Below are 72,089 nucleotides of genomic sequence, written 5' to 3'. Positions count from 1 at the left end.
ACGCACAAACATCTCTTGGGTTTACAAAAAATGGTCTGAAAAAGGGAAAATATCCAGTGAGCGGCAGTTCTCTGAGCAACAATGCCTCAGTGAATGCACAACACGTCAAACCTTGAAACAAATGGGCTACAGCAGCAGGAGACCACACCGGGTGCCACTCCTGTCAGCTATTGAGGCTACAATTCACACGGGCTCAACACAATTGGACAACAGAAGATCGGCAAAACGTTGTCTGGTCTGATGAGTCTCAATTTCTGCTGTAAGGTCAGAATTTGGCAACAACATCATCAAAGCATGGATCCATCCTGCCTTGTATCGACAGTTCAAGATGGTGGCGGTGTTGTAATGGCATAGAGAATATTTTCTTGGCACACTTTGGGCCCCTTAGTACCAATTGAGCATCGTTTAAATGCCACAGCCTACCTGAGTATTGTTGCTGACCATGTTCTATCCCTTTATGACTGAAGTGTGTGCCCATCCTCAGATGGCTACTTCCAGCAGGATAACGCACCATGTAACAAAGCTCAGATCATCTCAAACTGGTTTCTTGAACATGACAATGAATTCTCTGTACTCCAATGGCCTCCGCAGTCACCTCATCTCAATCCAAAAGAGCGCCTTTGGGATGTGGTGGAACAGGAGATTTGCATCATGGATGTGCAGCTAACAAATCTGTTTCAACTGCGTGATGCTATCATATCAATATGGACTAAAATCCATGAGGAATGTTTCCAGCACCTTGCTGAATCTCTGCCACGAAGAATTACGGCAGTTCTGAAGGCGAAAGGGAGTCCAACCCAATACTAGCAAGGTGTACCTAATAAAGTGGCAAGTGAGTGTGTATTCAATTTGGTGGCCAGACAATTCCCCACATCAGTCAATTCCCCACATTCCCAACTCCCCACAATTACAATTCCCCACATCACAATTCCCCACATTGCAATTCCCCACATTGCAATTCCCCACTTCCACAACTCCCCACATTGGGATAATATGGAGTGCACTGAATTAATAATATAATGAAGGAATTCTAAAATGCAAATAGTAGTAATTAATCTCCAAAAGTTTTATTTCATGACAATTTATTGAAATGCATTACTGATTACAAAATACAAGTAACTGATATACACAAATGAACAAATGAGTTTAATACAAAATATGCTTGGTACAAAATAATGAATTAGATAAGGTCCTATTCCATTTGCTAATAATTCCACTGTACAGGTTTATCTTTACTCCCGACTAGGGTAAGTTCGCTACAGACTATCAAACGTGCAAACTTGGTGCGCGCGACGCGGAGCACGTAGATACGTTGTAAGGCGCGAGAAGAATTTTATTTGATTTATTTCGTGTTTTTATTTTTACACCATAAGTAGAGTCTATTATTTTTGAGAACTTTAATTTTGGTAATTTAAAAAAGATAAAAATCAAAAATGTTACGTTTTAGCATGTTTTAAGAAAGATTCAAAAAATAATAGAATTCAACTTACCTGTTTCAAATTTTTAAAAGGCAAATTGTATATAAAAATGCATGCTTGGATAATGTATTTTTACATATTTATTAACAAGTAGCGTTTTTAAATAAAATAATGCTCGATGTGGGGAAACGGAGGGCACGCTTTTGTATCATTATATGGACTGTCTTATATAGTACATTAGTCTATGGTTATAATAAATATTATCCCAATGTGGGGAGTTGTGGACGTGGGGAATTGTGAATTTGGGGAATTGCAATGTGGGGAATTGTGATGTGGGGAATTGTAATTGTGGGGAGTTGGGAATGTGGGGAATTGACTAAGGTGGGGAGTTGTCATGGAACCAATTTAATTTACAATGTACACTATATGGTGAAATGTATATTGACACCTCTTCACATTAAATTGAGTTCAGGTGTTTCAGACTGTCCCATTATTAACAGGAGCATTAAATCAAAGACATAGCCATGTTATCTCCATTGACAAACATGCTGTAAAGCTCAGAGACTTTGTTGTAGGATGCCACCTTTGTCAGTACGTGAAAATTCTGCTGTGCTAGATCTGCCCTGTTCAGCTGTAAGTGCTATTATTATGAAGTGGAAGTGTTGAGGAGCAACATCAGCTCAGCCATAGAGGCCTAATGAATTCTGAGCGCTCAATATCACCGATCCACTGCTGCATCACTCACATTAGTGTTCCAAACTGCCTCTGAAAGCAACATCAACACAAGAGTTTTCATGAAAAGGGTTTCCATGGCGGAGAAGCTGCACACAAGCCTAAGTACAATGCCAAGTGTCGGCTAGAGTAGTGTAAAGCAGGCTGCCATTGGTCTTTGGAACAGTGGAAACCTTTATAAATCACTTTGTCATTACAGGTTATTAAGTGTAGATTGAAGGGCAAAAATGGCAAATGTATCTATTTAAAATTAAATCTATGACACAATATCGTGTGAAGTGAATGGGTCTGAATAGTTTCTGAATCCACTGTAGATGTTTCAGATATAACAATAACAACAATAAACATAAAATCCATGTATATCCATGCTGACACATAACACTCCCAAGGTACCAGGGATGACAAAGAACCACTAGCTGGTGTAAAGGACGGCTAGCATCCCGACCGGGATAGTGCATGATTCATTAACTGGCTGGGATGTCGCCATACTGAATGGACAAGAAGAAAGGCAGGTTATTCCCTGCCCTTATAGAAGATTGGCAGGATGTGACAGCCTTTCAGTAAATATACTGATGTCCTGGCAGGAATGGATTAAAGCTCGTTACCTGGCCTGGAGGCCATTATAATTGAGAAACAGGGGGAGATGATGTATTCAGATCAGTGGCTTCCTCTATATGCTAGATGACAGCATGCCCAGGCTAGGATTCCCACACAGAGCATACTGGGAGCTGTAGTCCCATGGGCCTGTTGGGTTCCGTGGGGTCCACCAGGGTGAGCTGCTTAGATTAATAATCCCTACCTTGAAGGGCTTCCATTTGACACGGAAGTGCTTCCTACGGGCTATGCCCTGGCACCGGAAGTACATCCAGATCTAAGATAAAAGGAGCCACTCGACCTTATCCAGGCAAGTTGGAGTTGGGTGCAGAGGATGGAGAACACTCACCTGGGAGGAGTGGAGGAGAAGCAAGAGAGGAAGAGAGAGAAAAGAATGGGGATTTCTGTTGGTGTTTATTAAAAGAAGCCTTTTGTAAGTGAATTGTAATAATAAACCTTACATTTGCACCCGGAACTTATGTCTGTGTGGTTGTGTCTGTGGTTTGAGGTGCTGCAACGCCCTCTACTGATCACACTGACCAATTAGTCATGAGTTGGAAGTGGTCTTGTGCTGCCTTTGAAAAAAGACCCCATACCCTGAGTTTGGTGTCAGGAGTGGAGCAGTGACAAGGGTTCACCTGGAAGAAGGGGGGACAAAGTCCTGAAAAAGGCAAGATTCTAGGTGAGATGATAAAGGAGCAAGTTTGCAAGGCAGGGATAGGCCTGAGTCAGGCTAATTTTGTTATGTATTCTGTTTATCCTAACCTCAGTAAATCCTCGTTTTGTTTGTAATTTGTTGACGTCTGTTGGGCTTGGGGCCTACTTGCGACTTTGATTTATCGCTGATGATTTGGTTTTGGCATCTCTTTTGGTTACAGACCCTTACTAGACTGACTGCTTTCCTGGAAACCCCATTACAGTAAGCGTGTTTGGCTTTCTGTCACTTCCACTTAAAGTCCAATCAACACCATATTGCTGGAAAAGGGCAGACAAAATGAAAAACAAATAACACACTTAATAAAAAAAATAAATAAAGATCTCAGAAAATAAGCAGAGCCTAAATGATCAAGGCAAAATGCACAAATGAAGCCTAAAGCTAACAGTCGCTTGGACTGCTGACAGCTCATCAGGCTTCCTCAACTGGCTTTAAAGGAAAACAATTCCCCTTTTGTAACACCATACGCCAGTGCGCAAATGCCTGCACACCTGACCTGTTAACCACAACGAGCATCATTATCGCTATGGTGACGTTACAATGACATGACTATATATGAAGCCCTGGAAGATGAGTAGCTTCCTTCAAAAAAAGATGGTAGTAAATGAATAATACAAATGTGCGTGCCATACATGGCCTTAACTAGCTGTGACACCTGACACACCGAGACTTTATAACACGAAGTCGACGAAGAGCTGCCTGATGTTTGTAACTCACTTCCTAAAATATACACTGCAATAATATAGAAAGTGCAGAGCCGCAGCACCAGATGTCACCTCAGGCCTAGGCCAGCAGTTCTACACCAGCAGTTTCATGGTGGACGTTTAGGTTAAGGTTAGTGGGTTTACCAGGTAGTATAAACGGTTATGATTAGGGGTAACTTAAGGTTAGGGTGTAAAATAAAGAGACTACAAATTGTGAAGAATTGGGGTTTCTACCCTTTGGCAAAATTTTCTTATATAATATGCTACCGTGGCTATTTGTTTGTCTGTCCAGGATTTTAAATCACCTGCAGCTCGCACACCGTTTCAACTATTGACCTGAAATTTGGTACACATATACAGGTGCTGGTCATAAAATTAGAATATCATGACAAAGTTGATTTATTTCAGTAATTCCATTCAAAAAGTGAAACTTGTATATTAGAATCATTCATTACACACAGACTGATGTATTTCAAATGTTTATTTCTTTTAATGTTGATGATTATAACTGACAACTAATGAAAGTCCCAAATTCAGTATCTCGGAAAATTAGAATATCAATTAAGACCAATGCAAAAAAAGGATTTTTAGAAATGTTGGCCAACTGAAAGGTATGAACATGAAAAGTATGAGCATGTACAGCACTCAATATTTAGTTGGGGCTCCTTTGGCCTGGATTACTGCAGCAATGCGGCGTGGCATGGAGTCGATCAGTCTGTGGCACTGCTCAGGTGTTATGAGAGCCCATGTTGCTCTGATAGTGGCCTTCAGCTCTTCTGAATTGTTGGGTCTGGTGTATTGCATCTTCCTCTTCACAATACCCCATAGATTTTCTATGGAGTTAAGGTCAGGCAAGTTTGCTGGCCAATCAAGAACAGGTATACCATGGTCCTTAAACCAGGTACTGGTAGCTTTGGCACTGTGTGCAGGTGCCAGGTCCTGTTGGAAAATGAAATCTGCATCTCCATAAAGTTCGTCAGCAGCAGGAAGCATGAAGTGCTCTAAAATTTCCTGGTAGACGGCTGCGTTGACCTTGGACCTCAGAAAACACAATGGACCAACACCAGCAGATGACATGGCACCCCAAACCATCACTAACTGGAAACTTTACACTGGACCTCACGCAACGTGGATTCTGTGCCTCTCCTCTCTTCCTCCAGACTCTGGGACCTTGATTTCCAAAGGAAATGCAAAATTTACTTTCATCAGAGAACATAACTTTGGACCACTCAGCAGCAGTCCAGTCCTTTTTGTCTTTAGCCCAGGCGAGACGCTTCTGACGCTGTCTCTTGTTCAAGAGTGGCTTGACACAAGGAATGCGACAGCTGAAACCCATGTCTTGCATACGTCTGTGCGTGGTGGTTCTTGAAGCACTGATTCCAGCTGCAGTCCACTCTTTGTGAATCTCCCCCACATGTTTGAATGGGTTTTGTTTCACAATCCTCTCCACGGTGCGGTTATCCCTATTGCTTGTACACTTTTTTCTACCACATCTTGTCCTTCCCTTCGCCTCTCTATTAATGTGCTTGGACACAGAGCTCTGTGAACAGCCAGCCTCTTTAGCAATGACCTTTTGTGTCTTGCCCTCCTTGTGCAAGATGTCAATGGTCGTCTTTTGGACAACTGTCAAGTCAGCAGTCTTCCCCATGATTGTGTAGCCTACAGAACTAGACTGAGAGACCATTTAAAGGCTTTTGCAGGTGTTTTGAGTTAATTAGCTGATTAGAGTGTGGCACCAGGTGTCTTCAATATTGAACCTTTTCACAATATTCTAATTTTCCGAGATACTGAATTTGGGACTTTCATTAGTTGTCAGTTATAATCATCAAAATTAAAAGAAATGAACATTTGAAATACATCAGTCTGTGTGTAATGAATGAATCTATATGAAATAAATCAACTTTGTCATGATATTCTAATTTTATTACCAGCACCTGTACTACATGACATCTACTGTCTGCTTTCAGGGTGATGATTGACCTCCAAGGTTATTCCTATTTTTATTTTATTTTAATGTAGAATCAACTCTAGGCAGCAGCCAGCAGGGTGGTCATGCAGTACATACGTACAGGCGCCATTCTCATCCCTACCACCTTCACCGTCACTTCCCTTACCCCATCATATCTTAAATCATTCTTGAGGCAGATTGAAGACTTAAGTGTCAGCTTAAGTGAAAATTTAAGGAAAACGTACTAAGTATTGCAACACAAATACTGACTTAATATGTTTAATGTGAAAAGATGCCGATGACAGAAGAGAAGAAGCGGGTTGCTAGTGAGGAGAAAAGAAGAGCTGCTCAGGAAACAGCAAGCGCATCAACCTCTGAGCAAACGATTGCTAAATGTATAGAGAAAGAGTAGGAAAACTGTAAGTCAAGTGTATTCTGTGCCGTTACTGGTGAAGAAATAAATCAGCAATATGTCTTTACAGACATGAGTCCAAAACAAAACTGATGTATACCACAAAAAATGGCCGTTATATAGTTGGCGGGCAGGAAGAGGAGGGTTCTAAGGGACCAGAAGTGGATGTGATGTTTCTAGGAGGTGGACTTTTCTAATGGTCTGCAGAGGAAAAGAGGAGAAAGTATCAGAGGACAGCGCCACTCCCTGGTCCAGCAGAGAAATACTAGAGAAATGTCTTCCATGCACTTGTTTGTGACAGGGGTTAGCGTGTAGTAGAGACATGCAGTGACATCACTTCAGCCATGGAACTTCTGGTGTAAACCTGTGGTGATGTATGGTGCTGTGGCTGTGCAGTTGGACCCTTCTTGTACACTGTTCACAAATCACTCCCTCGTTTTGAACTTCCATATCTCAACAGGATTTGTCATTTCAGGTGCTGGTGGAAGGAATACCAGGGACACACCAGGAAGTGCCGCAGGAAGCTCATCAGGAGGCACCTGGAGCACGTCCAGGTGGACTTAAAAGGGGCCGACTCCCTCCATTCATGAGCTGGAGTCAGGTGGAAGAGGACAAAGCTCGGAGGAGAGGAGTGGAGGCGGTGAAGGAAGGCTGGACAGTGAAGAGGCCCGGACTGAGGGTGTGTGGTGCAGGGGCACCGGGTTGTGTGCGGAAACTGTAAATAGTCTGCCTGTCTGTGTCGAGGCTGGTCTCCACAAGACATAGGATCTCTCAGTGGGTTAACCCAGTTATTCAGCCATGTAAACCCTTAACCAGGTTACACAGGATTTTTGTAGTCTGCACATGTCAGCTGCACTCTGTTTGCCAATGCATGTCTTTCAGCAGCCACGGGATGAAAACGGGGAATGCATCCACAAGATAAATTTCCTGAGGCAAATGCTTGAGCAATCGCATTACTCCTTCTTCTGGATGAAATACTCTGTATCAGCATTTCAGTAATTGCTGAATTTATCTTGATGAGCCAAACATACATTGCTTAACTCAGTAGCACAATCTTGGAAGCAGTGTTGGGGGAATCATGTTAAAAGTAAAGTGTGTTAAGTAGTTTAGTAACAAGTAACCAAACACAATACTTATTTTACTGAAGTAAAAATACAGCACTCTGTGTAAGGCAAGAGGCACACGTACTGGTATGCCACTTCTTTGCAGGGCTCAATTACACAGTCAAGTAGAAAAGAGTATGCTGCCTACAATCCAATAACAGAAACATATTAATAAAGTGTCACTTTAGTTTTAATCTAGCTGTTTGCTATAGATACATTAAAATCGTGTGATCAGGTGATGCAGTGTCCATTCGTTGAATTATCCCAGGCTTAGGTCAGGGATGTTTGCTGTTTACTTCACAGCACATGAATGACTAAACATATCACAGGTTCCATGCTTGTTTTCAGGTTTACCGTGGCTGATGATAACGTTTAACTCTTTTTTGCATAGTTTAGTGATCTTTGGAGTGTTTTGCCAAAGGAGAAGTGGACTCGCGAAGTAAAAATGTTAGATTTGGATACAAAAATTGGGAATGGTCTCCCCTCGACTTTCTCATATACTGAGATATGGGGATGGATATTTGAGAAGTAAACCACAAGACAATGATTATATTTTTAAATTATGTACATTAATGAACCATCAACAACAAATCAAATCAAATTAATAATATATTGAACAATTATTATAAAGGTAAAGTTGAATAAATTGGACTCTGCAGCTGCAGCTGTAAAGTACCACTTCCAGTTAATGGAAATAGCCCAAAAGCTGATAGAAATCTACGTTTTGTACCTAATATTTGTATGCACAATTTGGTTGACCTAAGTGAAGGTGTACTCAAGTTATCATGTTTACATACACATGCACACAGACACCGACAGACACACAGAAATAAATCCATAAATGGCATTTTCAGACTCAGAGAGGTCTAAAACATCGAGATTCATCAAAATCTCGAAATGGAATTTTTGGAGGATTCCAATACTTTCCCTACATTTCCCTTTCCCTTTATAAATCACAATCGTCAATGTGCATATGTGAATGCACCTCAAAACCAGCCCAGTTGCCAGCCCAAATTAACCATATATGGTCGATGCTAATCAACCTCATACATATGCAGTCACGGTGCTGCACATCTCACCTGATGCATCCATCCATCACATACAGCTTCATCAGCAAGTCTACTGCCCATGCTACTTTGCCTCAAAAGAAATAAATCAGGGGTAGACCCAACATGATATTTGTCCATCTCATCTTGTCATCATGGACAACTTGTGTGTTAATGGAATGTCAATGCTTATGGTTAAGGAAAGCAGCATCACTCTATCTAGGCGCCTTCATTGCAGTATGAGTGCAGTCAGTTGCCCCCTTTATGTCAGGAAAACCAGATGCATGCTGCAAAATTGCCTTTTTATGTTGGCCTGTACACCCACACCAAACTGAAACTGAATGTAACCCCTTGTCAGTCGATTTATGGATAACAGCATAGTGGGATTGTTGGAGCGGAAGCTTGGCTGTGATATTCCTGACCTGGTGGCCATTCCCCTTTGGTAGGTGTCTGTTGCCAGAAAGCCAACCATTGTTGAAGCCTGAATATTATGAACAAGTGTATCCAAATTTTGGACAGTCTATCTTTCTCATGCCAAAGTCTGTTTGGTACATAGTTCTAAAAGAATGCCTTTTGGGAGCCTAAATTAGCTCATAAATCATTTGTCATCATGGTCAAAAAAATCTAGCCTGTTGCTAAAAGCTCTTTCTCTTCGTATATGACCATTTGTATAGTCTTTAAGCAGAACCAAACTGAGAGTATGTGGGGAATAAATCATACCTGTGTTTTTACTTTATGCAATTATTGACAAAAAAGTGATAGCACTGAACCTCCTAATCCTAGGAAGTGACAACAGGTAGGTAATATAAACTGAGGAAAACCCAAGTAAGTCCTTCAGTACAAATACACAGCATTAGCCCTCTGAAAAGCAACTAAAACAGAGTCTCTCTGTCATATTCTTCAGTTTTGATCATTAATATGTTTGTCACGTCAAAGCACATTATAATAGCGACTCCGCAAAAGCAACATTTAGGGGTGGCAAGAGGGGCGACCGCCCCAGGCCCCGCACCTAAGGGAGCCCCACTTTTGAGGTCCGTGTGTCCCGTTCGAGTGGATTTGTCATGTTATATTCTCCAGTATATGTATATTTGAGATGCTTCTAAGAGGTACCCTTTTAAAATCCCTCTTCATGGTCAAATTCCATACATGTACGTCTTTGAAAACATTCCATAGGCCACCTTCATCACCCAAAAAGTGTCACCAGTATAATCCCTTCTTAAAATAGGTATAGCCCATTAGTCACTGGGTTGGCTTCTCCTATCTATAGAAAAAGACATTGCATCCATATTAGGCTACGAAGATGTCATCAACAACTTTTCCAATCGGAAGACAAGAAAAGTGGAGTTTCGTCTCTAAACCTGGAAACCAGTAAGAGATTTCTTGATGATACCTCTGTGTTAATTTCACACTTCCTGTTGAAACACTGAAACTCACATTTTATTTGTAGGCCATAAACATGTCCAAATATTAATACACAAACACATGTACCGGTAATGATAACAGGCTGACATGACATCAACGTGAGTTATGACGATGACATCCTGCATATCGAGACTCAGAGTATACTTGCAGTTTGGGTACTTTTCTAGAAGAGGCCCTGCTAATTTCTGCATGACACTGCATCGCATTTCACACTGTCGTGGTATTGTCATGAATTATGAATTGCACTTTTTTAATAGATTATATTGTTATATTATGAAAAAGTCCACCTGTTATCTTGCAAAAATTTAGCTGAATATTGTAATGACAAAATCTGGCATATGTTAACATTATTGTTATGAAATTTGTGTGTGTGCAAGTTTATGCAGTCCACACATACCGGTAACAGCGTTTGACGTAAACGGCCCCACGTGGAGTTGGTCAGTCCTTGGCCCCACACACCCCTAAGGCAGCCTCTGCGACTCTGTGATACGAATTATTATGAGTGTGAGTTGTCATACGGCTAGTTTTGCTGCATTTCCCCCTTTATCAAGGGTGTCATCATTTCTCGCTTTCTTTGAAATGTTCTGTACTGATGGGTCAGAAGTTGCAGTAAATATACACAAGTTTTCCTGTCAAGCTTTCTTTTATAAATAACACTTTTTGCATTGAAAGTTGCATATGCACATTTCAAGTCTCTTTTTGTGCGTACGCAACTTTCATAAATCTGACTCATGGAGAATTGTGTGCAATTTTGGTCCCCATTCTGCCAAAAAAGACATAATAGAGCTAGAGAAAGTTCAAAGGAGCGTGACTCGGGCTCTTCCAGGTCCGAAGAAAGATTACAGGAGTTGAACCCTTTCCATTTTAGCAAACATGTTACTTCTGTGCCAGATGCCAGCACTTACGGTTCTGGGCCCAGTGACATCACTTCCCATGACCGACCTTAAAAATCCCGCCATTGTCCTTCTGTTAGTCAGTTCTGCTTTGGACTCAAATCTGTAAACAACCTTGCGTCTAATTACCTGTTTTTGCAGCCTTATTGCAACGATATGAGTGGATGCCCCAGACCTTTTTCTTGTGTCAAGGCGTATTCTTCCACAAAGTACAAAGCACAGAATGCAGCGATAAAAAATAAGGAATACAGTGGTATTGGACCTCACAAACAGCTCCATCAGTCAGTATATCATTGGCTGTCAGAAAAAAGGGCAACCTCGACTGTGCTGGAAAGTCATCACGCACTCACTAAATTTGACATGCCCAGTGATTTTCATTTGTGTATACTAACATGGTCTGCCAACGAGATTAACAACTGAAGTCAGCAGGTTTGACATACCCTACGACTAGAAGTCGTGTGACATAGGCTTATGTGACAGAATTTGGGTTTGTATGCAACGCAGTACTTTAGTTGGTAAAAAATATATCCAGAAAGCCACCTTCAGCACAGCAGTGAGCCTATGGGATGATACTGCGAGCTGTTGTTACCCATCAGTCTCGCCATCACTTGCTTCAATATTGCAGACAGAATTAACCCTCAATGACTCCACAATGTGCTTCATGAAGTTATGGGAAAGAGTAGTGGAAGCTAGGTTAAGAAGTGAGGTGATGATTAGTGAGCAGCAGTATGGCTTCATGCCAAGAAAAAGCACCACAGGTGTGATGTTTGCTCTGAGGGTGTTGATGGAGAAGTATATAGAAGGCCAGAAGGAGTTGTATTGTGTCTTTGTGGACCTGGAGAAAGCATATGACAGGGTACCTCGAGAGGAGCTGTGGTATTATATGAGGAAGTCAGGAGTGGCAGAGAAGTACATAAGAGTTGTACAGGATATGTACAAGAGAAGTGTGATGGTGGTGAGGACTGCGGTAGGAGTGACGGATGCATTCAAGGAAGGGGTGGGATTATATCAGGGATCGGCTCTGAGCCCTTTCTTATTTGCAATGGTGATGGACAGGTTGACAGACGAGATTAGACAGGAGTCCCCATGGACTATGATGTTTTCTGATGACATTGTGATCTGTAGCGATAGTAGGGAGCAGGTTGAGGAGACCCTGGAGAGGTGGAGATATTTTCTAGAGAGGAGAAGAATGAAGGTCAGTAGGAACAAGACAGAATACATGTGTGTAAATGAGAGGGAGGTCAGTGGAATGGTGAGGATGCATGGAGTAGGGTTGATGAAGGTGGATGAGTTTAAATACTTAGGATCAACAGTACAGAGTAATGGGGATTGTGGAAGAGAGGTGAAAAAGAGAGTACAGGCAGGGTGGAATGGGTGGAGAAGAGTGTAATGAGTGATTTGTGACAGATGGATATCAGCAAGAGTGAAAGGGAAGGTCTACAAGACAGTAGTGAGACCAGCTATGTTATATGGGTTGGAGACGGTGGCACTGACCAGAAAGCAGGAGACGGAGCTGGAGGTGGCAGAGTTAAAGATGCTAAGATTTGCATTGGGTGTGACGAGGATGGACAGGATTAGAAATGAGGACATTAGAGGGTCAGCTCAAGTTGGACGGTTGGGAAACAAAGAGAGGCGAGATTGCGTTGCTTTGGACATGTGCAGAGGAGAGATGCTGGGTATATTGGGAGAAGGATGCTAAGGATAGAGCTGCCAGGGAAGAGGACAAGAGGAAGGCCTAAGAGAAGGTTTATGGATGTGGTGAGAGAGGACATGCTGGTTATGGGTGTTAAAGAACAAGATGCATAGGAGAGAAAGAGATGGAAGAAGATGATCCGCTGTAGTGACCCCGAACGGGAGCAGCCGAAAGAAGAAGAAGGCTCCACAACATGCTACAAATGGATAAACAAGTGAGCATTATGAATTGCTTATGTTGTTACTTTTTTGTGCGGTGTTCAGTATGATTAACTATAATATTTTGTAGCCATTTTGAGTTTTGACACATGTAGAATGTAAAGTAAAAAATGAGTAGAAAAAATATACTTTGTGTTATTTTCAATGTCATGTTTGCTTTTCTCAGGCTTTGCCACTTTTCAGCCTTTCTTTCTTTGTTGTTAGAGTAGCGAGCTAGAGGAACACAGTGTATGACATCAGCAAAGTGATGGGTTAAAAAGTCACCTGCTTTCCACTTAAATGTTTCTCTTTGACAGAAGCGAGCCGTGCATTGGTGTGAGTCTCACACGGAGCGTTCGCTGCTGCCTTATATGAAGATCAACTTAGGGGGGCTTGCTTCTAAACTAATGAAGGCCAAATGCATTCCACTTTAAACATGGCAAAAACGTTCCTGGAAAAGATTCAGAACTTTTATTGAAACAAAATTGTTTTGGCCCATCCTGACAAACGCATAAAGTTTTGCTTTCTTTAGATCTCTAGATTATGTAGCACTTAGCTGTGAAGCCGCCACGTTCCACTGAACTCAGTAAAGCAAAACAAACCCCTTTTTCGGGAACGCCATGTCTGCCAAACCAAGAAGTAACATGGTAAATTAAAAAAAATAAAATAAATAAATAAATAAATAAGTTCATTAACTGTCTGTGAAATTTGTTTAATAAAAGAAAAAAGTCAGGATAGTTATACTAACCATCTGGAGTGAATTTTTAAGTTGAATATATTGTATAATCCTAAGCATCTGGGAGCTAAATCTTTTAACATCAAGCATTTTTGGGGGTTTAAAAAAGAAAAAAATAAAGACGTATTTCACTTAATTCTCTATAGAATATCGACTGATACCCTGTGCAGGGTTTGTTCTGGTCTTGTGCCTTGTGCTGGGTGGGATAGTCTCTAGCCCCCTGCGCACCCTGGCCTGGATTAAGCAGGTTAGAAAATGACATGACATATCAGGAACTCATTATTTTTATTATTTAGTTGATGTCTTTATCCAAGGCAACTTCTAACATTTGAGATATAGTTGGTTAAATTGCTTTTATTTTTCCAGTTGGAGCACAGGCAACTGAAGTGACTTGCTCAAGGTCCAACAGAGTCAGTAGTGCAGGGGTCCCCAACTCTGGTCCTGGAGGGCTGCAGTGGCAGCAGGTTTTCATTCTAACCCTTTTCTTAATCAGTGACCTGTTTTTGCTGCTAATTAACTTCTTTTGAATTCATTTGAATTGACTTGTTTTTTTAAGATTTGTTCCCCTGAATTTCTTTATCGTTCCTCTGAATTGCTTCATTCCTTTCTTTAAATGGCACCCAAACAGAAATGAATGAATTAATTCTTTGCATTTACTGTATATAGCGCTTTTCTCACTACTCAAAGCGCTTAGCAATTGCAGGTTAAGGGCCTTGCTCAAGGGCCCGACAGAGCAGAGTCCCTATTGGCATCCATATTACTAACCGAGAATGGTAAACCGGATATGGACGCAGGGACCTGCCCGTGGACGCAGGAGCCATAGTGCACAGGCGCCACACAAAGCCCCCCTCCCCAGAGTGAAACGGGAGAGATTACGTACGTGCGCAGGCGCCACACAAAGCCCCCTCCCGCCCCAGAGCGAAACGGGAGAGACTACGAACCATCTGACATGCCGCAAGCAGGATAAAGCGAGGTCAGAAATAAAATACAGAGTAGGAAACAAAGTAAAACGTCATAAAGAGGTTAAAGAACGGGGCCAAACACATGGAGAGCAGGTTACAGATGATGAAAACTGGAATGCAACAGCTTCAAAAAAACCTAGGTACGAAACACATGCACAGTGAGATACAGAATATAAAAGCAGAAAAAACGACAGTTAAACGTCCACACCACACAGCGGAGGCAGACCCGGAAGGTGCAGGCGCCTACATCACGCGTCGGAAGGTGCAGGAAAGTACGAAAGGCAAAGGCGCCTACACAGCATGGTAAAACCCGACATGATACGGAAGGCGCAAGCGTTGCCGCCATATTGTGAGTGGCACTACTGCGTAGTGAAGGCGCAGGCATCACCGCCATATTGTGCGTGGCACAACTGCGGAGTGAAGTTAGGAATAATGTGCTGCTTGGGATCGTTCAAAACACCGAACGCAACCCACCGTCTGAAACTGCGGAGGCAAAGCAGGCACGGGTTCAAACCGAACGAGCTCGACTGACGGATATACGCCTACAACGCGCGTCTCAAACCGCAGAAGCAGGGCAAGCACGGATTCAAAACAACGCAAGCTCCTATAACGCGCGTCTGAAACTACGGCTGCCCAGCGGGCATGGGTTCAAAACGCCGGGGGTAGGCGAGCGAAGCGAGGATTCAAACCGGCAAGCAGGATTACAGGATTCAAACCGGCAAGCTTCCGATTGCCAGTGCAGATCCTTAGCCTCAGAGCTAAGCCCTAGCCTCCCTGAATGAAATGAAATGTGAAGTGAGTGAACCAACAGAAGACCGGGCCTCAAACTCCAACCAATTTCACTCCAACCAGTTGTTTAATTAGGCGCAGATTCTTGTCATTCATTAAACCCGTTGTTTAATTCCATGGCTTGTTGCTGCTCTCATTGTTCAATGGCAGACATTTCTGAAATTGTTGATTTTCTCTTTTCTAAGAGCTCTGGTCAAATGTTTTGTGGACCTGAGCAGATCAGCATTCCTGAGACCTCCACCCTTTTTATTTTCAGATATTGTGTGATGGACACAGTTTGCTGGTCCTGTTTTGGTTCATTTTGTATCTCATTATTGTTTGGCTGCTAATTAAGGAAAAAGAAACAATTAAGGGGAATGAGTCTGAGCAGGTCAAATAAAATTAATTCCAAAGATGATAATTAGCAGCAAAAACAGGTCACTAATTAAGAAAAGGGTTAGAATGAAAACCTGCAGCCACTGCAGCCCTCCAGGACCATAGTTGGGGACCCCTGCAGTGGTGGGATTTGAACCCACAGCCTCAAGGTTTGAAGTTCAAAATCTTAACCACTAAGCTATACAAGTACATTATAAGAGCAGATCATCCATCCATCCATTACCCAACCCGCTATATCCTAACTACAGGGTCACGGGGGTCTGCTGGAGCCAATCCCAGCCAACACAGGGCGCAAGGCAGGAAACAAACGCCGGGCAGGTTGCCAGCCCACAGCAGAGAGCAGATCACAATTTTCCAAATAATCTAAATCGCAGAACTTTAGAAAGCGTTAGAAGAATCAAGAAATATGATGAATTTATAGTGCCACAACTGTGCTGTTCAGGGATGGATATATTAATAGACCATGGATTTTTGCATTATGAATTCTTCTTCTTCTTTCGGTTGCTCCCGTTAGGGGTTGCCACAGTGGATCATCTTCTTCCATATCTTCATGTCCTCGTCATCTTGCTCTGTCACACACATCATCTACATGTCCTCTCTCACCACATCCATAAACCTCCTCTTAGGCCTTCCTCTTTTTCTCTTGCCTGGCAGCTCTATCCTAAACATCCTTCTCCCAATATACTCAGCATCTCTCCTCTGCACATATCCAAACCAGGCAATATGCATTCTTCTACACTCTTAAAAAGAACGGTTCTTTAATGGCGTGTCATTAAAGGTGACACGAAGAAGACTGAGCTGTTTCCTCACTAACCTGCTATATCTTCTGGCCAGAGAAGATCTCAAATGTTGAGTTATATAAGAAGACCAACTCGCATAGTGTGGTGATGGAGATCAATCACTGTAGAATGAAATGGCTTCGGCAAAACCACATCCCAAAAGTAGCTATGAGTTGGACACCACCTGGGAAAAGGAAGCAAGGTAGGCTGAAAATAACCAGCAGGGGGAGTGTAGAAGCAGAACTGAACGAATTACACCTCACGTGGGGCGAAGCAAAACATGCTGCCAGTGATAGAACAAGATGGAAGGAGACTGTCTCGGCCTTGTGTTCTGTAGGGAACTAGGAGACATAAGAACAACGGCATTTAATGGTTCTTTACAGGGTTGTGTGCTTCCTCGTAGAACCATTTCTTGACAAAACACCATTTCACTCTGGGAAAGGTTCTTTGCATATGATTTTGGTTCCTTGTGGTTTGAGAAACATCCTAATATGTAGACAAAAAACAAAATTTTTAAGGTATGGTAGGCTGCCTAGAAGGTCATTAACAGTTTAAGAAAACCTGAACTTCGCTGGTGTAATTGTATGCAGCAACAATCCTTTTAAAATCAGGAGTCATTGGTATTTCACAAATCTATTACCATCTAGTCATGGTTATTTACAGTATGGAGCCTGTTATGGATCTAAATATATAAAGTTTCTTTGTGGAACCTTCATGTAGATGGGTCTTTTGGGAACCAAAAATATTTCCCCTATGGCATTGTTCTAAAGAACTGTTCTGGCACTTTTATTTTTAAGAGTGTATTATAAGCTAATTAATTCTGTATTTTGTACAGAATCAACGTATTTGGCGCTCCCTGTAGCAGGGCTATTGCGAAGTCAGATAAATGAAATACTAACCGGGTACTAAAATGAATGGATCAGTCAAAAGAAATATGAATAAAAGAGAAGAACCTTTAGGCATGAGAGACAGAATTAAACTTCCAAGTTCTCATTAAAACATCAGCAATATGTGTGGTCCTTCATTTTTCACAAGTGATGTCTTCAGCCAGCTCACTCTGTACGCTCGCACGTGGCGCCCCTCTCTGGTAGCTTCTGGTAACACAAATGACGGCACGCTCCCTTTCTCCTCCCCGCGTGCTAAGATTTTATTTCGAGATTTCCATCAAGTTTTGTGGTGCTTTCCTGCTTTTAGCCTTTTAAGGCAAAGAAAACTTAGCTGTCCCTTTTTTGATCTTAACAGCTTTCTGAAATACTAATAAATAAATACCATGAGTTGCTGCAGTCTTCACACTAGATGATCCTAAAAATAATAAATAAAAATGCCAGCTCTGCACCCCTGCCTTTCGACCAGGACATGTGCAAAGCTTCACCTACACATCGTAATCCAATGCGAGCCACGTTACCCGGCCGACATTCACAACTCATAATCCTAATAAAGGCGCTATATTAAACAGGATTATCTAGTATAATTAACAGTGCCGGATTTAGGTATGGGTGACATGGGCAGCATCTTGCCGAGGGTGGCCCGGGGCACCCGCACCAAAAAATTCGGAATGGTGATTATAGCCGAAAGGTCGCGCGCCGTTTATGAAAGTTTATGCCCTCTTAACTGCGACGAGGACAGTTTTCAAAGCAGAGCCTTTTTCTTGTTGCTTAAATAAATGAAAACATAAATTCATAAAGAAATCATCAACGCGCGAATATTTTGTCACACGTTTATTTATTTCGCATGTTTCATGGTGTCACTATTCATTTCTTGTCTCATTTCCTAGTACGTACTCGTGTTTGTTTAATTTTGTCCGTAATACACTTTGAGACCCTCAGCAAGTCACCTGACCTTCCTGGGCTCCAATTGGAGGACTGAAAGTAATGTAACCAATTGTATCATACATGTTTTAAGTCGCATTGGATAAAGGCGTTAGCTAAATAAATGAATGGATAAATGTATAATAATTTTGCAGAAAAGGCGCAACACGTGCCTGCAGTGAATCTGGATAAATTGTGTCGAAAATATTCGGTGGGGGTGCGGGGGGGGGGGGGGGGGGGGGGGGGGGGGGGATATGGGGTGTCTTTTTAAACGTTCGGCAGGAAAATGTTTCTTAATTTCGTTATAATTTTACCTCAAGCTCATATCGTTGGAGTCCACGTTTACCGTCACGATTGCACGTTCTCGCAGGTCTGTCCTACAAAATCAAGCAGCTAACGCGAATGAGTGTTTAATATAAACGAAGCAGTGCGAATGCGATGTATGTATCACCCCATTAACAAAACATGTTAAAGAGGTCACTGTGTGAAGCCATAAAGTAAGTGCTATTACCTCGCCAAACGCGCCCATCCCGTGCGTGCATCCTGAGCACGAAGAGGTTTGGAAGTGTGTCACGTGATCTAATAAACGAACGATCCCGTCAGTCATTATACATTACATTATATAGCACCTTTCTCGACTCGCACCGCAGGTACAGCACCCATCCACACGGTTATATTCTGAAATGCGCTTTGTGATCATAAACACCTTACAGCCTATTAGGAAAAACTCTGTATGATTTCTACGAAGGGTTTTTACTCCTTGAAGGAAGCGTCTCTTCTTTGTGTCGCCGTTTATATTATGAGATCTGACGGCAGAATGAAAGCCGGCTCCGAATTTTGTTTCTTTCCACCGACAATTTTCAGTTATTTATTGTTTCTAATCCTCCTTTTCATACATTAGTAAATTAGTTAGAGGCATAATGACTTGGAAACTCGAGGACTTGTATCTTATTACTAAACCCACAATAGTCCCGGATGACAATGCGCACCTTATAAATTTTTCAGACGGACACGGGCGGCTCGCTTTCACACCATACGTACACCCAATCGCTTTTTTTCCACCCCCGTGTTTTAAAAACGTATTAACTCTTTAAAGTTCATCCTTAGAAACAATTCTCTTCTGACGCTACAACACTTATACAGTTAGGTCCATAAATATTTGGACAGAGACAACTTTTTTCTAATTTTTGTTCTGTACATTACCACAATGAATTTTAAATGAAACAACTCAGATGCAGTTGAAGTGCAGACTTTCAGCTTTAATTCAGTGGAGTGAACAAAACGACTGCATAAAAATGTGAGGCAACTAAAGCATTTTTTGAACACAATCCCTTCATTTCAGGGGCTCAAAAGTAATTGGACAAATTAAATAACTGGAAATAAAATGTTCATTTCTAATACTTGGTTGAAAACCCTTTGCTGGCAATGACAGCCTGAAGTCTTGAACTCATGGACATCACCAGATGCTGGGTTTCCTCCTTTTAATGCTCTGCCAGGTCTTTACTGCAGCAGCTTTCAGTTGCTGTTTGTTTGTGGGCCTTTCTGTCTGAAGTTTAGTCTTCAAGAAGTGAAATGCCTGCTCAATTGGGTTAAGATCAGGTGACTGACTTGGCCATTCAAGAATTTTTCACTTCTTTGCTTTAATAAACTCCTGGGTTGCTTTGGCTGTATGTTTTGGGTCATTGTCCATCTGTATCATGAATCAATTTGACTGCATTGAGCTGGATTTGAGCAGACAGTAGGTCTCTGAACACCTCAGAATTCATTCGGCTGCTTCTGTCCTGTGTCACATCATCAATAAACACTAGTGTCCCAGTGCCACTGGCAGCCATGCACGCCCAAGCCATCACACTGCCTCCACCGTGTTTTACAGATGATGTGGTATGCTTTGGATAATGAGCTGTTCCACGCCTTCTCCATACTTTTTTCTTGCCATCATTCTGGTAGAGGTTGATCTTGGTTTCATCTGTCCAAGAATGTTTTTCCAGAACTGTGCTGGCTTTTTTAGATGTTCTTTAGCAAAGTCCTTTCTATTCTTGAGGCTTATGAGTGGCTTGCACCTTGCAGTGCACCCTCTGTATTTACTTTCATGCAGTCTTCTCTTTATGGTAGACTTGGATATCAATACGCCTACCCCCTGGAGAGTGTTGTTCACTTGGTTGGCTGTTGTGAAGGGGTTTCTCTTCTCCATGGAAATGATTCTGCGATCATCCACCACTGCTGTCTTCCATGGACGTCCAGGTCTTTTTGCGTTGCTGAGTTCACCAGTGCTTGCTTTCTTTCTCAGGATGTACCAAACTGTAGATTTTGCCACTCGTAATATTGTAGCAATTTCTCGGATGGATTTTTTCTGTTTCCGCAGCTTAAGGATGGCTTCTTTCACCTGCATGGAGAGCTCCTTTGACCGCATGTTGTCTGTTCACAGCAAAATCTTCCACATGCAAGCACCACACCTCAAATCAACTCCAGGCCTTTTATCTGCTTAATTGATAATGACATAACGACGGACTTGCCCACACCTGCCCATGAAATAGCCTTTGAGTCAATTGTCCAATTACTTTTGAGCCCCTGAAATGAAGGGATTGTGTTAAAAAAAATGATTTAGTTGCCTCACATTTTTATGCAATCGTTTTGTTCACCCCACTGAATTAAAGCTGAAAGTCTGCACTTCAACTGCATCTGAGTTGTTTCATTTAAAATTCATTGTGATAATGTACAGAACCAAAATTAGAAGAAAGTTGTCTCTGTCCAAATATTTATGGACCTAACTGTACTGGTTCTTTACTGGTAGTGTATGGTACTTTGTTAGGTTGAGTGGTTCCTCATAGCTCCATAGCTTGACCCAGCACCATTTAATTGTGGGAAGGGTTCTTCGCATATGGTGTTGGTTCTTTGTGATTTGAAAAACTTCCTAATATGTATAAAAAACACGATTTTTAATGTATGATGGGCTGCAGGACATTAACACATTAAGAAACCCTGGCCTTATCCTCTGTTACTGTACGTATGCAGCTTCAGTCCTTTTAAAGTCATTGGCATTTCCCAAATCTGCTACCATCTGTTCATCTTTCTTTACTGTATGGAGCCTGTCACAGATCTAAATAAATAAAACATGTTTCTGAAACCTTCCTGTGGATGGGTCTTTTTGAACCAAAAATGGTTCCCCTATGGCTTCACTCTGAATAACCACTCTGGCACCTTAATTTTTAAAAAGGTATATAAGGCCTAGAAATAAATAACATGCCTTTTATTTATAAAGTGCAGCTTTTGAAGCTGTCCTTAAATAAATTCTTTTGACCCCTAGATATTACATTTATTATCAGTTTTCATAGCGTCATCTTGTACTGCACTCTTAAAAATAAAAGTGCAGGAGTGTTTGTTAAGAGTGGTGCCACAGGGAAGCCATTATTTGATCCCAAAAGAATCACCCATATTATAATTACAACTTACTTTTTGTATAGCCCTTCTCGCTAGGTGCAGGCACAGAGCGCTGTGCACAATTCTCTGTTAATATACAAATTTTAACAGTGTCACACAACTTAAGGACTTGGATAATTATATTACATTACTCCCCCAGAACACACGAGGGCGCTAAGCAGTAACGATTTCTCTCGTCCTTTCCCATCTGCAGAAAGGAAAATTGATGTGCTTCCAGCTGTGACGTCACTTCCGGGGTCGCTCCACCTGGACTCACTTCTTACTCCCAGAAACCATTAAAAACATACAGACTCTGTTAGAATAACAAGAAGTCTCAACAGTTTGTGCTTAACATGCGTTTCTCTTTTTTTTTGTGGCGCCTTTCAATATACGAGATTTGCCTTTGAGGCACCCCAGACCCTTTATAACTCTCTGTCTTGTTTTACAATCCATATTACTAACCGAGAATGGTAAACCGGATATGGATGCAGGTACATGGCATGCCCATGGACGCAGGAGACATAGTGCGCAGGCGCCGACAGCGAGCGAAGTCTGATCCACCAAGAACGAAGGAGTCACAGCTCAAAAATTGAAGGAGCTCAGCTAACGTAAATAAGAAATGAGGCAATGCGTCCATAGGTAATGACACAGCCACACAAAAAAGAGGATTCTGCGCTCCACCCCAGAGTCAAATGGAAGAGGCTACGGAGGCCCCACAGGTCCACAAAGATAATACGGAAGGCGTGTGAAAGTACGAAAGGCGCATGCTCCTACAACGCGCTTCTGAACTAAATGGCCACACTACACAGCATGGTCCACGCGCTTCTAACACACCTACGGAGGCCCCACAGGTCCACAAAGATAGTACGGAAGGCATATGAAAGTACGAAAGGCGCATGTGGACATTCATTAGGATTAATGAATATACTTCCTTTGTTCGTCATCTACACCTTTACACTCCAATATATCTCATACATTCATCAATGTATTTCGGGTTACCCAACACCGGGGGTAGGCGAGCGAAGCGAGCAGGGGGCGGAGCCCCCTTGTATTATACTAATTACTAAATACATCATCTGGTACATATGAAAATACAGATTTGTTGAAACATGCAGAGGATAAGGTAGGAACTGGCTAAACATAAATGGAATCCAACAATATCTGTCCATTAATGAATTAATGAACTATGGACAGGTGACAATGGAGGAGATTAGAATTGTAAAAGAGGATGTCAAAAACAAAGTGACAGTCCTGGGGACCTCGGCCAACAAGCTGCCTAACCCAGCCTGGGTTATCTATAGTGATAGGCCATCCTGTCTGATGAGAGAAATTTTCCAGCCAATGAATCCAACTCTCCTTTATCCAAGATGACCTTTCCACATGCTGGAGAGCAACCTGGCAGCCAAGTACCACATCCGAGAAGATACCGAGAAGAAAAACAGAATAGAGGAGAGTTAGTAATGGCTTGCAAATATCATCTTCCTTAGATTTCTGTACAAAAGACTGACAAACAGAAATGCAGTATGCACGGTTAAGTAGCTCTAGTCAGGGTATGCCAGACAAACATTGTGAGTCTTCAGCTAGGATTTAAAAACTGAGACTGAATGGGCACCTCTTATATTAGCAGACAGATTATTCCACAGCTTCAGGGCTCTGTAACTAAAAGAACTAAAAGAACCTCCATTTATATATATACAGAACAGGTAACATAGACGATGAATAGATGAGAACAGACTAGTGAAATACTGGGTTCCTGATTTTAAAAGGACTCTTGATCTATGTACTAACACAAACTAACTTCAGGTTTTGTACATTGGTTCGTTTCCTGCTAGGTGGCCTACTATGTATTAAAGATTTCATTTTTGATCACTGCAATAGAGTAACACCCCATCCAGGGGTTAATCCTGCCTTGCTGAGATAGGCTCCAGCCCCCCTGTGACTGCGCTCAGGATCAAGTGGACATAGAAAATGATATGGTATGGTCTTGTCTACATTTTAGAAACCTTTTCAAAGCTCAAAGACACAATTTAATATACAAAGACCCCTTCCTAGAATGAAATGGTTATTTGTGAAGTAAGAGTTCAACGAAGAATCACACCACCCAGTAAAGTGCCTATAAGGAACTGTTATTTTTAGGTGCGCTCTCATATAATCCATGAGGCACCTATTGCGATAGCCCGTGTTTGTCCGTCTGTCCTCATGAAACCACTCGGCCCCCAGTGGACCAGTTTTGTTGAGATATGGCACATTTATCTTCAAAGAAATTTGCAGAGACACTTCATTCTACAAATGGATCACACTGAACAAGCTTAACAAGCTCAATGACAGGATGTACCCTGGGTACACTGGAAACTGTTGTGGAAAAGAGTATGGTGGCAAAATTGGATGCCATCATGAAAAATCCCCTCAATCCCCTCTGTGAGGTGCTCTCTTGGAGTACTTATCAGCCACAGGTTCGTTCTACCACAGCATGCTAACAAGTGCCTCTGGGCACTTCAATCAGGCAATTCAATGCTTCCACCTGATGTACTTGTTAAGTTTGTTTTTTGATTGATTAGTTGATTGATTGATTGATTGATTGATTGGATGTATTATCTGCCCCGTGAGTCTGTATTCTTGTTTTTTTATGTTTCTGTAAGCTGTAAGCATTCGAATTTCCCCGTGGGATTAATAAAGTATATATTATCTAATCTAATCTAATTTAAGGCACGACGGTTTAAAATTTCTAAATTTCCAATTGAAAAATTTTGACTAATTTGTAAACTGTTCCATCTTAAAATGGAGAAATGTTCTGTGCGACTTCAACTACGAATCGGTTTACTGTTTTACCGTTACTTTGAGAACAGCTGCTTGAACTTGTATATCTCTTGTGGCAAGCGGCTGGGGGTGGCACCCAGCCGGGATGCCCGGAAGGACCGGAGGAGGGATTACGCCTCCTCCAGACCACGAGGGGGTGACTGCCCTGGTGGCTTTGGGGACCACGGGAACTGAGCTTGGAAGCTCAACCTTATAGGGGTTTGTGGTCACCGCCAGGGGGTGCCCCAATGCCTGGAGAGCCCTGACCCTCAGCACTTCCGCCACACCCGGAAGTGCTGGGGGGAAGACGACCAGGGACACTCGGAGTGCTTCCAGGTGTGCAGCCGGTACTTCTGTCACACTGGGGAGTGCTGGCAGAAGATTATCGGGAGGCACCTGGAGCAAGTCCGGGTGATTATAAAAGCGGCTGCCTCCCTCCGTTTGGGGGCTTGAGTAGTGAGCGGAGAAGGATGGAGCTCGGGAGGAGAGGAAAGGAGGCGGCCTGAAAAGAGGCACTGTGAGAAAGGCCTGGACTTTTGGGGGAGTTTTGGGGATGTGTGGCACTGTATTGTTGTGTAAAATATGAATAAACGTGTGTTGGGTGAACCATCGCTGTCCGCCTCTCTGTGTCCAGGCCAGCCTCCACACTCTCTATTATAAAAGAAAATACTGAGACAAGACGAGATGAGACTATTTCAAAGAGAGTTTTCCAAGTCACGCCCTCCTCTCAACCACATTCAGCCACGTGCACGGTCCTCTCACCTCTCATCCGTGTGAATGTTTTTGACAAACACAGTTCCTGCGCCCTCAGCTCTTATAAAATTTTTACATTTTCCTCACTTTAAGATCCCAAATAAAGAAGACGTATTATCTCCAAATCTTATTGAAGAATTTCATCCTGAAGGGTTATCAACCGAAGAAATGAGGACACGGGCAATCCTAGCACAGAGAAACGATGAAGTCAAATGAATTAACGTGAAAATTGTCGATCGGTTACACAGCAAATTGGTTAAATGCGTATCAATAGACTCTGCTGAAACAGTTGGTGGTGATCGTGCAGAAGATGAGAACATCAACTTACAATATCCCATAGAATATCTACAACTGTTAACACCGTCCGGCCTTCCACTGGCCAAATTACTGTTGAAAGAAGGATGTATCCAAGAAAGGTAATGTAGTACCACGGATAACATTAGATACCAAAGGAGATCTTGATATGCCATTTGTATTAAAATGTTAACCGTTTCCCATTAGAATAGCTTTAGCAAAGAAAATTAACAAATCATGGAGACAAACATTCGAAAAAGTTGGTTTATTTATTAGAGAAAAAGAAGCGAAATTCACTCACGGGCAGTTAAACGTTGCGTTGTCACGATGAAAGTCCAACCACAATCTAAATTCAATGTGATATTGATGAAAATGTAATTCAAAAAATTGTTTTCACTGACGTTTTACAGTAAAAGTGTAAGTTTAAAAAGTATTTGCTTGTTAATTTCAAAGCCAAACAGAACAAAATCGTATAACGCAATGAATACGTCTAACGCAACATGAAACATAATTTACTTTCAAATTATTACATTTTGCTATTTTTTTCTATGGTTAATTACTCGCTGTAATGTAAAATAGTAAGTTCTGTTGTGCATATGTAACACTTCCCATGAAAATAAAAATCTGTTTAAATTGTACATCCGCATCTCCATATGTGAGTGGCTGAACCGCAAAGAGGCTAGAACATAGTGCTGGCCTGGGTGTTGGTGAGCGATGAAAACAGGGGGCAAATCCCCCTAGTTTTGTATGTTTTCTTCCTCTACTCATCCAACTGCTACACGGATGCCCAACGCCAGTGAGTCAAACACCGGGCAGTGCCCACACACGCGCAAAGAGCTCACATAGCAGCGCCTTCCTCCTACTGCTTTAGGAAAGTTAAATAACAGAGATCAATAAGTCTCTTCTCTAAAAAGTAAATGGAAGGGGAAAGCAATTATGTAAGTATATATAAGACTAAGTTGATTAACTGCTATTATTACTGTAAAGAACTGACGCTATTAACCTACAGCTAAATGGTGTTTGAACTAATTAATAACACAGGAGTGGTGCTGCTGCCATAAGTGATTTAAACATAGAACGGGTTTAAAAATGTACAGAGGCGTCAGCAGGTGGGGGGCTTCAGTGGCTTAAGCTCTTGATCTCTGGCGCCCAGCCCCTAATCCTTCAGTCCCAGATACACACGAACAATCGAGGTCTGCCCCTGATCCTCCTGTACACTCTTAAAAATCCTGGTTCTTTAATGGCACTTTCTTGTTCTTTACTGGGTCGTGTGGTTCCTCATAGAACCATTGCTCGACAAAGAACTCTTTCATTCTGGGAAGAGTTGTTCTTGTAAATGACATTGAGTGTTTCTGCTTTGAACCATTTTCTTATTTGTGAAAAAAGAGTCCATTTTTTAATGTATGGTAAGTTACCTAGAAGAACACTAACAGATTAAGAAAGCCTGGACTTATTCTGTTACTGTACGTGTACAGCAAGAGTCCTTTAAAAATCAAGAGCCATTAATATTTTACAAATCTATTACCATCTATTCATGGTTAATTATTTTATTGAGTGTGTTATGTATCTAATTAATTAAAGCTGGGGTAGGCAACGTCAGTCCTGGAGGGCAGCAGTGGCTGCAGGTTTCCATTCCAACCCACTTGCTTGCCAATCTCAGACTTTATTTAATTTTATGGCTTGTTAGTCTGCAATGTAATGTTCTTATATTTCAAATTTTATTCCTTTCCAAAGAAATCATCCAAATTATTTTTAAGCTTAAAACAGATAATTTTCATTCTGTCACATTTGTCTCTTAAGTGTTTTATTAAACCCAATAGTGCATGAGGAATCCACACAGATGTAAATGGAAACAAGTTAGACAGAGAACTGCTGGCCCCTTTGTCATTTGCATCTTATTGCTAATAAGGAGCCATTAAAAACACTGAATACAGCTGATTAAAACTGAAATAAGCAATTAAAGGTGGGGAAACATAACAAGCGAGACCACTAAAACGAAGCATCAAAATGTCACTTGAGCAATAAGTACTTCATCAGCAATAACTGACTTCTCTCGAAGAGAACACCTGCTGCCACTACGACCCTCCAGGAGTCAAGAGTCAAGAGTATTTATTGTCATTTCATCCATATACAGTAGTACAGCATACAGAGAAACAAAACAGCGTTCCTCCAGGATCATGGTGCTACATAACACACAGGACAACGAAGAATCCATGACACATAACATAAAGAAACATAATATATAACAAGGTGCATGTGAGTCAAATGTGCAAACATGTGCAACAATGCAGAGCAGAACACATATATCAGATATCAGTCTGGTCCAGGAGTGTTCAGGAGTCTGACTGCTTGGGGGAAGAAACTGTTACACATTCTGGAGGTGAGGGCCTGAATGCTTCTGTACCTTTTTCCCAATAGCAGGAGTTTAAATAGTGAGTGTGAGGGATGTGTTGGATCATTCACAATGCTGGTGGCTTTGCAGATGCAGCGTGTGGTGTAAATATCCATGATGGAGGGAAGAGAGACACTGATGATCTTCTCAGCTGTCTTCACTATATGTTGTAGGGCTTTGCAATCCCTGACTGTGCAATTTCCAAACCAGACAGTGATGCAGTTGCTCAGGATGCTCTCCATGGTTCCTCTGTAGAATGTTGTTAGAATAGCTGGTGGAAGATGGGCTTTCCTCAGCCTACGCAGGAAGTAGAGCCGCTGCTGGGCTTTCTTGGCTAAAGAGCTGGTGTTGTGGGACCAGGTGAAGTTCTCTGCCAGGTGGACACCCAGGAATTTGGTGCTATTGACGACCTGAACAGTTGAGCCGTCAATGTTCAGTGGCAGATTGTCACTCTTAGTCTTCCTAAAGTCAACAATCATCTCCTTTGTTTTAGATAGATAGATAGATAGATAGATAGATAGATAGATAGATAGATAGATAGATAGATAGATAGATAGATAGATAGATAGATAGATAGATAGATAGATAGATAGATAGATAGATAGATAGATAGATAGATAGATAGATAGATGGGCAGCACGGTGGTGCAGTGGTAGTGCTGCTACCTCGGAGTTAGGAGACCCGGGCTCGCTTCCCGGGTCCTCCCTGCGTGGAGTTTGCATTTTCTCCCCGTGTCTGCATGGGTTTCCTCCCACAGTCCAAAGACATGCAGGGATTGGCGATTCTAAATTGGCCCTAGTGTGTGCTTGGTGTGTGGGTGTGTTTGTGTGTGTCCTGCGGTGGGTTGCCACCCTGCCCAGGATTGGTTCCTGCCTTGTGCCCTGTATTGGCTGGGATTGGCTCCAGCAGACCCCTGTATTCGGATTCAGCGGGTTGGAAAATGGATAGATAGATAGATATCAGTCTGTCAGTGGAGCAGGACGGTGACAGCAGTCTGTTGCTGAAGCTGCTCCTCTGTCTGGAGATGATCCTGTTCAGTGGATGCAGTGGACTCTCCATGATTGACAGGAGCCTGCTTAGTGCCTGTCGCTCTGCCACGGATGTCAAACTGTCCAGCTCCGTGCCTACAATAGAGCCTGCCTTTCTCACCGGTTTGTCCAGGCGTGAGGCGTCCCTCTTCTTTATGCTGCCTGCCCAGCACACCACAGAAGAGGGCGCTCGCCACAACCGTCTGATAGAACATCTGCAGAATCTTATTGCAGATGTTGAAGGACGCCAGCCTTCTAAGGAAGTATAGTCGGCTCTGTCCTTTCTTACACAGAGCATCAGTATTGGCAGTCCAGTCCAATTTATCATCCAGCTGCACTCCCAGGTATTTATAGGTCTGCACCCTCTGCACACAGTCACCTCTGATGATCACGTGGTCAATGAGGGGCCTGGTCCTCCTAAAATCCACCACCAGCTCTTTGGTTTTGCTGGTGTTCAGTTGTAGGTGGTTTGAGTCGCACCATTTAACAAAGTCCTTGATTAGGTTCCTATACTCCTCCTCCTGCCCACTCCTGATGCAGTCCATGATAGCAGTGTCGTCAGCAAACTTTTGCACGTGGCAGGACTCCGAGTTGTATTGGAAGTCCGATGTATATAGGCTGAACAGGACCAGAGAAAGTACAGTCTCCTGCGCCGCTCCTGTCTTTGTCTACATTCAGAGACAGGTTATTGGCTTTACACCAGTCCGTTAACCACTGCACCTCCTCTCAGTATGCTGACTCATTGTTGTTGCTGATGAGACCCAACACAATCGTGTCATCAGCAAATTTTATGATGTGATTAGAGCTGTGCGTTGCTGCACAGTCATGAGTTAGCAGTGTGAACAGTAATGGACTGAGCACACAGCCCTGAGGGGCTCCAGTGCTCAGTGTGGTGGTACTGGAGATGTTATTTCCCATTCTGACTGACTGAGGTCTCTCAGTGAGGAAGTCCAGAATACAGTTACAAAGGTAGGTGTTCAGTTCCAGCAGGCTCAACTTTTCCATCAGCTGCTGAGGAATGATCGTGTTGAATGCTAAGCTGAAGTCGATAAACAGCATTCGAATGTATGTGTCCTTATTGTCCAGATGAGCAAGAGCCAGATGGAGAGTGGTGGCTATTGCATCATCTGTTGAATGGTTCCGGCGGTAAGCAAACTGCAGGGGATCCATTGAGGGGGGCAGCAGGGTTTTGATGTGCCTCATCACAAGCTTCTCGAAGCACTTCATAATTAAGAGTGTGAGTGCAGCGGGACAGTAGTCATTGAGGTTGGACACTTGCGACCGATGTTGTCTACCTCTGAATTAAAGGATCTTTCCGGAAACTTCATGTGGGTGGGTTTTTTGGAAACCAAAATTGGTTCCCCTATGACACTGCTGTGAAGAACCTGCCTGGCACCTTCATTTTTAAGAGCATATGTATGCAAAACCACACAGAGCATTTGTCACTATGACTGGCTGTTTAGTATTCTTACAACCTATGGATAGAAACCCTCTGAGAACTCCCACCTGGTGCGAGTGCCAATGGTCCTCAACTACTTGCCAGAATAGAGGAGTGCCAATGCTATCACATAGCATTTTTATAAGAAATCAGTCAATCATTATAGTTTATCTTTTCTAATGGGGGATTCGATGGGAGCCAGTCACTCTCTAATTTATGGTGTCTTCACAATGAACAATTGATTAGGTTTGCATTCCCTCTGGTCCCTTTGTAATCAGTTCTATCACAAAGCACCTCATCAAAGACTTGGCACTGTACACTTTTAACAAGATCGACAATGTCAGCATGGCGTAACTTTCAGGTGTGTTCGGCGACTAAGTTAACTGATATGAAAGTTGGAACATTTCACATTTTTATATACTTCAGCCAAGAGCCAATTATTACATTTTTGTTTGTTAAATGGTTTTGTAACAATGAGTCATATTCCAAAGTAAAAGTGATAAAAGAATGAAATTCCATCAGTTAGTAGACAATGTGCTTTTTAATAGCACTTTATTAATGGAGTGTAGTGGATGACAGGAATGGGCTGGCGTCCCGACTGGGATGGGGTATGATTTATTACCCAGCCGGGGGGCCAATGTAATTAAGGAACAAAGGGAGACATTGTGTTTGGAGCAGTGGCTTCCCCGATATGCCGATGGCAGCACGCCCAGACCAGGATTCCTACATGGATACCTGTAGGGCATGATGGGAATTGTAGTCCCACGGGGCAGCCTGATTGGGTTCCATGGGAGCCATCAGAGGAAGCTGTTGTAATTGGTAATCCCTACTTCAAAAGACTCCCAGTTGACCCAGAAGTACTTCCATCAGGCTGTGCCCTGGCACCGGAAGCACTCCTGGGTCCAAGAAAAAAGGAGCTGCTCTGCCACATACAGGTGAGTTAGAGCCGGGATTGGAGTCAAGCAACACTCGCCTGGGAGAATTAGAGAAAAGACGTCAGGGTGGAAGAGAGTGAGAATTGTATTGTGGGGTGAGAAACACTTTATGTATAAGAGTTTCGCACAATAAAATCCTTTGTCATTTGAAAAACTTGTGTCTGTGTGGTTGTGTCAGGTGTTTGGGGAGCTGCAGTGCCCCCTGGTGACCACAGGAGTTAGAAACGAGCACAAAGTGATTTGTGGTGGCTCAATGGCTTTCATACACAGCAGATTGCTATAGAAGTGATGGGAAAATGGCATTGACTGATGTGTATTAGTGATAGAGGGCCTGTGACTAACGAATTTTCTTAAATGTAACATTTTTCAGAGTATACCCAAGTACTCAATAATTAGTATTTGAAAAATATCTATTAATACAAAATGACCGGTACTAGCATAAAATCAGTATAAACATTACCCCATGAAAGGAGAAAAGGAACTGAAACAAGTTCCTCATCTAGTTTTTAATATTAGTTAAAACACAATAATTTGTTAAAAGTATATAAATAAGAACTTGGAAAGGAACTGATTTATTGTATCATGGGAATATGAATGGTATACTCTTAAACATAAGATGCCAAAGCGATTCTTCAGAGTGATGCCATAGGGGAACCATCCACAAGAAGAGGAGGGGTTGGGAGCATGTGCCGATAGCACACTGCTGCACCCACCACAAGATGAACCACCTGGATTGGGACCCGAGTGCAGTGGTTGGAAAAGTGTGAGGTTTTCTATGGTGGCTGGACTGCCAATCCTGCCACCAACCCCCAAGTATTTCCCTGTAAGCTGCAGATTAACATCATACCCAAGACAGAGCAATTGTAGGCTAAGGGCCTTGCACAAGGGCCCAATGGGTCAGAGTCACGTCTGGCGTTTACGGGATTTGAAACGGCAACCGTACAATTGCCACTGCAGATCCCTAGCCTCAGGGCCACCACTCTACCCAAACTCGACACAGAACGATGCAAACCCAAGTTCCAGCACAAAACAGGCTTTTATTTTGTTGTGGGAAATGCTTCCTAGGTTTCCCACACAGTAAAATAGTATTTTAAAGTCAATTTTAAATGACATGGGCAATGTTAACACTGGTGAAATGTTCTCAGATATTTTTGCTGCTTCATTCTGCATTAACTGTAGCCGATTCATGTCTTTCTTAGGCAGTCCTGTAAGGAGTACATTACAGTAATCTAGTCGACTTAAAACAAAAGGTGGAACTAATTTTTCATCGTCTTGCAAAGTTGTGGGGTCAAAATGCAGTCCTAGTAATCTGATTAATATGCGATTTAAAATTTAGCTCAGAGTCAATAGTTACCCCTAAATTCTTTACCTCCGACTTGACTCTTAAGCTTAAATGATCAAGTTTATTTCTAGATTCGAGACTGAGGGCATAGCAGATGAAATGAATCCTAAACCTAATTTTATTAAAACATTAAACTGTTTAAAAGAAACTGACGTTAAAGCCACCGCATAAGTTTATAGTCTTAATGTTCTTCAATAAGAATTAGAATCTCAGTCGTGTATTTCGTCCACTAAAGAAAAATCCAAACTGAACTCTAAAAACAGCACCAAGAACGGGACATCGGCGCCCCCTTGTGGCCAGCTTGTCGGAATCTTTCAAGGAAACGGTCAACCACGTGTCCCGGTCAGAATTGCCAGATTGGGCGGTTTCACATCCATTTTGGCTATTCGTCAATTCGTTGTGAGTGGAAAAAAATTACTTGGTCGTGACTCCTCCATCCATCCATCCATTTTCCAACCCGCTGAATCCGAACACAGGGTCACGGGGGTCTGCTGGAGCCAATCCCAGCCAACACAGGGACCAAGGCAGGAAACAATCCTGGGCAGGGTGCCAACCCACCGCAGGTCGTGACTCCTCATGTTGGGCTATTTTTTTTTTAATTGGGCGTGATTTTATAAAGACTAAAAATGTATATCCACTCCCACGCTCCTGTAAACCTATGAAAGCGGCCCTTTTTCTTTCCAACCTAATGAGAGTGAAATGTCACGCAACCACCTTCATTTAAAGTGTATAACGGGCCATTTTCACAAATAATTACTGTTCATTCAACCAATGACCTGCCAGTCACAGCTACAGCTGCCCAGTTATTGATAAAATTGGTCAATGCCGTGAGAATCGACCGATTAAGGTTGACCTAAAAAGGAAAAGCACAAACGAGTGTCGAAAACAGGAATGCAAAGGTGGGATATCTGCAATACAGAAAGCATTTTTGAGGTAATCCAACTACTTTAGGACTACGTTTTGTACACATATAGTATAGGGAAAATATAAACCGTCAGTCATTCTTTAACCCGCGTCGTGTGGTGGGTGCGGCTATCAGCGCATTGTCCCCCAACCTCTTAGTCCAGAATATAGTCGCGGGGGTCGGCTGGAGCTTATGCCAGCTAGCATTGGGTGCAAGGCAGGAACAAACACTGGACAGGACGCACACACCCCACATCCGTTATGTATTAGAAGGTATGGAAAGATACCCCCGATATAAAACAACCGATCGCTTCAGTTCTTTGAGACAATTGAAGATTAAAGGCTGCGGCACTGCTGGTGAGTAACTTTTATTAGTCGACTGCAACATTTAAAACAAACAATTGAACTATTAGAATTATTTATGTATTTGGCATATTGTTTTTAAAAGGATAGGCCAAGTTTGAACAATTTGTAATTGTATCGCTTGGATTTAGCGCTGCCATATCGTTCTAAGGGGCCTTAGCTGCCTCGAAAGCTTGCATTTGTAATATATTTAGTTAGCCAATAAAAGGTGTCATTTCACCCAGATTTTTCCTGAGAAGATAGAAAGAAGTTAAGTTATATTCAGGTCGAACAAAAAAGAAGGAGACCCGACGTCTCGGTGGCACACTTGATAAAGCCTCTATGGCCCAAACCCGGGGTCTCTTTGATTGTTAATTCTTGAAATAACCTTTGAACTGTTTTTTTCCTTGGCTCATGCACACGGACACAGACTTTCACTGCCTGTAATGTCATTTCACTTGAAAAGAAAAAAAAGAACACGCATAGCCAAATGGTCTCTCGTCAAATTTTTCCTACCGTTCATCATCTGTATTTAAATTAATCAATTTAAAGTCTTCGCTCTAATGAGTTGTACCCTCGGACGTCAGCGATTCGGGAAAAAAACACTCTCAAGATGATTATTAAAAATACTATCTGGCTCCGCCCATTAATTCAAATTAAGGAGCAATTGGCCAATCCGAGGAGTGATGCTAGCGGATGTTTTCACGTTAGGGGTTAGGAAGGTGTGTTTCGGAGGAGGATAATTTGTTTGCTTGGACGAATACTGGGCAAACTTTTGTAGGATTAGGTGGGATTTTGACTGCCACATCTGACAACCCTGCTCCCAGGAAGGTCAGAACAGAGAAGGGTCTAACTGTAGTCTGCAATACCTATGACATACGTCAGGTAATGCCCACAACGTCCGTCACCATAGTGTAACGAGGCCCTAATGTTACCCATAGTCTAATGTGATGGGCACTGCAGTTTGCAATTATACTGTTGTTGCCAGAACACACTCCAAAAACAGCTTAAAGAGTCGGCTTAGCCCTGATAGCAAACCGGACACCAAATCCAGCGAAGTTTACAACGCACACGGAATAAAGCCAAAGTTCACCTAAATCATGCACAGCGTATCATTAGGTGCCAGGGAAGCATATCGTTCGTATTCTATTCCCACTTGGCTGGCAAAGTCTCTTTATTTTCCTCGTCGACTTCACCGCTTAGTCTGATCTTCACCCACAATTAAAGAGTGCAATCAATTGAAATCGCAAGTGCAACCAATTTGGTACAGTAAATGAGAAAAAGTAAAATCTCACATCAAGACATAAAAAGCTGAGATTTAAACAATTCGCACAAATGAACACGCAGACCACAAAAACACAACCAAAAACTCTTACCTGTGCACTAAATTAACAAAGTTCTTACAGTCGACTAAGATTCTCGGAATCTATCTATGTTACAGTGCATCCGGAAAGTATTCACAGCGCATCACTTTTTCCACATTTTGTTATGTTACAGCCTTATTCCAAAATGGATTAAATTCATTTTTTTCCTCAGAATTCTACACACAACACCCCATAATGACAATGTGAAAAAAGTTTACTTGAGGTTTTTGCAGATTTATTAAAAATAAAAAAATTGAGAAAGCACATGTACATAAGTATTCACAGCCTTTGCCATGAAGCTCAAAACTGAGCTCAGGTGTCATCCTGTTTCCTCTGATCATCCTTGAGATGTTTCTGCAGCTTCATTGGAGTCCACCTGTGGTAAATTCAGTTGACTGGACATGATTTGGAAAGGCACACACCTGTCTATATAAGGTCCCACAGTTGACAGTTCATGTCAGAGAACAAACCAAGCATGAAGTCAAAGGAATTGTTTGTAGACCTCCGAGACAGGATTGTCTCGAGGCTCAAATCTGGGGAAGGTTACAGAAACATTTCTGCTACTTTAAAGGTCCCAATGAGCACAGAGGCCTCCATCATCTGTAAGTGGAAGAAGTTCGAAACCACCAGGACTCTTCCTAGAGCTGGCCGGCCATCTAAACTGAGCGATCGGGGGAGAAGGGCCTCAGTCAGGGAGGTGACCAAGAACCCGATGGTCACTCTGTCAGAGCTCCAGAGGTCCTCTGTGGAGAGAGGAGAACCTTCCAGAAGGACAACCATCTCTGCAGCAATCCACCAATCAGGCCTGTATGGTAGAGTGGCCAGATGGAAGCCACTCCTTAGTAAAAGGCACATGGCAGCCCGCCTGTGTTTGCCAAAAGGCACCTGAAGGTTTCTCAGACCGTGAGAAAGAAAATTCTCTGGTCTGATGAGACAAAGAATGAACTCTTTGGTGTGAATGCCAGGTGTCACGTTTGGAGGAAACCAGGCACCGCTCATCACCAGGCCAATACCATCCCTACAGTGATGCATGGTGGTGGCAGCATCATGCTGTGGGGATGTTTTTCAGCGGCAGGAACTGGGAGACTAGTCAGGATAAAGGGAAATATGACTGCAGCAATGGACAGAGACATCCTGGATGAAAACCTGCTCCAGAGTGCTCTTGACCTCAGACTGGGGCAACGGTTCATCTTTCAGCAGGACAACCCTAAGCACACAGCCAAGATATCAAAGGAGTGGCTTCAGGACAACTCTGTGAATCTCCTTGAGTGGCCCAGCCAGAGCCCAGACTTGAATCCGATTGAACATCTCTGGAGAGATCTTAAAATGGCTGTGCACCGACGCTTCCCATCCAACCTGATGGAGCTTGAGAGGTGCTGCAAAGAGGAATGGGCGAAACTGGCCAAGGATAGGTGTGCCAAGCTTGTGGCATCATATTCAACAAGACTTGAGGCTGGAATTGCTGCCAAAGGTGCATCGACAAAGTATTGAGCAAAGGCTGGGAATACTTATGTACATGGGATTTCTCAGTTTTTTTATTTTTAATAAATTTGCAAAAACCTCAAGTAAACTTTTTTCACGTTGTCATTATGGGGTGTTGTGTGTAGAATTCTGAGGAAAAAAATGAATTTAATCCATTTTGGAACAAGGCTGTAACATAACAAAATGTGGAAAAAGTGATGCGCTGTGAATACTTTCCGGATGCACTGTATATAGTGCCTTATCTATCTATCTATCTATCTATCTATCTATCTATCTATCTATCTATCTATCTATCTATCTATCTATCTATCTATCCTGCCTACTATGCTAAAATTAAAATAAATCTATCTATCGCATCTTTTTTAATATCACCTCCCAGTGGGGAATGTTAATATTGCAAATTGAAACAATTCACTCCTTCACATACAGTGCTTTCCATAATTTTTGATAAAAAGACACTTTTTTCGTTAAAATTTCAGATCAAACAATCCGGACCTTGTGGTTCAAGTACACAATGCAGACTTTCATTTAAGGGGATTTGCGTACATTTGGGTCACACCGTGTAGAAATGACAACAATTGCCCCCATTTCAGGGCGCCATAATGATGGCGTCACAGGTGTTTGTGATTCCTCAGGTGGGTTCTGTACATACAGGAATTTCAAACAGTTTTCATAAATTTAAGCAAGGCTCTGCTCAAATGAGATGTATCATACCATACCATTTTCTAAGCCCACTTAATCCTGATCAGGGTTGCAAGGGGCCTGGAGCCGATCACAGCAATCATAATGCACAAGGCAGAAACGGGGCACCAGTCCCTCGCAAAGTGAAAACACACACACACACACACACACACACACACACACACACTGGGGCCAATTTATCCTCACTAGTCCACCTAACCCATATGTCTTTGGACTGTGGTGGAAAACCGGACTGAGTGGAAGAAACTTCAAATGATATTTAATGTCATGGCAATCTTTAGGAAGACCTACACAAAACAATTATAGGTTATTTACTGTATGTACAGTTTTAAAGGTACTATATATCTCAATTTTCATACACTTTCTGTGCAAGGGTTACCACCAGAGTTCTAGCTTGCTTCCTGTCTTGTGTCTGGTGCTGCATGGATGGGCTTCACTACTACCTGATCCATGGTGGAAACCTGCTTTTCTCACACACACAAAAATTAATAAGTTAATATACAGGGATGGGCAAATGTAGGTTTACAGTTTTTCATATGGAAAACGACACCCAGGTTATGATTATTATTATTAACTTAATGGGTTTATTAACTTTATTAACTGAAAAGAATGTCAGAATGGCACAGTGCCCTTACGTACAGTATAGTCTCTTAAGTGCTCAAATTGCCAGCCTTGCATACTCACAACTGTAAACTACTTTTGTGCACCCCTGTATTTATATTGCTCATTTATCAGAGAAATTATATAAAACTAACTTGTCATGGAACATCACAAACATTTGTAGAACTACAATGTATTGCGCAGTAGTGGCTCTGTGGCTAAGGATCTGCCCCGGCAATCGGAAGATTGCCAGTTTGAATCCCATAAACGCTAAAAGTGACTCTACTGCAATCGCTCTGTCCTGGGTGTGCCATTAACGTGCAAGCAGGTCTTCCAACTTGCAAGGGAATATTTGATGGAGGGGGTGGCAGGATTGGTACTCCAGCCAAAATAAAAAACCTCACACTATTCCATTTGAACTTGTGTGGTGCTGAGGTGTCACTCATTGTACGTCTGTGCTCAGGTCCTAATTTGGGATCCTGAGGTGGTTCAATGTGCGGTGGGGGTGGCAACACGCTGTATTGGCATGTGCTCCCAACACCCTCAATGCATTGCATTTGTCATTCCAGCAGATGGCACATCACAAACATTTGTAATAAGAAAATGCATTGCATTTGTTATTCCAACAGATGGCACCTCACAGACATTTGTAATAATAAAATGCATTGGATTTGTCATTCCAACAGATGGCACCTCACAGACATTTGTAATAATAAAATGCATTGGATTTGTCATTTCAACAGATGGCACATCACAAACATTTAAAATAAAAAAAAATGCTTTGCATTTCACATTCCAGCAGATGGTGAATCACAAACATTACTACTGCTTTTATGAATCCCATACCAAATGGCACATAACAGATCTAGGAAAAGGATGGACACACAAACACCTATTTATTAAGGTGAATTATATTTTTTTAAATATATAGAAAAAAGGGTTTATCTTATAAATTTAGAAGTATTTCTCTTGGCTCTCTCTTATTTTTAGGAGCTGAATGTCCTTGTATTTGGTATATTCTTTTGCAAAGAATTAAAAAATAAAACCCAACATCAAATTTCTCCCATGCTTTTATTGTGGTTTGAAATTTAATACAGAATATATTTTTCTGGATGGCAGCCTCTCAAGATTATTACCCGCATTAGACCTCCTAATTGTCTTTCATGCTCAAAATTAACACTCTGTTCATTGGGACAAGTTTGTAAAATAACGAATGGTATAAAATGTCTATCTATCTATCTATCTATCTATCTATCTATCTATCTATCTATCTATCTATCTATCTATCTATCTATCTATCTATCTATCTATCTATCTATCTATCTATCTATCTATCTGTCTGTCTGTCTGTCATTTTACATACAATATTTTTTTAATTGAAACAATAACATAAAAGTTACAACTGATTCAAATTGTAGAAGTTGTTAGCAAACCCACCAATGCCCTTTATACTGTATATCTGTTTGTGTGTGGTACAATCTAACTTGGTAGTGTCTTGGTAGATTTTGTGTTTGGTGTGGTAGAGTTTAGCTTGGTATAATTGGCAGGCACCAGCCCATCACCAGTCTCACTCATGCACACACCCCACTCACTCACAGTGTCCAGACAAGTGTCAATGATGACCTAAAATACATGACTGTGTGATGTAGAAGGAAAAGCCCACATGGGACTGCATGAACATACAGACTCCACATGAGGTATTTTTTTAGCACTATAAGTTAAACTTGGCTAAAACCCCAAAGTTTTGTTTTTTACATTATCCGCTCCCTTTGGATACAGCTCTTATATTAGAATATTGGAGAGAACAGGCCATTTAACCCAACTAACCTTGCCAATCCTCTTGACCTGGTTGATTTATGAAGGTTTCTGAAGACCTTCTCCCCACCACAATACCTGGCAATTTATTCCCTGTGTCTATGTGAAGACACACTTTATATTCATCATTCCAACAGATGGCACATCACAAACATTTGTAGTAATAAAATGTGTTGTGTTTGTCATTCCAACAGATCGTGCATCATTTTACCTAAAGGCCTACAAGCTACACCTCAGTCAGACCAGGGAATCAAATACAACAGTGAATAATAATGATTAAGTAAAAATCGTAAATGAATGCAATGCGTTTACTTTGAAAGCACCTTTCATTATGGCCTGTGATTAGATGAAGATCCTGCCATTAATATAGGACTTCTACGTGTCCCAAGAGAATGGAGTAGTAATGAGCATGGATGAGGAAGGCAATGAATTGGTTCTGAGATGTTTCGGTAAATAGGTGTAACTGAATATTGAAAATATTCCTTAGTGTTCACCTTTATGGTGGACAGACCTAATTTTACACTAAGAATTTAGTGGCACTGAGCCATTTCAGTCCTCTCAGTTCTGCAAATACAGCCCACCCACCACTAGGTGCTAACAATCACGGTGAGCTATGAGGTCTATACGGTGGGTCTAGCAAAATGTGGAGGGCAAACTGTACCAAGTGGGAACTTCTAATATTAAATATTCAATAAACAATCTCCTGTAATAAATATGTCATATATTTCCTTACAAATCTCCATATTAATTTTTGTGTTTAAGCTTGTGAGGAACACTATGTCCAGTACATGAATGAAGTCCCTAGATCTGGGTGTTAGCAATGCCAGCTACTATACCATTCTGCTAAATGAAGGAGCCAATCCTGAACAGGGTGCCAGTCAGGGGCATTTGTAAGATTTGCAGGTATCACGGTCAGGGGACTGGTGGGGTCCTCCTTGAAGGGTCGATGCTGTGATGGGACACTCCACCAACTGTCCGCGGCACTTTCCCATTGAATAGAACTCTGAATCATGATTCTGTGTGGCCCAAAATGGGTCGCAACCCATAGTTTAAGAAACTATGATATATATATATATATATGTGTGTGATTTTTCCTACAAATTCAACATCCTGTGTTCAAATCCCAAGCCCTGTCATTTTCTCCACAGACTTTGCACGTTCTCCTTGTGTCTATGTGCATGTTACATTTGCTGGCTCTTCCAAATTGACCCATTATGACTGATAATGAGAAGCATCCAGCTGCAGAGCGACAGCACCACAACAAAGGCCTATACCAGCAACTCTACACAGGCATTGTCATGGTGGAATTGTTATCAGCGCATATCTCTATTATATGCTAACAACACTAACCCCTATCCTCAAATTACCCCTAATCTTAATTCTTCATGCTACATGCCAACCACACAAACCCCTAACGTTAACTTCTATCATTAAAACTGCTGGTGTAAGACCTGGTGCTGCAGCTCTGCTGTTGGATTATCATTGCCAATACTGGGCCTTAGGAAGGACTGCAAACAGTGGGGTCAGGATGGGGCGGTTTATGGCTGGGGGCTTCAGAGGCTTAAGCCCCTGATCTATTTCTCAATCATATGCTACTTTAATAGCGGTAATACCCTGATCTTTTTGTACATTGTTGTTTTAATATGGAGGATGTGTGACAATTCAACAAAACAGTGAAAATGGTGATTAGTTAACATGCGTTATTATTGCACCTCAAGTCAGGCAGGATGATTACAAAACTCACCTCTCAGTCTCTGCCAAGTATTCACTCTGAACAAAAGGAACTCAACACACCTTCTGAAAACAAATGCACTAAATCTATAAAGCATATTGTGACAAACAAAGTATCTATCTATCTATCTATCTATCTATCTATCTATCTATCTATCTATCTATCTATCTATCTATCTATCTATCTATCTATCTATCTATCTATCTATCTGCCTACTATGCTGAAATTAAAGTCTATCTATCTATCTATCTATCTATCTATCTATCTATCTATCTATCTATCTATCTATCTATCTATCTATCTATCTATCTGCCTACTATGCTGAAATTAAAGTCTATCTATCTATCTATCTATCTATCTATCTATCTATCTATCCTCACAGGTGGCGCAGTGGTAGTGCTGCTGCTTTGTAGTAAGAAGATTGTGGGTTCGGTTCCTCCCTGTGTGGATAGTGCTTTGAGTACTGAGAAAAGCGCTATATTAATGTAACTTATTATTATCTATCTATCCTGCCTACTATGCTAAAATTAAAATCTATCTATCTATCTATCTATCTATCTATCTATCTATCTGCCTACTATGCTAAAATTAAAATCTATCTATCTGTCCTCACAGGTGGTGCAGTGGTAGTGCTGCTGCTTTGCAGTAAGGAGATTGTGGGTTCGCTTCCCAGTTCCTCCCTGTGTGGATAGTGCTTTGAGTACTGAGAAAAGCGCTATATTAATGTAACTTATTATTATCTATCTATCCTGCCTACTATGCTAAAATTAAAATCTATCTATCTATCTATCTATCTATCTGCCTACTATGCTGAAATTAAAGTCTATCTATCTATCTATCTATCTATCTGCCTACTATGCTGAAATTAAAGTCTATCTATCTATCTATCTATCTATCTATCCTCACAGGTGGCGCAGTGGTAGTGCTGCTGCTTTGTAGTAAGAAGATTGTGGGTTCGGTTCCTCCCTGTGTGGATAGTGCTTTGAGTACTGAGAAAAGCGCTATATTAATGTAACTTATTATTATCTATCTATCCTGCCTACTATGCTAAAATTAAAATCAATCAGTCTATTTATCTATCTTGCCTACTTTACTAAAATTGAAATCTACTTATCTATCCTGCCTACTATACTAAAACAGTTGTCTGATATCTCTAATGCACATATTGAAGTTGTTTTTTACTTCAAAATCTGGATTAAAAAATTATAAGCTTTTCAAGTTTTATTAATAATAAATGTTAGTTTTAATTCTGTAAAATTTCTTGATGTCAGCTCCTAGCTTTATGTGATCTTTTCCCAGCTTCCTTAGGGAGAAATATCCAGTAGTGACGCTTTAAAGTGGGTGGCATGGTTTTGCAGAGGTCCTCATTACTACCGACTCAGATTTGAGTTTCAGTTCTTGTTCATGGGGGGTCTGCACGTTATCCCCATTTGAGTTGGTTTCCTTCCACTTACCCAAAGATGTGTACATTAGTGGGCCCTGTGGTGTCCAAAACTGGGTCCTGCCATCTGCCCAGTGTTACAGCTCTCTGAGGCCATGAATTGAATTATGCAAGTTTGAGAATATTGAATATTTTATCATAAATCAGAGTGTTTTTGACTAGTCAGTGAGTGAGCTCTCATGCAAAAGTTTAATTTTATATTCAGTTCATTTCTTTTTGTAAAGCAGTCACTTGATGTGGATACAAGTGCATCCACTTGTACATTTTATTCTTCTGGAAGAAAGAGCTTAAAAAGATGTCCAATAAACAATTTAAACACATTTTCTACAGGGGTTAGTTTGTGATGAAGCCTCATGGTTTCACAAAACAGAGTATGACATCCTAGCCAGGTCGATGACTTGTCAGTATGCGATTTGCATTCATTCCACCACCCAAAGATGTGGGAGTCTGGTTCGTTAGTACATGTAAACATGTCAGAGAAGAGGTTGAATGTGACAATATGCTTGCATGTGCCCTGTGAAGGACTGGCACCTCATTTGTAGGTTCCGTCTTATAAAAAGTGGATGGGGAAATGAATGAATGGTGTTGAGTGTCACTGAAAGGAACAATTGGACAACATTTTCTGATAATATATACCATCTACTCCACAGGGTGTCTTGTGGGTGCCTTCTGTCAATTAGATGTGGTATCTCATATGACTGTCAACTTGTCAGAGCCTATCATATCCCATGGCAGTGTTGAGTAACTCCCATGTTCACCTACAACTGTAGAAAACCAGCTGTACGTCAGCAGAAAAGGAATAAAACAGAAATGGCTTGTGAAGCTCTCAAGGAATGTGTTTGGCCTTACATTTCTTTAATGTTTGCAGTATCTAGAAGTAAATGGTGGACAACTAGTCTGAGGTCCTTTTTAATTGTTGAAAAGAGGCTGCATTGTGGGAAAAATCAGTTGTCAAAATTAAGAAGACGCAGATGAAAAAATATAATAAGAAATATACACCACATTTCCTAGATGTCTAAAACACACGCTATTATGTATTCCTAACCTCACTGATAATAACTGAAAATACGGTCTGAAATGAAAGTATTGGCCTCTAGTTAACTGTTTGCAACTAAAGCCAACAGCCATAAGCTCCCTGGGACACAGACTGAAAACCCCTGTTAAAGAAACAAAGCACATCTCCCATGTTACCGCTCAACACGTACCAATTTCACAGTGTAAATCAGAATTGGAGTGATGGTGGGTTTGGAGGAAAAACACAGACATTTTACAATGGACAATGCTCGTTGGCATCATTTTCACGTTCAGTAATGAAACTTCATATGTTATTCATCCCTAAACCTAGGAAGGATTTTGGCACTTTAGCGTTATTGATAGCTTACACATTATATCAATATAAAATCAAGTCAGACATATTAAAAATGGGAATGTCTGAACTATCACACTAAGCAAATGAGAAATAACACTTAGTGCTCATCAAAACACATCATCCTTATCATCAGGTGTCTGGCTTGAAAAACGAAATCCTGGGTCTAATTCCAAGGCCCCAAAGTCATTGGATTTTTCTGAGTCTTCATCACTCTCTGGGCTCTTCCTTGAAGAAGCAAGACGTTCTCCCTCCAGTGATGTTTTTGGTCGAATCCTCCCTTCCCCTTCATTCTCCAAAGACATGTCTGTTTGTGAGAAGGGACGAAACTCCATGCTAGTTATACTTCTGCCGATCCCCTTTTCAGTTCGAAGTCTTTTCTTCAGCTCTTCTTCCTTAGTCTGGACAAGATAAAGTGAAACAAGGAGATAAAACAATGCATATGAATTGTCTTGCTTTATGCGTGTCCCTGATAAGTGTGAAATCATTCAGTTATGGCACCTCAATAGTCATGTCAGCTCTTGGCTGTCAAAGACCAACGTTTGTTGCACGCATTGTAGGGCATACCAAAGTGGGACGTACCACTAACCGGACGAATCGCCCTAGAGGAACAATGGATGGATTGGCCTGCAGGGCGGAAAGATAACTCTGTTCCCAGTCGGTATAAAATAATGGATGGACCAGTGGAAGCTGGAACTTGGGAGTGGTTCCATCCTCATGTATTAGGTGGCAGTGGCCCTTGTATGAGAACTTAGTTGGGACACCTGCAGGGGTGCTTGGGAAATGGAGTCCGGAAGTGCAGCCCTGTAGGGGTTCCTTGGGATCGGTAGAGGGCGCTGTTGGTGGAGAACCACCCTACTTTGTCTATGGCCCGGAAGTGCTTCCTAGAGGAGACAGAATGGTACCGGAAGCATTCTCAGGTCCAGCATAAAAGGAAGCCTGCTGCCACACAAAGATGTGTCAGAGTCAGAAGGCAGTGGAGGCAACAAAGGTAGACGAGGAGGGAGAATTGAGGATTATTGAATATTTATCACATACTTGTGGCTTGTTGTTGAGAGAGGATTGGGGAAAAGTGCCTGGAAGGAGAATTAAAATCCACTATTTTATTCTATTAATGTGTGCTGTATTACTGGTTCTGTGGTTTGGGGCTCTCTGGCGCCCTCATGTGGTCACAGCATTTACATTTCAATCTTTATCTTATCTCTCTCTCTCTCTCTCTCTCTCTCTCTCTCTATATATATATATATATATATACAGTGCTCAGCATAAATGAGTACACCCCCTTTAAAAAGTATGAATTTAATCAGTAGCTCAATGAACAAAAGAACAATGTCCAAAATTTTCACAAGGCTGAGTTTTATTGAATACTTGTTAAACTCCATAACATGAAATTAAGGTTAATAATATAACTTAGATCACAAAATCTTCAGTTTCACTCAAATTGGTTGAAGCAAAAATGAATACACCCCGCAACAAAAACTACTACATCTAGTATTTTGTATGACCACCGTGATTCTTAAGGACAGCACCAAGTCTTCTAGGCATGGAATGAACAAGTTGGCGACATATTGCAACATCTATCTTTTTCTATTCTTCAAGAATAACCTCTTTTAGAGCCTGGATGCTGGATGGAGAGTGATGCTCAACTTGTCGCTTCAGAATTCCCCACAGGTATTCGATTGGGTTCAGATCTGGAGACATACTTGGCCATTCAATCACCTTCACCCTGTTCTTCTTCAGAAATGCAACAGTAGCTTTAGATGTGTGTTTTGGATCATTGTCGTGTTGGAAAAGTGCACGACGACCAAGTGCACGGAGTGATTGCAGCATCTTCTCCTTCAATATAGAGCAGTACATTGTTGAGTTCATGATACCATCAATGAAATGCAGCTCCCCAACACCAGCAGCACTCATGCAGCCCCACATAAGGACACTGCCACCACCATGTTTCACTGTAGGCACAATGCATTTTTCTTTGAAATCCTCACCTTTACGACGCCATGCAGTTTTGAAACCATTAGTTCTAAAAACAGTGATCTTGTCTCATCACTCCAGAGTATAGAGTCCCAGTAGTCTTCATCTTTTTCAGCATGGGCCTTAGCAAATTCTAGGCGTGCTTTTTTGTGCATGGGCTTTAGGAGAGGCTTCCTTCATGGACGATACCCATGCATGCCATTCCTCTGCAGTGTGCGCCGTATTGTGTCACGGGAAACAGTCACTCCAGTTTGGCTTTCTACTGCTCTAGCTAACTGCAGTGAACTTGCATGCCGATTTTCTTCAACCCTTCTCATCAGAAGACGCTCCTGTTGAGATGTTAACTTCCATGGACAGCCTGGACGCCTCTGTAAGATGGTTGCACTTCCATCTTTCTTAAATTTTTGGATCACTTTTGCTAAAGTATTTTGACTGATATGTAAAGCTTTGCTGATCTTCTTGTAGCCCTCACCTTTTTTGTGTAAAGTAATGATTTCCTTTCTCAGATTTTTTGACATTTCTCTTCCATGTGGAGCCATCGCTGACAGCATGAAATGGGAAGGGCTTTTCTTTGTTAAGTAATGCCCTTGAATAGTCACCTGTCTGCTGGACACCTCTTGAATGAATCATTAGACTCACCTGTGGTTGAATGCCTGTTAATTGGACTTTTGTAGTCTTAAGTGTGGCTTTTCTCCTAAGACTATAATTGGGGTGTACTCATTTTTGCTGCATGGGCTTGAATGAATTTGTTAGGATAATCACTTTTTTGTGTGTGCAAATTAACAAATCTTGTTTGCAATCAGTGGCCCACATTTGTGGGATTATTTTGTAGTACAGTATCTCATAGACAATGTTGATACTGAAAGGAAACTAAAGGTTTTCTGACAAATGTAGTGGGGTGTACTCATTTATGCTGAGCACTGTATATATATATATATAATCCATCGTCTTTCTGTCTGTATGTCTGTCCGCTTTTCACAAGAGAACAACAACATTACGGTTGATGTAATAGGTCATAGTTCACTTGCGGTGCCAATTTATCTGTGTGAATAAGAGAGACACGCAGCAGGCCAAAGGTAAGGGAGACGGGGCCCTCCTCACTCACGTGCCAGCCGAGGTGCATAGCTAGCGAACGAGAGAACTACTTAACGGATTTATATCAGGGTTTTTTCTGGAAATTGCTTGAACATTCCGGTTGATTTTGCGACTTCTCTCATCGTGCTAAGAATCATAGTTTGCTTGCAGGATCGAAATATTCACGTTAACCCGAGACAGAGGCTGCGGTACGAGGGAAGGGGGAAGCGTGACATCAGGAGTGGGGAGTCGGTCTACCTCTGCGTTTTGGGGGGTATTATGCCTCTGCTTAGCTAGCGATACCTTTTTGTTTATTGATTTTTAAAGTTTGGCCTGTTTGACTACTACGCGGGTGGAGCCGTGGGGGATGGCTAGTACTGTATATATGAATTTGGACAAATACAATACAACAGAGTACAATTAAACTCATAAGAGAGTTAAAGGTAAAACATTATTTTGATTTCATTAACTGTTAGCCAAATTCCTTTGTCTTTGTGTTTGTACATCCTCTCCCCTGTAATCATACACCCAGATTTCAGCATAAAATAACACTGCAGAACCGGGGAACCAGAACTTGTCCCAGCAGCACTGGGTGAAACATACAAAGCAAATCTGGATGGGATACTAAATGACTGCATGGCACATTACGAAAATTGTTCACCCCACTCACTGGGTAAAAAGCAACCAAAAGTTTTCAGTCCGGTCATATCTCTTATATATATTTCTCTTCTGGTTCATCCTGTTTCCACTTCAAAACCAGTCCCGCCCACACGCAGTCGACACGGCATTTCTCGATTCCATGTCATGCACTATACTGGGCTGCTGAGCGCAATACATCCAACAAGTACTCGAGGTGCTGCCACAACGGTAAAGTAGCTTTACCACCCTTGCGGGAGCCACCTGTGTCTTTACAACAGCTTCTTACACAGCAAACATCAGAAGCTAAAAATTATCGTGAACACATTCGAGAATACAACTCTTCTCTAGCGTTTGCTTCCATGGGTGCATAGATAACTCAACATCCTGGCCACGGACCGTACTGTTTTAAAATACATGTACAAATTTATCACCAAATCTCTCCACTATACGCTAACACTTCTATCTCTCCAGGATATGGACAGTTGTATGTTTTTGACACAGCGCAAGCTACTGAAGTATGATTACAAAATAAAGCAAACTCTGCATGCAGCAAAAATTTACTTCTCCAGCTAGATTCCATGCTCAGAACCATCTACCCCTTCGCTAAATCATACAAACACATGAATGAAATCGCTCAGTCTAATCCAACAGCATCTGTATGAATGGTTTTCAAGGAAAACCCTAGGCAGGGTTTACGACGATACAATGCCTCGACATGTCACACCGATGTTGCAGCGATTTTCATCGGAGAAGACGGCAAACTGCCTGCCGAAAGGGACATTTGCATCTATCCCATAGGCAACTCCTGTAAACAGATTTCCACACGCAATATGAATTGCGATCCTGTGATTTATCCACTTTTATTCTCTTACGGAGACATTGGCTGGCACAAAGATTTACAACATGTTCCCGATAAAAGAACTGCCAAGCGAATAAGGCTTACTCAATGCCAATTTTACGTGTACAGATTAGCAATGAGGAATACATTTAGTATTTTGCACTCCAGCGGCAAACTATTCCAACAGTATGTCGTAAATGCGTATGTTAAAACAGAGGGCACGCGTCTCAACTATCTCAGATTACTTCAACAAGATCTGCGCGTGGAACAATACAAAGGACTATCACATGCACTGCAAGCAAACGCTGAAAATAACAACGTATGTGTAGGCAAAATGATCATATTACCGTCCACATTTCCAGAAAGTCCAAGATACATGCAACAAAACTAGCAGGATGCCATGGCCATAGTACGTAAATTCGGAAAGCCTGATTTATTTATCACTTTCACATGTAATCCTGCTTGGCCGGAAATTCCACATGCACACTGCGTTTTTCAAGAAGTACTTATTTCTTCTTGATTTCTGAATTCCTTTCTCACCGTTTTCCGTTCCTATTCTTACACCGCCGTATGCTACGGTGGGCATCGGCTAGTATTATTTAAATGTATAATAATAACAAGGGTTTCACATATAGATGCATCCTATCACATTTTAATTTAATTGGAAGGAATACAATGACATGAATTTTACCTTTCGTCGTTCCTCTACTGCCCGCATTTTGTTTTCAATCTCCTCTTTTGTTACAGGTTTTTGTTTTTTGTGTTTGGTCTTCAGTTTCTCCAGGTGCAGAGGAGGTTTCTTCAGCTGTTTTTCAGTGGTCTCCACCTACACATAAACGAGACCAGTGAAATGGGGGACTATATTTTATGTGAATGTTAACCCTCTGTCCTTCCAGCTCTTCATAACAAACACTAATGAACATGTTCCTCTCTATTTATAGACAAACATATAAATACCATATGAAGGACTGAGCCTCCAGCTTCCATCAAGATCAGATCTCCTGACCAGCAGAAGCACTAAGGTGTAACTGGCACATCAGGTCGATTTTGTCTTATTTTTATATTATATATTCATGATAATGGGGAAATAAATGTTACTTCACAAGGAACCCCAACACTTCTATTTGATTGTTTTTATTTATTTTACAAGACCATTCTCTTATTTCTTTTCTATTATTCTACAAGCACAAAATCTTCTTTGTGCAAAATTATCAGATAGCAAAAACACCTTTGGAACTGAAGAGTTTCCAAGAGAAAGCTTGGTTTTGAAGGAAATTTGAAGGATTCCTCCATGACTATTATCACTTTTAAGACTTTCTTGTCAATAAACATCTCAAAGTCTACGTATCTTGGCACCCTTCAACAAAACACCTTACCATAACATCGTATGCTTCTCCATTTTTCACAACAGTGTGCGACTTTTGGATAATTCCTTGCATTTGGAGTTCTTCAAGGATGTCCGATGACCTTTGTCTTTCTTTTGGTTCCTGAAGGAAAATTGGACCATTTACAGCTGGGGGAAATGAAAAACAAAAGACATTTTCAGTATTATTCATCTCAACACCAGGCCGTGGGGCTCATGAAAGTATATTACAAAATTACAGCATTTATGCAATTAGAAAACGTTGGCGATCAAAAGGAAGAAAATACCATTGGTCTTTCTTACGTCTGATTGGTGTTACTTTTTCCTGTATGGCACCTGGCAATTCATTTTCCAGCCCCAAGCCACTGTCTGTTGTTTGCTTTGATACAGCGGACCCTTCTCGGGTGCCAAGAGTTAGTTCATGGTGTGAAGAACGCTTCCTCTGAAATGTAAACACATTTAATTACTTTTTGTTATTTTATTTTAGTATCATGTATTCAAATTTCAACCTTTGGTTTCTTTTGTTATGAGAAACCATACAAATTGACCCCTTTTATTGGCTAATTAAAAGATTACAATATACAAGCTTTCGAGGCAAGTCAGGCCCCTTCTTCAGGCAAGATGGCCGGAGTTGCCTCGAAAGCTTGTATATTGTAATCTTTTTAGTTAGCCAATAAAAGGAGTCAATTTGCTTGGCTTCTCATTACATCCATAGTGGCTAACAAGGTACAACACCCTAGATTCTTTTGTTATTAATAGTTCATCTCCATGGTAGGCAACATAGATTAATAATAATAATAATTCTTTGCATTTATATAGCGCTTTTCTCACTACCCAAAGCACTCAGCAATTGCAGGTTAAGGGCCTTGCTCAAGGGCCCAACAGAGCAGAGTCTCTTTTGGCATTTATGGGATTCGAACAGACAACCTTCCGATTGCCAGTGTTGCTGCGTTCAAATTTTACTGCTTCATTACTTGATTTTGTTAATATTTGTAGAATAGTAGGGGGCTTTGCCCCCTGCTCACTTCGCTCACTCACTTCGCTCTGCATCTCGCGCGGCACACTTCTGTCATATCACCTGCAGTATGTCCATATATTCAATCTCTTTTCACTTTTACCTTTTCATCAATATCGCATTGAATTTTGATTCCGTGTTTAAAATTACATCATGACAACGCAACATATAACTTCCCGTGAGTGAATATCATTTCTTTCTCTCTACAAGAAATATGTCTGACAATAGCATTCACACAAATGAGAAATGATTTCTCTTGCGGGATTTCACTTTTACCAAACAAGAAATCTTTTAAGTCTCGCGGATACACCTCTTCATTGGGAAGAAACACTACTTTTTTTATCCCTGATGGCAACACAAATTAGAGAATCTACAAGTCTCTGACTTAAAGTTTAAATCCGAACAATATATCCGATCTCTTTTCGCTGTTCAGTTATTTCACCGAGTAATAATTTATGTTTGTTTGCACTAATACGATCTTTACTATTATTTTTTTGAGACTTTCGAATTTTCGTACTTCCATTATCTCTAAACTGCTCTGCATGTGTATCGCGCCAACATTTTTGGATTCTTTACGACGTTCTACTTTGTCATCTACTCTTTGTCTTTTATTTCCAGCCCTGGGCTTGGTTAAATCACTTGGCATAAAGACTCATCTCGCAGGAAGTGAAAGTGTCTTTCTGAGAAGATCACGTCTCGTCTCCTTCCAACCTCCCAAAGATTTTTTTTTTTTATAATATATAGAGAGATGTTGGAGTGAGGCGCACCATATATAAAGCACATTGAGATGCCCCTGACAATGGAAAGCATTATATAAAAATAAGATAACTTTTTTCCTCTTGTGTACAGACCAGGCACCATCTTGTTATCTGTGTGGAGATACACATTCTCTCTGTGTCTCCATTGCTACTCAAGTTGCTTTGCTTATCTCCAAAGACGTGTATACCAGCATTCGACTATGTACAAATCTTGGTAGTGTCTATGGTATTATGTACAATAATCGTCAATAAATAGCTGAATTTGTTTAGTTGGAGATCTAATACGTATAATGGGGTGTTTCTAGGTGTACAAGTAAATAAAGTTGAGTGATGAACTAACCCAGCCATAAAAATTATATACGTTACAGGCCGAACTCAACTTTAGGACAGACTAGTTTAGACTCGGCCAAACCAGTTTGCCAAAGCAGATAGGATAAACCTGGTCTGAACTAGACTATCCTGAAATCAATTTGGAGCTCCCAGGACAAACTGATCCGTTCGAGTCTAAACTACAGTATATACTCACGTTTAAATTTAAATGCTTGACTTTACCGTATAATTTCCGGTATACTCTAATGTTGGTTGTATAAGTCGAAAGCGGAAAACTCACGCTGTTGGTCCAAGAGATTATGACATGCTAACGCCCACCTGAGAGAGTAACCACGGAGCACATGTATTATGCCCACGTGACCACACGGTGATACCCAAACTATTCTGAAGTGACGTTTGCACTGTTTTGTGCTTGTTGTATCTCACACCCTCATACACCTTTATTGTAAGAGCATCCCTTATCTACGATGGCGCGTTCAATCAGAAGAAAATATGAAGCTGGTTTTAAGTTAAAAGTCTTTGAAGTGGCGAAAGAAATTGGTAACTGCGCTGCTGTAATAAAATTTGATGTGTCTGAGAAACTGATGCGAGATTGGAGGAGGCAAGAAGATGAAAAAAAAAATTTAAGTGTCGTATTTTTGAATGGGCGTATAAGTCGGGGTCTGATTTTATGATCGATTTTTCGGGTTTCTGGACCCGACTTATACAAGAGTATATACGGTACTTTGGCCTGCAATCGTACTTTCCTAGGCCAAACCGATTCATCCTATTGCACTTCTGACATACTGATGTCCCTTACAATGGAAAACATTATATAAAAAGATATATTTTTTCCTCTTATGTAATGACATTTTTCTTACATTTCTTTTAAGTTCTTGTAAGTCCGAACGAAATAAACTGTCATGTGTGGTTTTTTTTTAAAAGCTCTACATAAATCTAACCATCATGGTGTGACTTGGGCATCCAGAAATGCCATTAAAGTCATTGGATTTCATTCAAGCAGCACGTCAGCAGGTGAAAATCTCATGATTGTCTTACCCATGGCGAGACTAGTCACCAAGATGACTGATACACCTGTACAGGATCATGGAAATGTGTTATCTTTAAACAGATTGAGCAACATGGAAACTAATCCTTAAACAATAAATGTTTCCAAGAGAATTCATTGTAAGCTGATTAAAAGCAACATTAATGGCATTTTAAATATCAAATATTATTTGGATTAAAGATTAAAAATCATCACTGACCTGATGCAAACTTCATTTTCTTTTGTTTTAACTGTGGTTTTATCTGATGGTTTTATCCATTTTGACTAACAAATCACACTGGTATGATTTTTTTTCCACAGCATGTGCACTGAGAGGTGAAGTGAGACCCACGGAGTGACTAAGTATTTGAGATTAAATATTTTACAGTAAAATACGTTAGCTACTAGATCATGCTGTCTTAACACAACATTCTGAAACTGAAATAAGACAGTTCTGAGTCGTGGGGTTTGTGCTCATCCTGGCATTAGGTGCAGGGCAAGAACCAGCTTTGGACAGGATACCAGTCCAGCACAGTGTCAACTCAAGCACTCATCCACATTCACACTATGGTGGGACCAGGCTTAGAGTGGACAGTTAGCCTAAATATTAGAAGTGCAGGAGAAAACATGACAAACAGAACCTACAAGGATTACAATCCAGCATGGGATTCAAACCCCTTTAAGCAGCATTACTAACCAGTGCATTATGGGGCTCATTTTACATCATTTACTATAATTTAGGATTTGGCTAATGGTACTGTGCAAATTGTTGAAATTAAATACTGAAGAAAGGAAGCACATGACAACATACCATAACCTTCTCTAAGACTGCGTTATTCTGAGCTGGGTTGCAGGGAGCTGGAGCCTATCCCAGCAAGCTGGGGTACCAGGGTGAGCACACTCACACACAACACACTCTCCAAGGCCAACTTAGCATCGCCAAACCAACAAAACATGCATGTCTTTGGACTGCAGGAGGAAACCCATACAGACACAGGGAGAACATGCAAACTCTACATAGCAAGGACCCAGAATGTGAATCCTGATCTCCATATTTCTTCCACATATTAAGTTTTAAATACAAATATATGTAAATACAATACATGATATGTAACAGTTTATGTTGTTCATGTTATACCACATCCATAAGGCCAGATTCAAATCCCAGCCAGCTCACTGTCTGTGTAGAATTTTCACATTCTTTACAAGTCTGTGTTGATTTCTTCTTATCTGCCATAAATGTGCATGGTAGGACGATTGTGAACATTATAATAAGCTTGTGAACACGGCTGCTCCACTCCATGGACTAGAATCCCAACCCAGGGTTGGTTACTACTCATGTTGTTGCAAAAGGCTCTGATCTCCTTGTAACAGAAAAGCAAACATTTCAACTCAAACTAGTGCCATAAAAGAGATGCTAAAGACTCAACTAAATGATTTATCTATTTTCAAACTCATTTCCTCAATTTCTGTGTATGTTTTCTTTTAGATTCCCAAAAGAAGACTCTAAACTGAGCCAGTATGAGTAACAACTCATGTGCATGTGAGCATGCTGTGCGATGGCCTCTTACTTAGAGTTGGTTCCTACCTTGGTACCTGCTCATTGTGACAGCGAACAGGACAAGTAAGAAAAGAGCATGGATTGTAAAAACTACGACACTGACAGTTAAAAATCGTATTTTTTTTTTAAATCAATTTGCTAACAGGGTTGAAAAGTACACTGAAGAAGAAGGACTTGCTAAACCAGAAGACAATGATGCCCTGGAAACAAAGGTAAACACAATGCAGCTCGAAACAATTGGAATGCTAATCATATTGAGTTACGATTTGTTTGTAGCAGCAAACTCATTTAGGTTATCTACAATACACTCTTCAAGAACAATGTCAGGGAATGTCAAAGCCTGTGACACAAAGACAGGCTCTACCAAGGTATTATTAACAGTGATGAAATGAATTAACTGTCCTCATCGCTAAGTGAACAATTACTAAAGTCGCTCTACACATCTTATAAGGCTTCTGAATTTGTCTGAACTGGGGTCACCGGTTAGTAACCTAGCTTGGTTCTGCTCTCAGTCTACAGAGTTAAGAAACAGTCCTCAAAATGTGATGATTTAAGTATAAAAAATTGGATCTGTCTATTTGATATACATTATAGTGCCACTCACACAGATATAGATAAATAGATATTGATAGATAGATATGAAAGGCACTATATAATAGATAGATAGAGTTGTGAAAGGCACTATATAATAGATAGATAGATAGATAGATAGATAGATAGATAGATAGATAGATAGATAGATAGATAGATAGATAGATAGATAGATAGCTTTCTTTTAATTTTAGCATAGATAGATAGATAGATAGATAGATAGATAGATAGATAGATAGATAGATAGATAGATAGATAGATAGATAGATAGATAGATAGATATGAAAGGCACTATATAATAGATAGATAGATAGATAGATAGATAGATAGATAGATAGATAGATAGATAGATAGATAGATAGATAGATAGATAGATAGATAGATAGATAGATAGATAGATATGAAAGGCACTATGTAATAGATAGATAGATAGAGTTGTGAAAGGCACTATATGATAGATGGATAGATAGATATGAAAGGCACTATATAATAGATAGATAGATAGATAGATAGATAGATAGATAGATAGATAGATAGATAGATAGATAGATAGATAGATAGATAGATAGATAGATAGATAGATAGATAGATAGCTTTTAATTTTAACATAATAGGCAGGATAGTGTGGAAGATGAATGTTCTCCTCACTCCTTTGTACAAATGCATGTCTGAGAAGGCAGCTTTATGAAACCATTCAGCATGCTTTGCTGAGCAAACAGAACAAAAATATTTGTCTGTTGACTCAAGGTCTAAGCATTCCACACATGAGTCAGCCTTATCACGTTTTCCCTTAGCTTACATTTGAACGCCATAACAAAGGAGCCAAGAAAATCAGCTCGCACAGGGGCATTTTAGAAACTCAAGGATTTTGTAAAATAAAATTGTCGACTGTTGCATCTCATAATGATATTAAATCACGCATTCTAGGGGTATAAAAACTTGTCCCACCCAAAAAAGAGGGATCAGAAGAGCCCTGAAGCTGTCATGTAACTTTGATTACCTGCTTTTCTGAAACTCTACTCACTGTGATGCTGCAAAATAAAGCTGCTATATAACCACACCTGCTGTCATGTCTGAAGTCTTCGTCCATAATACATAGATAGATAGATAGATAGATAGATAGATAGATAGATAGATAGATAGATAGATAGATAGATAGATAGATAGATAGATAGATAGATAGATAGATAGATAGATAGATAGATAGCTTTTCATTTTAGCATAGATAGATAGATAGATAGCTTTTCATTTTAGCATAGATAGATATTAAATGGCTATGGGATTTAATACAAGTTTTATTTCAGTTCTTAGGAACAAATGTGCTTTCCAGAGTTTGTTAAGTTTTATTTAGAATTGTTTTATTATTAAAGCATCTCTGTGAAAACCAGCACAAAGGTATGAAATAAGTTGTTCTGGTGACTCCACCCATCCATCCATTATCCAACCTGCTATATCCTAACTACAGGGTCACGGGGGTCTGCTGGAGCCAATCCCAGCCAACAGAGGGTGCAAGACAGAAAACAAACTGTCTGGTGACTCATGCTTGTTAATAGAGTCAAGCCACTTTTGAAAATTTCTGATTTATTTCTCTTGACTGAAAGTAGAGGACTATCTATCTATCTATCTATCTATCTATCTATCTATCTATCTATCTATCTATCTATCTATCTATCTATCTATCTATCTATCTATCTATCTATCTATCTATCTATCTATCTATCTATCTATCTATCTATCTATCTATCTATCTATCTATCTATCTAATCATATAGTACCATCTATCATAATGACTATTTCTCTTTTAAATCTTATCCTTTAAAACTGCAATTAATAATCATGAGACACGAGGATACATGACAATTGTGCCCTAAAGAAGGCCTGTTATTTTATCTTATTTCACACATTTGTGCTGGTTATCACATAGATGCTTTAATAATAAAACACTTCTAAATATGCAAAGGGTAAAAGTTAACAACCTCTGGAAAGCATGTTTGTTCCTGAGAACTGGAATACAACTTTCATTAAATCCTTTAGCCATATAACATAGCTCTCTCCGACTGGTTAAAAAGCAAAGCAGGAGCTGCAGTGGGTGGGCGGACTACGTTTGATAATCCCTGACCTACGTGAAGCCATAAGCACCACTGACACTCTAAAGACAATCAAGGTGTATAGCAGCAAATTTGGTGCTTAGAAATATGAATACTGAAATCGGTCAGGAAAAAAGCAAAATGGCTGAGGTGATATTCTACATTTCTGTCTCATGAAAAATATTGGTATTAATTTACAACTAGGCTTTTTTTTTTTTTTTTGCTTTTCATAAGTAAGGATGCTTCTTACCTTACAGGCACTTTTTAATCTTAGGAATAGTTTTTCAAGTTGCAAAAATCAATTTATTTTAAAAGTGAAATATTCCTATTTAATACTTTATATATGGCAGCACAAATGTTAGTTTTTCAAGTTGCAAAAATCATTTTAAAAATGAAACATTCCTATTTACAATTTTAATAAACTGTAGGAAGCACTTCCTTATGCAAACTGGAATAAACTACCAAGACATGTAGCTGAAGCAGAAACCTTGACAGCCTTTCGGAAGTATCTGTATGAGATATTGGGACAGCTTAGCTATTAGCTAAACAGACGGGCTTGATGGACTGAGTGGTCTCCTCCTGTTTGTCAAACTTCTTACGTTTCTTACATTAAATTGTCCTGTTATGGGGCTAACACCTCTCCCAAAGATGGCTCTTTTCCCATGTTTGGCATTGTCTGGATAATTTCTGGCTTCTTATAACTTTGAACTGGAGGAGCAGAATAGCAGATGGAAGGTTATGTTATGTTGTCCATTCATTCAACCAACCATCTATTTATTGGGAAGACCAGCTTAATCCAGTTTTAGGGTCACAAGGATGCTGGAGTAAGCACAGCTCACAAAGCAGTAGCCAGTTGTTAAAATGGAAACAACCTACAGTTGGGGCACGTGCAGCATAGAGAGCCAATTTAAGAACTAATAAATATGGATATTGAGGTCTCAAGATTTTAACATTAGAATCATGCACATTTTACCCAAATATATATCACAATAAAATAAGACTCCAAATGTTTAATATCAGGCCTTGGGAAAAGTAGTTTATATTAAAGCTTCTGCTGTAAAAAGACATTTCAATACCTGCCAAAATATGTTTTTTGGTTATAGCTTAAGGTTCAAGTACATCTTTTATTTAGCTTTTTCTTTTTTGAACTTTTTATTACAGGCCTACTATATTTGACTTTTGTGCTTCTGAAGTGTTATGTGCTACCCAAGCAGAATTGTCATTTGTATCATGAATTATGCTGCATTTTAATAAATGTCAGGGCCCTGTTGAATTTAACATAATGCATATAACAAATTTTTGTATGTATTTTCTGCAACCACATTTTCCAAATAAATTTCATGTTATGGAAAGATGAAGAGATGAGATCTTCTGGCATTAGGTGTAGGTCAAAATATGTTCAATAAGTGGACAGAATAGTAATTAAAGCTAGGCAAAAAATACACTAGTTATCATTTTCCAAATAAAGTTATAAAACTAGAAAAAAAAAATTGATGAGGAACTTCCCTTATCTCTAGCATGAGGTAGGTATCGCTAATGAACATTTTAACAAAACCCTTGCAGAAAATAGGTAAAGGACATCATTAATGAAATTACAAGATAATTTAAACTTTACATTCATAATGAGTCGTGTCATATTAGTTTCTTGTCTGTAACTATTTAATGACATCAACAGCTTGTGTGTCATTGCATGCACAGTACATGTTAGAAGTCACAATTGCTTTTAATGAAGAACGACAGTTGTTGATTATCTGCATCCACAAAAACACACAAATAGATAAACACATAAATCTGTCTTCCTACTGACAAAATTGTATCTTTTATCAATGCAGGATTTTTGGAGCGATGACTAGGAAAAGTAAAGATAAAAATGTGAATAAGAAATTTATCTTCATACAATAATTTTGTTCAAGTAAGACAAATATAATTTAACATAAAGTAATAATTGTTCAATACTCCAACCAAAATTAAAGTTATTTTCAATTAGATTTTCCCTAATCATATTTGCTCTTCAATGCAGAAGATATGTGTTATTTATGTAACATTAATGCTCACTCATTTTTCAAAACTGATTATGGTAGTACAGAGTTGTGGGTCTTTGGGGTCTACAGAACTAAACCAGAATAGAATGCAAGAAGAAATGCCAGTCCATTTCAAGGCACATTTCCATATACACACTTGTACTCCTAGTGCACCATTTAAAGTACGGAAGTCATTTTAACCTGCACGTGTTTGGAATGTGGTTACAGTAATAAATTATATGTTTACACAGGCTCACATATATTAAAATATGTTGCATTCTGTCATGTTTCCTGCCTATCTCTATTTTTCCACATCTCAAAGCTATTGTTAGGTTAGCTGGAAACTCTAAATCGGTCGGGTGTGAGTTGCCCTATGACGGGCTAGTTCCCGGCTTACATTGAATGTTGTTGGGAAAGGCAATGCCACAATGCAGCCATGGACAGGGCATTTGGGACTGAAAAAGGATGGGTAGTTATACAGTAGTTATGTACATACAGTAATTAAACATTAAATTTGGATTGGAGTCCTGTCCAGTGATCGTTCCTGCATTGCGCCAGATTATTGCAGGACAGGCTGCAGCTTTCCCGCGATCCTGCCAAGGAATAGCGAGTTTGGAAATGGAAGGATGGGAATTTAAACCTTTAAACCTGTGAGGCAATGAAAACGGGACGATTTCATTCCTCATTTGTTGGGATGATCGCCGATATTTGCCATCACGTTTGTCCAAATATTCTGGAAAAGAGTCAAATGTTATTTTTAAATGAATCTAACCTGCAGTTCGTTTCAGCATCACTGAAAAAGCAATTAGGTAGCTATTTGTGCTCGCTTAGGTAAGATTGGTAAAGTATGTGAATTCCATTAAATTCAGCACTACATATAAATTACAGATGACAAAGAACAGAAAGTGTTATCGTGGGTGTCTGCTTCGCATCTTACACCTGCCTGCAAAGAACGATGACGACGATCCGAAGGTTTCACCTGCTCAAGCGCCACCAGAGGACACCCGAATAGTCGCACACTTGTAAGTTTGTGTCGTAAGAGCTGAAGACACCTTTTTATTTAAATAACTGATGGAATAACTATAATAACACACGACAGCTCGCGACCTTTACGTTAACAATGCTTCCTTGTGGCAGCGGAGAAGAACTAGCAAGCTGCGACAACTTTCCTTAAATGATGAGAGCACAGAACAGCTCGACCTGTAAATGCTGCCTACAGAGCGCTCGGCCATATAAACAGTACCGAGCTCTCGTTCTCTCGTGAGAGTTTCTGAAAAGTTCTCTACTCTCGCGTGCGATTCGCTCCCCTATTGCTCCGGCCGTGTCGTCTCTACCTTTGGGGTCTTGTCCGCCCAGCCATTTCGGCTTTCCGACGCTGGCTGAATCACCGCAGCGCTCCTCGAGTTCCCGCAGCCCATGATGGCTGCTGAAGTGTCACGGGTCGTGCTTCGCGCCCGGGCCACACGCTGCATTCTTATACAGCTTCTCCCGTTGCTATGGGCGCCCGAAGGTTGTCATGGGCTGTTGCCACAATAAATGTGACTTGACACTTGCCCTCGCCTTTGCTACTGTACTGCCCATTGTTGAGAAGTGACAAGGTGAAATATTTACGATGTTACACAACGGGATTGGTCGAGGTTGCTACTGGCGAATTCCAGGACACAAGAAAAGTTGGGCGACTGGCGGCCGTTCAATGCTCAACAAAAACATAACGAAGTGGAAATTACAAGGACTTGAGGAGTGACCGTCACAAAAGCTACAAAAACAAAGGAGAAATAGCACATTCTGATGATTGTGTCAAAGTATGATGCTGCATTGGTTACACACTTTATATGTATATATACAGTATATTTATATATGAAGTATGTATATATATATATATATATATAATATATGTGTGTGTGTATATATATTTATGGGCGGCACGGTGACGCTGCTGCCTCACAGTTAGGAGACCTGGGTTCGCTTCCCGGGTCCTCCCTGCATAGAGTTTGCATGTTCTCCCTGTGTCTGCGTGGGTTTCCTCCTGGTGCTCCGGTTTCCTCCCACAGTCCAAAGACATGCAGGTTAGGTGCATTGGCAATCCTGAATTGTCCTTGCTGTGTGGTGTGTGTGTCTCTTGCGGGGGGCTGGCGCCCTGCCCGGGGTTTGCTCCTGCCTTGCACCCTGTGCTGGCTGGGATTGGCTCCAGCTGACCCCTGTGACCCTGTGTTAGGATATAGTGGGTTGGAAAATGACTGCCTGATGACATATACAGTGGTGTGAAAAACTATTTGCCCCCTTCCTGATTTCTTATTCTTTTGCATGTTTGTCACACAAAATGTTTCTGATCATCAAACACATTTAACCATTAGTCAAATATAACACAAGTAAACACAAAATGCAGTTTTTAAATGATGGTTTTTATTATTTAGGGAGAAAAAAAATCCAAACCTACATGGCCCTGTGTGAAAAAGTAATTGCCCCCTTGTTAAAAAATAACCTAACTGTGGTGTATCACACCTGAGTTCAATTTCCGTAGCCACCCCCAGGCCTGATTACTGCCACACCTGTTTCAATCAAGAAATCACTTAAATAGGAGCTGCCTGACACAGAGAAGTAGACCAAAAGCACCTCAAAAGCTAGACATCATGCCAAGATCCAAAGAAATTCAGGAACAAATGAGAACAGAAGTAATTGAGATCTATCAGTCTGGTAAAGGTTATAAAGCCATTTCTAAAGCTTTGGGACTCCAGCGAACCACAGTGAGAGCCATTATCCGCAAATGGCAAAAACATGGAACAGTGGTGAACCTTCCCAGGAGTGGCCGGCTGACCAAAATTACCCCAAGAGCGCAGAGACGACTCATCCGAGAGGTCACAAAAGACCCCAGGACAACGTCTAAAGAACTGCAGGCCTCACTTGCCTCAATTAAGGTCAGTGTTCACGACTCCACCATAAGAAAGAGACTGGGCAAAAACGGCCTGCATGGCAGATTTCCAAGACGCAAACCACTGTTAAGCAAAAAGAACATTAGGGCTCGTCTCAATTTTGCTAAGAAACATCTCAATGATTGCCAAGACTTTTGGGAAAATACCTTGTGGACTGATGAGTCAAAAGTTGAACTTTTTGGAAGGCAAATGTCCCGTTACATCTGGCGTAAAAGGAACACAGCATTTCAGAAAAAGAACATCATACCAACAGTAAAATATGGTGGTGGTAGTGTGATGGTCTGGGGTTGTTTTGCTGCTTCAGGACCTGGATGGCTTGCTGTGATAGATGGAACCATGAATTCTACTGTCTACCAAAAAATCCTGAAGGAGAATGTCCGGCCATCTGTTCGTCAACTCAAGCTGAAGCGATCTTGGGTGCTGCAACAGGACAATGACCCAAAACACACCAGCAAATCCACCTCTGAATGGCTGAAGAAAAACAAAATGAAGACTTTGGAGTGGCCTAGTCAAAGTCCTGACCTGAATCCAATTGAGATGCTATGGCATGACCTTAAAAAGGCGGTTCATGCTAGAAAACCCTCAAATAAAGCTGAATTACAACAATTTTGCAAAGATGAGTGGGCCAAAATTCCTCCAGAGCGCTGTAAAAGACTCATTGCAAGTTATCGCAAACGCTTGATTGCAGTTATTGCTGCTAAGGGTGGCCCAACCAGTTATTAGGTTCAGGGGGCAATTACTTTTTCACACAGGGCCATGTAGGTTTGGATTTTTTTTCTCCCTAAATAATAAAAACCACCATTTACAAACTGCATTTTGTGTTTACTTGTGTTATATTTGACTAATGGTTAAATGTGTTTGATGATCAGAAACATTTTGTGTGACAAACATGCAAAAGAATAAGAAATCAGGAAGGGGGCAAATAGTTTTTCACACCACTGTATATATATATATATATATATATATATATATATATATATATATATATATATATATTTGCAGCTGGAGATCCACGAAGGGAGAAAAAATGAATCACGTATCATAAAGTAGTTTTTATTCATGAGCTTTCAACTCCTATCAGGGGTCTTCATCAGAGGATAATGCTTAGACTTACAGGAATCAAAGGCAATATATAGCAACACATTAAGTGGGGGGGGGGAGGTGACTAAGTCCGTATGATCGGGGGGGGGGGGGGGGTTGTATAGTTTATTTATTATGTACATGTTCTTCTTAAGTTAGCATATGCTGGATTTATGTCCAAGTGTCTGTTGATGGCGTTTTCATCTGATAGCCAAGACTCGGCCAACTCTCTGGCACTTTTAGTATTAGCCTTAAATTTTACTTTTATATTGTCCCAGTTGAATGTGTGTCCTGTCGATTTAGTATGTGCATAGATCAAAGATAGTGCGTCCTTTCTTCTGACACCGTTGCGATGTTCCTGTACACGTGTTGAGATTCTTTTTGACGTGTTGCTATATATTGCCTTTGATTCTTGTAAGTCTAAGCATTATCCTCTGATGAAGACCCCCGATAGGGGTTGAAAGCTCATGAATAAAAACTACTTTATGATACGTGATTCGTTTTTTCTCCCTTCATGGATCTCCAGCTGCAAATATGCAAACCGTATCACAGACCTTCTCTTCCATATATATATATATATATATATATATATATATAATATGTGTGTGTGTGTGTGTGTGTGTATGTGTATGTGTGTATAGTGCACACTCAGTAAGGACAAGAAAAGGTGTGTACACCTGATGAGCCCCACATGTCTTGAACTCTTAGTATTATTTGGCAGGTACTGTATTATGTATATTTATATATATCATGTCTATATATAGGGGCGGCACGGTGGCACAGTGGGTAGCGCTGCTGCCTCGCAGTTCGTAGACCTGGGTTCACTTCCCGGGTCCTCCCTGTGTAGAGTTTGCATGTTCTCCCTGTGTCTGCGTGGGTTTCCTCCGGGTGCTCTGGTTTCCTCCCACAGTCCAAAAACATGCAGGTTAGGTGCATTGGCGATTGTAAATTGTCCCTATTGTGTGCTTGGTGTGTGGGTGTGTGTGTGTGCGTGTGTGTCCTGTGGTGGGTTGGCACCCTGCCCGGGATTGGTTCCTCCCTTGCACCCTGTGTTGGCTGGGATTGGCTCCAACAGACCCCTGCAACCCTGTGTTCAGATTCAGCGGGTTGGATAATGGACGGATGGATGTCTATATATATATTTGAACACTACCAGTCAAAAGATTTAGAAAACCTCGGGTTTTTCCAGTTTTTCTGCAAATCGTGTCAGTTCAAATGCAATGAATGACCTAAAAGTAAGCAGTAAACTGCAAGAGGTTTAAATTTAAAGTTTAGGGTAGCAAAAACTGAAAAAAAAAGTAATTTCAGAATATTACAAATGGGCTTTCTTCAGGGAACACCTAATATGTTAAAACCTACAGGTCTTCTGCAGCAATTAAAGTAAATTAAACCTCTCCAGTTGAAGTAAACAATTTGCGCAGGTGTCCCAACTTCTGTTGATTACTTAAAAACTCTGTGTGTCTTAAAGCAGAGTTTGAATAGACTGTGTTACTACACCCTCTGAAGTACTACTTGGACAATATTCCAGTGGCAAGAAAACAGCAAATAACAAATGAAATGAGACAGCATTATTACCCTTTGAAGTGTAGGTCTTTCATTTAAAGAAATTGCAAAAAAAAAAAACAACAACTCAAAGTGTCAGTGAGTCCAGTGGTGTCCTGCACAGTCCAAAGATACTTGGAAACTGGAAGAAGCTCTGATAGGAAGAGATGTGGCAGAACCAAAATCACAAACCAACCAGAAGACAAGCTTGTGTGATCACAGGCCCCTCACAGCACAACAGCTTCAAGAGCAGCTTAACAGTGCAGGTCGACAAAAGCAGATATCAGTTTGTGTTTTGAAGAGCAGACTTTGTGCTACAGGTTTGACAGGGTGAGTAGCAGGGAGAAAGCCGGGACCTTGAAATACCAGCTATGGACTACTGCAGACTGGAAGGAGGTCTTATGGGCTGAGGAATCCAAATTTGAAATCTTCTGTTCATCATGCAGGGTGTTTGTACACCGTTGAGTTGGTGACTGGATTGTCCCTCAGTGTGTGACACCAACTGTCAAACTTGGAGGATAGTGTGGTGGCCTGGGGTTCTTTTGCTGGAGGCCGGGTTGTTGACTGGTGCAGAGTGACTGGCATTCTGAACCAAAGGTTTTACCACAGTTTGGCTGTCCTATCAGCAAAAAGTGCAGGCTACTTTGATGAATCAAACATTTCAGTACATCATTCCTTGACTTTTTTTTTTTTTTAATTTGCCATCCATTATTGCCTTGATTTCATGAAACATTAAGACATTAAACTGCATGCACTTTAAAAAATCTGAGGTGTTCTAAAACGTTTGACCGCTAGTATAAATATTATCTTTTCATATTGTACACCACTTTAAAGATATACTGCAATGGTTCTGTACATTTATAAGATTGGAGGACTGGCATGTTTGTTATTTCTTGTAAGTTCAAAGCTGTGATGTTGTGATTGATGGAAACTGAACCAGTGAACCTTGAGGTTTATGCTCCAGTGCCTTAATGGCCAGGAGATCACATTTTCTATACGCTGGTTTTTATTGGCCAACTTTACCTCATGGCACCATACACGCATGCATAGTTAGTGTTCATATTACTATAAGTGGAGCTCTGGCATGGGTGGAGTTTGACGTTTAGACTGGGGGGGGGGGGCAGAAAAAAAACCAAAATATTATTTCATTTGTTTTTAGCCTCAACTGTACTGCTATATATTTACATCATATTTCCATTTACATTCCTTGTCCATTGCACATCAGTCTTCACTGATTGCTGTTTGTCGACATGATGTCAATTGTACAGATGGTGTTCCCTGTTTGGCCTTCCCTTATGTAGAACTAGCTGTAATGGGTTTTAATCTAATTAATCAACATAGACCTCAGCATTAACAACTGCAGTTCACCAAGTATTGAAATGTATTTTGCAATGCATGTAAGTAATAAAATTCATTGCATTTGTTATTCCAACAGATGATGCATCACAATAAAATGCATTACTACAAATGCTTGTGAGGTGCCATCTGCTGGAATGACAGAGACATAGCAACCGGACGGACACACAGACACTTATGCTTTTATTAAGGTGCATTATCCACCCTTCTGTATTGTTATATTGCCAAATGATTGTCTAAATATTGCACTCTGCCAAAGAGAAATTCAATTCCCTACCACAATTTAATGAACCAAGGTATGAGTCTAGATTAGGGGTCGCCAACTCCGGTCCTGGAGGACCACCGTGGCTGCAGGTTTTCATTCTAACCCCTTTCTTAATGAGTGACCTGTTTTTGCTGCTAATTAACTTCTTTTGAATTAATTTTAATTGACTTGCTCTTGAAGACTCAGAACCCTTAATTAGCACCCAATCAATAATGAGATGCAAAACGAGCCAAAACAACTGGTGTCCACCATACAATATCTGAAAATAAAGAAAGGTGAAGACCTTTGGAATGCTGATCTGCTCAAGTCCACAAAAACATTTTATCAAGGCTCTTAGAAAAGAGAAAATCAACAATTTTGGAAATGTCTGCTAATGCAGCATGAGAGCAGCAACAAGCCATGGAATTAAAAAACAGGTTTAATTAACAACAACACCTAATTGCGCCTAATTGCGCCTAATTGAGCAACTGGTTGGAATTTGCGGCCCTGACGTAGCTGGTCTTCTGTTGGCTCACTCACTTTTTATATTTCATTTCTGTTTGGGTGCCATTTAAGGAAAGAAATGAAGCAATTCAGAGGAATGATGAAGAAATTCAGGGGAACAAATCAATTAAAATTAGTTCAAAAGAAGTTAATTAGCAGCAAAAACAGGTCACTCATTAAGAAAAGGGTTAGAATGAAAACCTGCAGCCACGGTAGTCCTCCAGGACCGGAGTTGGCGACCCCTGATCTAGATGGTATGACATTAAAGCCCACTTGTCTTGACTTGAGTCTTTAATGATGTATTAGGGTACTTTAAAGGTATATATATAATATAATATAGTCTTCACATTTCTAATTTGGAGTTCTGCCAGAATGCTGCAAGAATTATTACAAGAACAAGAAAATACGAACACATAACTCCAGTTCTTAAATCCTTACACTGGCTCCCGGTTAAGTTTAGGGCAGATTTCAAAATCCTTCTTTTAACATATAAAGCATTAAATGGCCGATGTCTGGCTTACTTGTCTGAACTTATCATGACTTACACATCAGAGCGCACATTAAGATCTCAAGATGCCGGTCTGCTTATGGTTCCAAGGATTAATAAAATAACAGGGGGAGGTCGAGCTTTTAGTTACAGGGCCCCTAAACTGTGGAATGGTCTGCCTGCTACTATAAGAGATGCCCCTTCGGTCTCAGCTTTTAAATCCCGGCTGAAGACTCACTACTTCAGTTTAGCACACCCTGACTAGAGCTGCTGATTAACTGTACAGACTGCATCTCTGTTGTTAGTCATTAGCACTAAAACATAAGTAACATGATAGTTAGAATTGGATACTAACCCTCACCTATTCTGTTTTTCTTCTCGGTACTCAAATGTGGCACTTGGCCCACCTGACAAGTTGTTTTGCCTGCCTAAGGTAAAGTCATCCCTGATGGAGGATCGCAGGAATCTTGAGAAAGAGGGGTCCTTTCATCAGATTGGCTGGCTCAACACTGTTTCAGCCGTGGAATGGCCAAATGGGGGAGGCAGCTTGATGGATGAGGTCTCCAGGAGTCTAAAATTATCCAAATCTTATTATGTGATATCATCTACTATTAAATTCTGCTCCATACTTCTAAAAATATTTGAATTTTTTATTGAGGATTTGTTCTGTTATGTGTATTGTATTGTATTGACCCCCTTCTTTTGACACCCACTGCACGCCCAACCTACCTGAAAAGGGGTCTCTCTTTGAACTGCCTTTCCCAAGGTTTCTTCCATATTTCCCTACTAGGTTTTTTTTTTGGGAGTTTTTCCTTGTCTTCGTAGAGAGTCAAGGCTGGGGGGCTGTCAAGAGGCAGGGCCTGTTAAAGCCCATTGCAGCACTTCCGGTGAGATTTTGGGCTATACAAAAATAAATTGTATTGTATTGTATTGTATTGCCAGAACTCAGTTTTGGAGACTGAACTTGATAAACCTGTGGCTTACACTACAGTGCCATAATGACACACTACCTATTCACAAGTTTTACTCTTTACTCTTGTAGTTCAGTATGTTCAGCAGCACAGTACAATAACTTCCTTATTTATACCAACAGAGCCCTGGAAAGTCACATTAGTTGCCTGGGGTGACACAATAAATCAGTGGTGGGAACTGACCCAGCAACCTTTTGGTTTACACACCATCTACTTAATAACTAGGTGACCACATTTCTGACATACCAACACAAATTTTAATGTCTATAGCAGTGGTTTCCAAGTTCAGTCCTGAAAGACCCCCATGGCTGCAGGTTTTTGTTCTAACGAGTTTCCCTACCAGTGAGTCATTTTACCTCTGACTGAGCTCTTTTGTTTAATTAGATGGCCTCAGCATTTTTCCTTGTCTTAATTTGCATGTAGAAAATAATAGGGTAATGTAAATTTTAAATATATTCAAATTTAGAATTATAACGTGTATTGTTGCCACAGTTTTAAGTATTAACTCTTTTTTTTTTTGACATTTTTCTCTTAATGTCTGTTGGGACAGCTTAGCAATCAGCAAAACAAACAAACCTGTTGGACTAAATGATCTCCTCTCGTTTGTCAAATTCTTTATATTCTCAATTCACCATTTTGGAGTTTCCTCACTAAAGTATATCCTAACAATGATAACAATATGTGAATTTTAGTCCATAATGTCCCAAAATATTTTATACAATTGGAGCATATTCACCCATTTTTTGTGGATAATTTGTTTAGGGACTGAAATATGCATCTGACAAAAAATCCATCCATCCATCCATCATCCAACCCGCTATATCCTAACTACAGGGTCACAGGGGTCTGCTCGAGCCAATCCCAGCCAACACAGGGCGTGCACACACACACACACACACACACACACACACACACACACACACACCAAGCACACACTAGGGAGAATTTAGAATCGCCAATGCACCTAACCTGCATGTCTTTAGACTGTGGGAGGAAACCCACGCAGACACGGGGAGAACATGCAAACTCCACGCAGGAAGGACCCGGGAAGCAAACCTGGGTCTCCTAACTGCGAGGCAGCAGCGCTACCCACTGCGCAACCGTGCCACCCTGACAAAAAATAATAGACATAAAAAGAAATTTAGAAAGGCAGGCACTCATGAAGGAGAGCTTCACTTTAACAGCTTTCTATCTGTAAATACTTATCATTCTGAGCTTCCTAAAAAAAGGTGATTTTTTTAAAACACAAAGTGCCACCCTCTAGTAGGTTGAAAGTGCCTCAAATTACCATAACCTGTCTGGTCTGTTGTTTATCTCTTGTGCTGCTCCATTGCTGTTAAGGCACTTATTGCTTGTTTGTTATTCAAAACAGCTCCATTTATTGACCAGGGAATTGTGGATTATTTCTTAAAGGCAGTGATTGCTTCAACCAGTTTGTTTAATGCTCAGCAATAAAGTGATACAAGTCCAAAATTGTTCCTACCTCTTTCATTTCAGAATCATGTACTCATTATACACTCAAGGTTTATCTACAGTACAATAATATATACATGTTGTGGAAATTAGTGGGCCTGACAGATTCCCCCCAAAATACAAGTCACAATTGCACAAACGGTTCAAAATGATCTTTTTACTAAACAAAATACCATTCTTCAAGGTCTCACAATAACCAACACTCTTTCTTTTCTTTCCTTACTTCCTTCACCCCTACAGGCAACAGTCATCCTCTTCCATCCGACTCTGACTCCCCCGAGTGAGATGAGGCAGCTCCTTTTATGCCAGACCCAGGATTACTTCTGGTGACAGGACATTACAAGGAAGAAACACTCACTGGTCAGTTGTGAAAAAAAGGGACAGCCCTTCCCTGCAGCTCCCCCTAGTGGTACACAAAGAAATCTGCAAGGCTGCCTCACAGGACTGCAAGTCCCAGCATGCACTGCAAACGCATGAATGGGCATACTGGCCCAGAAATGTTGTCATCCAGAGTATCAGGGAGCATGGTATCTTGGGAGGCTGTCTCCCTCCTGTCCAATCAATCATTCAGGCCAGGTCAAGGAACGGTGTTTATCCCAGCTAGGACACCAGTCTGTACCTGCTGTCTGTCACTACAGATATAGATAGATAGATAGATAGATAGATAGATAGATAGATAGATAGATAGATAGATAGATAGATAGATAGATAGATAGATAGATAGATAGATAGATAGATAGACAGTTGGGGCACCATGTATGATTGAAGGTTTGAAAAAGTGACAAACGTGGCCCAACAATGGGGGAGACGTTTTTTGCCGACACGTGTGACATTAAGCTGTCCCCTATTCCCCTATGTATATGTATCATGAGTATTATGTGAATTTCCCCTTGGGATTAATAAAGTATCTATCTATCTATCTATCTATCTATCTATCTATCTATCTATCTATCTATCTATCTATCTATCTATCTATCTATCTATCTATCTATCTATCTATCTATCTATCTATCTATCTATCTATCTATCTAACATCAAGTCAGTGAAGCTTCAGGGATATCAATTCGTCCACTTAGGAAGCAGAAGCGATTGTGAATCATCGTAACCTGCCTGGGTGCAAATGAAAGTGACAACAGGTGTACTGGAGTGGCCCCCATAAAAGGAATCGTTTTGCAGGTGGTGGCCACAGACAGTTGCTCTCTCCTTATCCTTCCTGACTGATTCCGCTGTAGTTTTTCGTTTTGCTAGTGTCCTTGTCACTACTGGTATAATGAGGAGGTACCTGCAGCTGAATCAGGCTGCACAGATAGTCCAACTCCTCCAGGATGGCACATCCATATGTGCTATCACAAGAAGGATTTTCTGTGTGTCCCAGAACAGTCTCAAGAACATGGAGGAGATACCAAGAGAATGGCAGTTTGCTAAGAAGTTGAATGGACAGTCTATAAAAAATTACTGACATGAGCGATTCAGATGGGACTAAAGAGGATGACCAGAGAACAAATTTAAAATAAAAACTCAGCTCTACATTGATCGTAAAATGTGAAAAAAAATTAACTACAGCTCCTTTAAAAAATAAAAATAAACCAATACTGATAGGAATGCTAAATAATCTAAAAATTCTGCAGGGGGCAGCACTGTACCAGCAATGCTACTATACAGAGCATACAACCTGACAATACAAATACAGTAACTGAACTGTAAACTGGTAGTGCAGGCGCTTCTGTGTTCAAGTGTGGGTCACAAATCTGGACAT

The 72,089-nt window shown here is 40.8% G+C and overlaps 1 protein-coding gene and 1 long non-coding RNA gene across 2 annotated transcripts; both read right to left on the bottom strand.

Moving 5' to 3' along the window:
* Window positions 1–39,166: 39,166 nt before the first annotated feature.
* LOC127530064 (uncharacterized) lies at window positions 39,167–41,741 on the bottom strand. The gene is made up of 2 exons (XR_007936596.1): window positions 41,346–41,741; window positions 39,167–41,286 (listed from the first exon to the last, which is right to left on the bottom strand). It is a non-coding gene; the product is annotated as an uncharacterized LOC127530064 (long non-coding RNA).
* Window positions 41,742–43,277: 1,536 nt separating this feature from the next.
* Window positions 43,278–61,233, bottom strand: stmnd1 (stathmin domain containing 1). Its single transcript, XM_028817264.2, has 5 exons — window positions 61,081–61,233; window positions 50,660–50,798; window positions 50,370–50,506; window positions 49,685–49,819; window positions 43,278–44,869 (listed from the first exon to the last, which is right to left on the bottom strand). Exons 1-5 carry the CDS (start codon window positions 61,216–61,218, stop codon window positions 44,579–44,581), a joined length of 840 nt encoding a protein of 279 aa, XP_028673097.2. The 5' UTR covers window positions 61,219–61,233; the 3' UTR covers window positions 43,278–44,578.
* Window positions 61,234–72,089: the final 10,856 nt, after the last annotated feature.

This window comes from Erpetoichthys calabaricus, chromosome 13 (genome assembly GCF_900747795.2).
Source record: "Erpetoichthys calabaricus chromosome 13, fErpCal1.3, whole genome shotgun sequence".
NCBI lineage: Eukaryota > Metazoa > Chordata > Cladistia > Polypteriformes > Polypteridae > Erpetoichthys > Erpetoichthys calabaricus.
Note: the sequence above shows the minus strand (reverse complement) of the source record. Positions and strands in the feature narration are given on the sequence as shown.

Coding starts and splice junctions, on each gene's coding strand:
- stmnd1 (XM_028817264.2), bottom strand. CDS start 61,218: ATGCAGCGTGTGGCCCGGGCGCGAAGCACGACCCGTGACACTTCAGCA. Junction 50,507..50,659: donor AAAAGTAACACCAATCAGAC/GTAAGAAAGACC, acceptor CATTTCCCCCAG/CTGTAAATGGTCCAATTTTC. Junction 44,870..49,684: donor CAGTAGAGGAACGACGAAAG/GTAAAATTCATG, acceptor TATCTTGTCCAG/ACTAAGGAAGAAGAGCTGAA.